At 42.4% G+C, this 72,089-nt stretch overlaps 2 protein-coding genes and 1 long non-coding RNA gene across 5 annotated transcripts in view; 2 read left to right on the forward strand and 1 right to left on the reverse strand.

The window, feature by feature from the left end:
• Nucleotides 1-2,125: 2,125 nt before the first annotated feature.
• On the reverse strand, nucleotides 2,126-21,697 carry elovl2 (ELOVL fatty acid elongase 2). 2 transcript variants are annotated; one of them, XM_055881720.1, is made up of 9 exons: nucleotides 20,509-21,695; nucleotides 19,790-19,852; nucleotides 12,196-12,259; nucleotides 11,074-11,261; nucleotides 6,859-6,936; nucleotides 5,538-5,709; nucleotides 4,207-4,331; nucleotides 3,852-3,986; nucleotides 2,126-3,634 (listed from the first exon to the last, which is right to left on the reverse strand). In XM_055881720.1, exons 4-9 carry the CDS (start codon nucleotides 11,233-11,235, stop codon nucleotides 3,536-3,538), a joined length of 771 nt encoding a protein of 256 aa, XP_055737695.1. In that variant the 5' UTR covers nucleotides 11,236-11,261; nucleotides 12,196-12,259; nucleotides 19,790-19,852; nucleotides 20,509-21,695; the 3' UTR covers nucleotides 2,126-3,535. The 2 variants fall into 2 exon arrangements, with proteins under 2 accessions (XP_055737695.1, XP_055737694.1); XM_055881719.1 differs by lacking the exon at nucleotides 19,790-19,852 and having other exon boundaries at nucleotides 20,509-21,697.
• Nucleotides 21,698-31,313: 9,616 nt separating this feature from the next.
• Nucleotides 31,314-37,205, forward strand: LOC129823045 (uncharacterized). The gene is made up of 4 exons (XR_008754559.1): nucleotides 31,314-32,488; nucleotides 35,400-35,493; nucleotides 35,672-35,800; nucleotides 36,216-37,205. It is a non-coding gene; the product is annotated as an uncharacterized LOC129823045 (long non-coding RNA).
• A 30,389-nt stretch (nucleotides 37,206-67,594) lies between these two features.
• LOC129823046 (guanine nucleotide-binding protein G(olf) subunit alpha-like) overlaps nucleotides 67,595-72,089 on the forward strand; it is a 79,538-nt gene continuing 75,043 nt past the window's right edge. Inside the window, exon 1 of one of the 2 annotated variants that reach the window (XM_055881721.1) lies at nucleotides 67,595-68,339. In XM_055881721.1, coding sequence (XP_055737696.1) covers nucleotides 67,910-68,339 — 430 coding nt within the window. In that variant the 5' untranslated portion in view covers nucleotides 67,595-67,909. The remainder of the gene's footprint in view (nucleotides 68,340-72,089) is intronic. The other variant, XM_055881722.1, reaches the window with a different exon arrangement.

Consider the following 72,089-nt stretch of genomic DNA (forward strand, 5'->3'; position numbering starts at 1 on the left):
TTGCCTCAACTTTGGAAGTATGCTTGGGGTCGTTGTCCATTTGGAAGACCCATAGAAAATGTGCGACCAAGCTTTAACTTCAGGACTGGTGTCTTGAGATGTTGCTTCAATATATCCACATAATTTCCCTCGCCCATAATGCCATCTATTTTGTGAAGTGCATCAGTCCCTCCTGCAGCAAAGCACCCCCACAACATTATGCTGCCACCCCGTGCTTCACGGTTGGGATGGTGTTCTTCGGCTTGCAAGCCTCACCCTTTTTCCTCCGAACATAACGATGGTCATTATGGCCAAACAGTTCTATTTTTGTTTCATCAGACCAGAGGACATTTCCCCAAAAAGTATGATCTTTGTCCCCATGTGCAGTTGCAAACCGTAGTCTGGCTTTTTTATGGCGGTTTTGGAGCAGTGGCTTCTTCCTTGCTGAGCGGCCTTTCAAGTTATGTCTATAGGATTCGTTTTACTGTGGATATAGATACTTTTGTACCTGTTTCCTCCAGCATCTTCACAAGGTCCTTTGCTGTTGTTCTGGGATTGATTTGCACTTTTCACACCAAAGTACGTTCATCTCTAGGAGACAGAACGAGTCTCCTTTCTGAGCGGTATGGCGGCTGCGTGGTCCCATGGTGTTTATACTTGCGTACTATTGTTTGTACAGATGAACATGGTACCTTTAGGTGTTTGGAAATTGCTCCAAAAAATGATGAACCAGACTTGTGGAGGTCTACAATTATTTTTCTGATGTCTTGGCTGATTTGTTTTGATTTTCCCATAATGTCAAGCAAAGAGCCACTGAGTTTGAAGGTAGGCCTTGAAATACATCCACAGGTACACCGCCAATTGACTCAAATTATGTTAATTAGCCTATCAGAAGCATCTAAAGCCATGACGTCATTTTCTGGAATTTTCCAAGCTGTTTAAAGGCACAGTACACTTAGTGTTTGTAAACTTCTGACCTACTGGAATTGTGATCCAGTGAATTACAAGTGAAATAATCTGTCTGTAAACAGTTGTTGGAAAAATGACTTGTGTCATGCACAAAGTACATGTCCGAACCAACTTGACAAAACTATAGTTTGTTAACAAGAAATTTGTGGAGTGGTTGAAAAATGAGTTTTAATGACTCCAACCTAAGTGTTTGTAAACTTCCGACTTCAACTGTACCTCTCTTTGTGATATTATACCTTGCCTCGCTAGCTTGCTATGAAATCAATCCTGTAACATCTGATTCTTAACATTGTTTTGGCAAAAACTCCTTTCATTTTTCTGGACTTTTGGCAGAGCGAGCGTCAGTCGGCGCAGTCGTTCTGTGACAGAAAGCAGCAGAGGTAAGTAAACACTGAGCAGCCAACTGGCCTGATCTAACCTCAATGGATAACGTACATGTCAGATCACATGTACTGTATGTAACAATGATTATAATAGCCATGTCTGATGTAAAGTCATGCTCTCCTTCTCCATATCTATCTCCTTCCAGGTTAGAGTCACTAGGAGAGCCCAGAGCGAGGGCGAAGAGCAGCACCTCACAGAGCGATCAGTTTGGAGGACCACCGGTACCCCTCTGACCCACACACTGTATTCGACATGGTAGGTCACTGTGGAATAAACTCAGTCCAGCCTGCCCTTGGATCTCGTTCCCGTCTTCTTTTTAAATGGAAAATTAGATGTTCTGTTGTATTAAGACCGAAATGGATCACCCACATTATCTTAATTTTGTGAGTCGGTTCGTGAAAGCGAGGGATTTGAAGATAAAGTTAAAACATAATATACACATCTGTAAATATATCCAGGGTGAAGAAGGGCATCCAGTGTTCCTGGTAGGGTTGTGGTGTGAACCATGGTCACAGAGAGTTACTGTGTTAGTGGGCTTCAGGGATGTACTTAGTCTCCCCCCGTACGAGCTACGGACCACACGGAACCAAGATCTGAGCCAGCAGCAACACTTCATGATCCACCTGATTTTTCCAACCGAGCGACGTCAGTGTAAATATGGCTGTTTGGATTTCTAGGTCTGGCAGTATGCAGGTAACAATATATGGGATTAAGTTGGAATAAAGGGATTTTTTTCCTTCACTTTTTTTATGTTAGGAGATTCTGGATGTGGCTTCATAACCAACCAATGAACTCATTTTAAAATATTTTTTATGTAACGACAACCACATCATAGGTAAGTCCAAAATAAAGTAAGTAAACTTTCTCTTTTAAGATTGCAATAAAGATTACTTATCCTCTCTTCCTCTCCACAGGAACCTCCAATGAGTTGGTGTCAAAGGAAAGAGAGGCCAAGACCCTCCACTTCCTGTTGAAACACTCACCACCACCACCACCTTGGACGCATAATGGATCATAGACCGTGATCACAGTTCTCCCACAAGCAATCTTGCTCATCTTTTTTTCTGGCATTGTTCAAAATACACACAATAATAGGTAATAGCTAACACATCTATAGCTAGTATCTAACACATCAATAGCTAATAGCTAACACATCCATAGCTAATAGCTAACACATCCATAGCTAATAGCTAACACATCCATAGCTAATAGCTAACACATCAATAGCTAATAGCTATCACATCCATAGTTAATAGCTAACACATCTATAGCTAGTATCTAACACATCAATAGCTAATAGCTAACACATCCATAGCTAATAGCTAACACATCAATAGCTAATAGCTATCACATCCATAGTTAATAGCTAACACATCAATAGTTAATAGCTAACACATGAATAGCTAAAAGATCATGGCTGATGAATTTCAGGGACATGGATCGTCACCATAGAGCAAGGCAGACCATGCTCGTTTATTTTTTTTAAGTACTTTTATTTTGTCTGTCTGATGATAGCCATTCAAAGATATTGATCAGTGGTTCCATTTCTCAGTGTATAAAGTCTACCAAAGTCGTCAGGAAAGCCTGTTCAATATTGCTTTTTCTAAAGACCCAGTCAAATGTTTACCAGCACATTTTGTACCCGTAAACGAAGACATTCAAATACATTGTGATACATCAGGTATAAGGATCTGCAGTGTTTCTAAGGCATCTTTAGTTTAACAATGATTTCAGTGAATGCTCTGGACTGATATTTTTGATGAGTACACACTGTACACATGGGCTATATTCAATAAAGCAATGTTTGGCTTTATAGCAAAGTAAATTATGTCAAAGTATTGTGGAAATTGCTGATTGTATTCAGGTTTTAACACTATGAGAATATAAACTATGAATTGCATAGGTTACTGCGTGGTAAGGAATGGATGGAGTTTTCACACTTGCATTTCAGCAATTGAAAGTGCAAAGGAAATGAGCGCATCATTCCTGTACGTATACTATGTTACACATATGTTGTCAAGCTCCAAGGAAACCAAATAAAGAATTTTATACAAAAATTAAGTACAAAGTATTCTATACAAAAACGCAACATGCATACTGAAACTTATCCCTGTTTTGGAGCATTTCAGCAGTAGTGTCACGACGTGTATAGATTCTGGTGGTTGTTGAAGTAGGTCGTTGTCTTGACAACCAGGTCCAAATACTACTTCCTCTTCTTGAAGCTGGTGCCATTGGTGGAGACAGAGTGGCCATTTGGGCGACTGGACTTGATGGATTCTTCTGGCCGTCTTTTTCTGTAGGTCTGGGATAAAATCAGTCAACTTCCGACCATTGAAAAACCAACATAAATATTCAGACATGCTTTTAAATGAATCCCTAACGTAACAAAGAACATTGTCGTATTTGTGGACTTTTACAATAATTTTAGAAAGACATTTTTTTTTTTACCGTGTCCTATTACACAAAGCACAGTTTTAATCCAGTGTTGATGGGAAGGTTACCCCAAGGCGCTACTGTACCTGGACGTAGAAGTTGACAAAAAGGATGACGAGGGTGGCCATGTAGGAGAACTGAAAGAGCAGGCATCCGACGGGGAAACCACAAGGGACGACGATCGCAGACAGGGTGTGTGTGATGGTCAGTATAAACTGGATCTGAGACAGAGGGAGAGCAAAAAGGGGGGAACCCCCCCCGTCAGGGGTCTTATAATTCCTCTCACATGAGTGGCTTTTATCTTCCCGTGTCTATTGTTAATGTAGGCCATTGCTCTTAGACTAGAAGAGTAGTTCCCTTCACTGTTCAAGTGAGATCATACAGGCTTGATTGAAAACGAGTGCTCGTTTCATGAAAGGAATTTGCAACCAGTGTACTCACCAACTGAGCCTGAGTCAGGTAACGCTTCCACCAGAGGTATTTCTGCATGGAGGGTATTGTAGACAGGCCATAGTAGGAGTACATACACACATGGATGAAACTGTTAAGAGTCGGCCCAAAGAAACCTTGAAAAAAAGATTTTGGAAAAATGTATTATTGATTGACATACTTGACAAACCTTTCACATTGAAATTCAGCAGTTTGGTCTGTCACTAAGGCAACACAACTACTGTGAGAAAAAGAATGAAACATATTTTGCAAATTGCTTGTAGCAGGGACATGTTAAAGTTGTTTGGGCTAGTTTTATTTGTATTTGTTTTATTACAGGACAGGGCATGCTCACTCTTGAGTTTGCTCTTGGTTTTGGGCTTCTTCCTGGTGTAGTGATATATGGCCTGCTGGGATGGGATGACACTGCTGCCGGCCTCATGAGGGGGAGGGCGGATCCCTTTATTTATTACATTTTTATTTCACCTTTATTTAACTAGGCAAGTCAGTTAAGATCAAATTCTTATTTAAAATGACGGCCTACCCTGGCCAAACCCTAACCCGGACGACGCTGGGCCAATTGTGCACTGCCTTATGAGACTCGCAATCACGGCCGGATGTGATACAGCCTGGAATCAAACCAGGGCCTGTAGTGACACCCCTAGCACTGAGATGCAGTGCCTCAGCCCTGCTTGAAGAACATTGGCATAATCAGCAAAATAACAACTACCCCCGTTGGGCTTCAACATTGAAGAATAGGTGTTAGAACGTTTCCACAGGAAGAACATCCACCTCAGCTCTCGTCTCAATCTGACCCTAACGTTAACCTATATCAAAGATGGTGGATAAATGAAAATTTCCCACTCAGCCCGTTTGCCATTGACATTTTTTTTCACAGGTGGCTTAAGCAGGTGGCTCTCCCATAGGCACCAATACATTAGCAGCTGGGTCTGGTCCATAGAGAATGATAGAGACCTCTAGTGGCTAAAAGGTCATATTAGCTGGAGTCCAACCGGGTCATAAGGAGGGATCAGCCAATCGTGAAGAAGAAAATGGACTCCTTTAAAATATAGGTAGCCTCAATGGCATTGCCCATACTGTCACATAAGCTATAATGGCACAGATACAAAGATGAGTCTTCTATATATCTCTATAGTCTGGTCTGCTTAGTTCATTGACTGTATATGAACCAGAAAAAAGGAGTGAGTGAGATGTCTCGCTTCCCTCTTTCGTCTCTGCCTATACCACGCCCAAAGCCCCCTACTGATTCGCTCTTACATCAATCGAGTCCCTTTGACGGATGCATTCTAACAGTGATGTAGGTGGAAGTGGGTGTGACCTACTCTGTCCACAGGGGATCCAGTTCAGAACACACCACCAGATGTTGAACATGGAGGCGTGGTGATAAACGTGCAGGAAGGTGATCTGGCTGTTCTTCTTCCGCAGCACAAAGAAGATGGTGTCCAGGAACTCAATCACCTTGGAGAAGTAGTACCACCACAGCACCTTGGCTACCTGGTGAGTGTATAGAAGAGCATGTAGGGGACTGTGCAGTAATATGGCCAGTACTGGATCAACTTCCCTTTCATGACTATGACCCTTCAGGAAAAAAACACCAAAAATGTGACCATGATGGAATTTCAATATTTTTGTGTGGCAGTGGATATTCATTATTATTCTTTAATTTACAGCTAATGTAACTGTAATGAAGTTATGTAATTCGTTGTAATTCATTTAATTGTAATACATTGTAATTAACTCTCTTTGTGTTTAATAAATTACACATTTGTATTCTTGCATATGTTGCTTTACGTTATCACATTCAGATATATATATTTTTCAAACTAGGGGGGGGGGGGGTGCAGAAGATGGGGGATGGGGGGATGCCATTCGTGGACACTAGCTGACAGAAATATATTATACAACCCATTCCCTTTGAAGTTGTAGGAGTTAACAGCATGTGATGGTACTCACAGATCTACCACTCTTTTCCCAGGGAAAGCTGGACCTCTAGCATATCCTCACACTCCGGATCCAGCCTGATCTCGCCAGCTTACATAAATCATTCTCCAGACGGAATAATGTAATCCGTGTATCCAAGATCAGGCTGGATGTCCGAGGCTACACAGCAAGGGCTTCAGCATATTTGACTTGAGTCCCGGAGAACTGATTTATACAAGCTCCATATACTGTATGTGCTGCCTTTGTATTTATTTAACCTTTATTTAACCTTTATTTAACTAGGCAAGTCAGTTAACGAGAGCCCCCAATATGAACAGACATAGCAATGATAGCATCTGTTGAGACACTTGATATTTGAGTGCAGGAGACATTGCACTTCTTAACTAGATGGTTGTAATGTTTTCTAATAAGTAGTAAGGGAACAACAGTCAACACGACATGACTCCTTTCTTCAAAATGTGAAGAGTAGGTTTGTGTTATTCATTAGATAGACTTCTGCATGTCTATGTCAGTGGTTTTCAGAGGCCAGTCGTGGAGTAGACAGCAGAGCCCAACACAAGTGTTACTGAGAGAGGAAGGATAGAGGGTGGGAAGGAGTCAGCACACACACACACACACACACACACACACACACACACACACACACACACACACACACACACACACACACACACACACACACACAGACACGGTGTTACTCACCCTGAGGTCCGCCTCCCCTGCCTCGTGGAGTCCCTGACACTGCAGACGGTAGCCTGCCGACAAGGTTGCCGAGACGAGCTGCAAACCAAAACGCCCCGGTCAACGTCACAGTATAACTCTCACCACCCCCCACCACACACACACACACACACACACACACACACACACACACACACACACACACACACACACACACACACACACACACACACACACACACACACACACACACACACACACACACACACACACACACACACACACACACACACACAGTCATGCACCATTTCCCTGTAACACACACACCCCACCCTGCTCCACACATATACCCCTCCCCACACACACACACATCTGTATCCCTGTCCTAACTGACTGAGCTGAGGCAGTAGCCCGACCCTGCTGTCAGTCTAACCCAGTGAGCAGTTGTAATGGTATTAGGCCACTCCTGTATAAACTTCCACAAAGAGGGATATATGACTGCTCTCCGCAACCTAACTGTGCTCAAGTGCTCTTCAAATAGATCTCACTGCTTGGAGGTCATTATTCTCCTACGACAGCATACTTCCTCCCTCTCTCCCTCTCTCTACGTTTTTGTGAATGTATGTAGTGTACAAGTGTAGGATTCACACATAGATCAAACTCTATTGAAAAACACTTTCAATGGAGATTCACAATTGAGCATACTTTTCAGTCTAGGACGAGGCTCCAGCTGTGAATCCATCCCTATATGTCTTCAGGCCAACTACACTTACATGTTAGTCATTTAGCAGACGCTGTTATTCAGAGTGACTTATAGGAGCCATTAGGGTTAAGTGCTTTGCTCAAGGGCACATAGACATTTTTATCACCTAGTCAGCCTAAGGGACATGAACCAGCGACTTTTTGGTAACTGGCCTAACACTCATAACTGCTAGACTACCTGCCAACTGATTGATAAACTGACTGTTTCATAGGGGTACAAGAGATCTGAGATAACTGAGGGTTATGGTCACTGAAACGTACAGAATATCCATTAAGTCAAATGAAAGGTGGTTCACAGTAACAGTTTAAGACGGAGGATATGTTATAAACACATAATGCAGTAGAGACTCCTCTTCAGTCCATCCATAGAAAGGATCCCGGGGCAAGGAACTTTTTATTTAACTAGTCAGTTAAGAACAAATTCTTCTTTACAATGACAGCCTACCCCGGGCCAAACCTGGACGACGCTGGGCCAATTGTGCGCCGCCTCAGTTGTGGGACTCAGTTGTGATACAGCCTGGAATCTAACCAGGTTCTGTAGTGACGCTTCTAGCACTGAGATGCAGTGTCTTAGACCTCAGTGCCACTTTCGAACTAACAACGCAACCTACAAACTACACCTCAAGCTGTATTTCACACATTGCCTATCATATAGACATTAGACATAGCTTACACTGTAGAGATCTTCATGATTCACATTTCTACTAATAATTATAACAGTATCATCTTTCTAGCTATGTAAATAGTCTAAATCTGTGTTGTGCGAGAGTGGTAGCCTGCCTAGAAGGGTTTCCAGTGAGAGCAATCTGTCTGTATGGTCCTTCACCCTCTCACCTAGCCTGGAATTAAAGCTGATCTGGCATCTGGACCACTGCACAACATGTCATATGAGTCAGCAGACGGGCCCATGCCCAGAGGTCACAGTGGGAGAAGGAGACAGAGAGAGGAGGAGAGGAGGAGAGGGAGACAGAGAGAGGAGGTGAGGATGAGAGGAGAGGAGGAGAGGGAAGAGAAATAGATAGGTATATGGAGAGAGGGAGACAGAGAGAGAGAGGGAGAGACAGAAGTAAGAGGGAGAGACAGAGGCGAGAGAGAGACAGAGGCGAGAGAGAGAGAGGGAGATGGAGAGAGAGGGAGACGGAGAGAAAGAGGGAGGGAGACGGAGAGAGAGGGAGATGGAGACAGAGAGACAGAGCGAGAGACGGAGAGAGGGAGACAGAGTGACAGAGACGGAGAGAGGGAGACAGAGAGAGGGAGACAGAGAGACAGAGACGGAGAGAGAGAGACAGAGAGAGGGAGACAGAGAGACAGAGAGAGAGACGGAGAGAGGGAGACAGAGACGGAGAGAGGGAGACAGAGAGACAGAGCGAGAGACAGGGAGAGGGCGACAGAGAGACAGAGACAGAGACGGAGAGAGGGAGACAGAGCGACAGAGCGAGAGACGGGGAGAGGGCGACAGAGAGACAGAGCGCGAGACAGAGCGAGAGACGGAGAGAGGGCGACAGAGAGACAGAGCGAGAGACGGAGAGAGGGAGACAGAGAGGGAGACAGAGAGACGGGGAGAGGACGACAGAGAGACAGAGAAAGGGATACAGAGAGACAGAGAAAGGGATACGGAGAGACAGAGAAAGGAATACAGAGAGACAGAGAAAGGGATACAGAGAGACAGAGAAAGGGATACAGAGTGACAGAGAAAGGGATACGGAGTGACAGAGAAAGGGATACGGAGTGACAGAGAAAGAGAGACAGAGAAAGGGATACAGAGAGACAGAAAAAGGGATACAGAGACAGAGAAAGGGATACGGAGTGACAGAGAAAGAGATACGGAGTGACAGAGAGAGGGATACGGAGAGACAGAGAAGGAGAGACAGAGAAAGGGATACAGAGAGACAGAGAAAGGGATACAGAGACAGAGAAAGGGATATGGAGAGACAGAGAAAGGGATACAGAGAAAGGGATACGGAGAGACAGAGAAAGGGATACAGAGAGACAGAGAAAGGGATAAAGAGAAAGGGATACGGAGAGACAGAGAAAGGGATACGGAGAGACAGAGAAAGGGATACAGAGAGACAGAGAAAGGGATACAGAGAGACAGAGAAAGGGATACAGAGTGACAGAGAAAGGGATACAGAGTGACAGAGAAAGGGATACAGAGAGACAGAGAAAGGGATACAGAGAGACAGAGAAAGGGATACGGAGTGACAGAGAAAGGGATACAGAGAGACAGAGAAAGGGATACGGAGAGACAGAGAAAGGGATACAGAGAGACAGAGAAAGGGATACGGAGTGACAGAGAAAGGGATACGGAGAGACAGAGAAAGGGATACAGAGAGACAGAGAAAGGGATACGGAGTGACAGAGAAAGGGATACGGAGTGACAGAGAAAGGGATACAGAGAGACAGAGAAAGGGATACGGAGTGACAGAGAAAGGGATACGGAGTGACAGAGAAAGAGAGACAGAGAGACGGAGAAAGAGATGGGGGGTGAGACGGAGAGAGTTGAAGTTGGTTGGGAGAATGCCAAGAGTGTGCAAAGCTGTCATCAAGGCTTTGAAGAATCTTAAATATAAAATATATTTTGATTTAACACTTTTGGTTACTAAGTGATTTCATGTGTGTTATTTCATCGTTTTGATGTGTCCACTAGTATTGTACAATGTAGAAAATAGTCCAAATAAAGAAAAACCATTGAATGAGTAGATGTGTCCAAACTTTTGACTGGTACTGCATATATATATATATATAGTTGAAGTCAGAAGTTTACATACACTTAGGTTGGAGTCATTAAAACTCATTTTTCAACCACTCCACAAATTTCTTGATAACAAACTATAGTTTTGGCAAGTCAGTTAGGACATCTACTTTGTGCATGACACAAGCAATTTTTCCAACAATTGTTTACAGACAGATTATTTACCTTATAATTCACTGGATCACAATTCCAGTGGGTCAGAAGTTTACATACACTAAGTTGACTGTGCCTTTAAACAGCTTGGAAAATTCCAGAAAATTATGTCATGGCTTTAGAAGCTTCTGAGAGGCTAATTGACATAATTTGACTCAATTGGAGGTGGACCGGTGGATGTATTTCAAGGCCTACCTTCAAACTTTGCTTGACGTTATTGGAAAAGCAAAAGAAGCCAAGTCCTCAGAAAAAAAATTGTGGACCTCCACAAGTCTGGTTCATCATTGGGAGCAATTTCCAAACACCTGAATGTACCATGTTCATCTGTACAAACAATAGTACGCAAGTAGAAACACCATGGGACTACGCAGCTGTCATACCGCTCAGGAAGGAGGCAAGTTCTGTCTCCTAGAGATGAATGTACATTGGTGCGAAAAATGCAAATCAATCCCAGAACAACAGCAAAGGACTTTGTGAAGATGCTGGAGGAAACAGGTACAAAATTATCTATATCCACAGTAAAACGAGTCATCTCTCTAACCTCTGAGGTTTGTCTTAGAACAACTTACCTCAACCAGCATGTACAGGGAGAGCATGGTCACAGAGAAGTTGTACACTTGTAAGACACCCTTGAGTGAGTATGCTGGCCTGTTCCTCATGTATTTTGATCCCAGGTATACTGTGAGGAGGTAAAGGATGGTGAGGGAGAGGGTGGGGAGATATGAGTCCATCAGGAGCCATCCTCGTACCCTGGAGTCTAAGAGGAGGGGGGAGAACATAGTGAACAATCAGTGCTGGGATCATCATGCCATTCCATTATTCAAGCCATGACTGTTCAACCTGTCATAGGCAATAAGATCTAACATTGCACTCTGTTTGCACTGATATGAAAAATATATAGTATGTTGTTCATGATTTTCATACGATTACAAATCCTTGTCGTAGCCTATATGGTTTATGTACTAAATACAAATCACATTGTATTCGTCATGTCCATAGTTCACAGCAGGTATAAAGGGTGCAGTGAAATGCTTACTTGCAATCTCTCTCAACAGTGTAGTACAATATCAATAATCAATAACATCAATAATCAATAATATCAATCATCAGTGATACCAAAAGATAACTATGATAACTGTTGACTAATTATAATGGAGTAGAAGGCTATGACAGTGCTTGACAGGAAGGAATCCTAACGTTTATTTGCAAAAATTCCATTTAAAGTAATTCCCTAAGACATTCCTATCACTCCCTCAAGGCAACAATTCTATCTTAACTTCCCTTGGACCAGGTATGTGTGTATAGGTATTCACATAGTAGGCTTATATAAAAAAATGTTTACTCCATAACTGGCTATTTACTACTCTATTACAGAGTTATTACATAGGTTATTACACCTGAATAACACAGGTATAAGCTTAAGTATTGTAAAATGTGTTGAAAGTTAATTAACAAGGGGACATGGCAAAGCTGTGTGAATTTGTAGTATTCAGATGGGTTAATCTGATTACACACACCGACGTGTACCTAGACCGCTACTCTCCTGCGTGAGGTGAGCTTTGAAGGACTCTGTAATGTCAGTCACACATCAGCTGATGCTACTCTGTAGTCTGAGCAGACATATTTGTAGTTTTGACAACGACATTTGTAGTTTTAACAACCATTGCGGTCTTCAATTGGAAAATACATACCTCTGTCTTCAAACAGGAAGTAAAAAAGCGCGTTTAACCGCTCGTCCAAACTTTCTAAATGGTCCTGAAAGTTAAAAAAAGAAGAGAAGTCACTTGCAATAAATGTGTCTGTGTGTCACCGTATGTCCATTTGTATGGCATTTATCAAAATAATGTACATCACATTATAGAGCCCATTCATCACATTATAGAGCCCATTCATCACATTATAGAGCCCATTTATCACATTATAAAGCTCATTTATCACATTATAGAGCCCATTTAACAAAATAATGTACATCACATTATAGAGCCCATTAATCACATTATAGAGCCCATTTATCACATTATAGAGCCCATTCATCACATTATAGAGCCCATTTATCACATTATAAAGCTCATTTATCACATTATAGAGCCCATTTAACAAAATAATGTACATCACATTATAGAGCCCATTAATCACATTATAGAGCCCATTTATCACATTATAGAGCTAATTTATCACATCATAGAGCCCATTTATCACATTATAGAGCCCATTTATCACCTTACAGAGCCCATTAATCACATTATAGAGCCCATGTATCACATTATAGAGCCCATTTAACAAAATAATGTACATCACATTTTTTTGCCCATGTATCACATTATAGTGCCCATTAATCACAATATAGAGCCCATTAATCACATTATAGTGCCCATTAATCACACTATAGAGCTCATTAATCACATTATAGAGCCCATTTAACAAAATAATGTACATCACATTTTTTTGCCCATGTATCACATTATAGAGCCATTAATCACATTATAGAGCCCATTTATCACATTATAGAGCCCATTTAACACATTATAGAGCCACTTTTCATGTAAACAGTTGGATTTTAGATGCAATTATGCAGTGAATTACAAATAAAACAAGGTCCTCAAATGCATCGAACAACATCCCAAAAGTGGTCTATATCAGATTCAATGAGGACTCCTGTTCTTCAAGCTTCTTCAGGTTTTAGAAAAGCACTTAATAAATCCTATCTAGTATTAAGCAATTGGCAAAATTAGGGTGGCAGGTAGCCTAGCGGTTAAGCGTGTTAAGAGCATGGACCCGTAACCAAAAGGTCACTGGTTTGAATCCCAGAGCAGACTAAGTGGGGTAATAATCTGTCGATGTGTTCTTGAGCAAGGCACTTAACCCTAATTGCTCCTGTAAGTCACTCTGGATAATAGTGTCTGCTAAATGTAAAATTGACTATTTCTTATAAACATTATTGTCTCTGGCAAAATGCCTTTGCTGCAGCCTATGGTAAGCAAGGTGTTGGAAGTTGTAGAGGCTTATGTTCATAATGTATATGTTGGTCAGCCAACACAATATTTGTCGAGTCACAGTAACCTGTATCCTATACATAATGTCAGGGAGTGGTGCGTTGCTCTTTGCTCCCTATCTCTATCTCTATCTCTGTATTTCTCTTTCTCTCTGTCTCTCTATCTCTCTCTTTCTCTCGTTCTCTCTCTCTCTCGTTCTCTCTCTCTCACTGGGACACTGGAGAAAAGGTCACTAGGGGAAATGCCTCTCCTCTATTTGTCCCCCATTTCCAAGAGCTATACTGTTTATTGATCCAGGCCACCGCGGTCTGCAGTAACAAATGTCGGAAGGGCGACCTGGGGGGAACAAGCGGTAGGGGCCATATTGACATTTCAGTCTACCTCCACCTTCTTTAGGAGATGGGCCGACACAGACCAAAGCTGATACGCTATGGGGTGTTGGGTTTCTGACGCAGAGGAGACAAACACAATTTGTGACCTGTCCTCAGCTCTTTGGTGCCACCATATTGGCATCTCCTGTCCTGTACATGTCCAGGGGCGTTTAGTGTCCCTTATCTCATTAAACTGAGCTGAGAGTTAAAACTATCCCGTAGGTCTATAGGCCAACAGATAGACATACAGGACTGGCTACTTAGTTAGAGAGCCAGCAATGACAGCCAGAGCACATGCAAATCATGGAAATATTGTTTTTAGTTACTATGGATAACCATCTTTCATATTGTTGGTAAGCTATATTACAGTTCCGCAAGCACTTTTGAGCATTATGGGAAAAAAAACAAATCTGTTTTATTCAAATACAGATGTAGGATTTTAATTTGATCACCCTGTCGCGGGAAATGTCAAACTTGTAGTGTTTGACGTTTAAAAATGCTTCTGAAGTTTATAATTTGCTCTTTGAAAAAACAGACTTGATTTGCCCTAATGAAAAATTTTCGTTAATTATAATCCACATAAAAATTCACATTTCCTGTTGCTGCAGGATTATTTTCCTGTTGTATCTAACTTGCCCAAATTAAGATCCTACATCTGTAATATATCAATGAGAAATGTAATCTCAGCACCCAGAACCAAATCAGCTGAGTAGTCTTGAAAGACTGTAAGAAAAGTAACTGTCATACATTTCGGTACCCATGCATGTTGTCCTATGTTGTCCTATGTTGTCCTATGTTGTCCTCAAAGAACTAGCTTGTTGTGTAGTAGGTGTAGTTATAAAACCTTGCTATCCTCTGTTGTTTTCCAATCATTTACTTCATCTTTCTATTACCTGGCTTAGCTTCAAGCAGATAATCAAAGTTATAACTACTAGCTTTTGGTTCAGATTGTCAGTATCCCTCCCTACACTAAGTACAGTATCCCTCCCTATACTAAGTACAGTATCCCTCCCTACACTAAGTACAGTGTCCCTCCCTATACTAAGTACAGTATCCCTCCCTTCACTAAGTACAGTGTCCCTCCCTATACTAAGTACAGTATCCCTCCCTATACTAAGTACAGTATCCCTCCCTATACTAAGTACAGTATCCCTCCCTATACTAAGTACAGTGTCCCTCCCTATACTAAGTACAGTATCCCTCCCTATACTAAGTACAGTATCCCTCCCTACACTAAGTACAGAATCCCTCCCTATACTAAGTACAGTGTCCCTCCCTATACTAAGTACAGTATCCCTCCCTATACTAAGTACAGTATCCCTCCCTACACTAAGTACAGAATCCCTCCCTATACTAAGTACAGTGTCCCTCCCTACACTAAGTACAGTGTCCCTCCCTTCACTAAGTACAGTATCCCTCCCTATACTAAGTACAGTATCCCTCCCTATACTAAGTACAGTATCCCTCCCTACACTAAGTACAGTATCCCTCCCTATACTAAGTACAGTATCCCTCCCTACACTAAGTACAGTATCCCTCCCTATACTAAGTACAGTATCCCTCCCTATACTAAGTACAGTATCCCTCCCTATACTAAGTACAGTATCCCTCCCTACACTAAGTACAGTATCCCTCCCTTCACTAAGTACAGTGTCCCTCCCTACACTAAGTAGTATCCCTCCATTCACTAAGTACAGTATCCCTCCCTACACTAAGTACAGTGTCCCTCCCTATACTAAGTACAGTATCCCTCCCTATACTAAGTACAGAATCCCTCCCTACACTAAGTACAGTATCCCTCCCTATACTAAGTACAGTGTCCCTCCCTATACTAAGTACAGTGTCCCTCCCTATACTAAGTACAGTGTCCCTCCCTATACTAAGTACAGTGTCCCTCCCTATACTAAGTACAGTGTCCCTCCCTACACTAAGTACAGTATCCCTCCCTTCACTAAGTAGTATCCCTCCCTTCACTAAGTACAGTATCCCTCCCTATACTAAGTACAGTATCCCTCCCTACACTAAGTACAGTATCCCTCCCTATACTAAGTACAGTGTCCCTCCCTATACTAAGTACAGTGTCCCTCCCTACACTAAGTACAGTGTCCCTCCCTATACTAAGTACAGTATCCCTCCCTACACTAAGTACAGTGTCCCTCCCTACACTAAGTACAGTGTCCCTCCCTATACTAAGTACAGTGTCCCTCCCTACACTAAGTACAGTGTCCCTCCCTATACTAAGTACAGTGTCCCTCCCTACACTAAGTACAGTGTCCCTCCCTATACTAAGTACAGTATCCCTCCCTACACTAAGTACAGTGTCCCTCCCTATACTAAGTACAGTGTCCCTCCCTACACTAAGTACAGTGTCCCTCCCTATACTAAGTACAGTGTCCCTCCCTACACTAAGTACAGTGTCCCTCCCTATACTAAGTACAGTGTCCCTCCCTACACTAAGTACAGTGTCCCTCCCTACACTAAGTACAGAATCCCTCCCTATACTAAGTACAGTATCCCTCCCTACACTAAGTACAGTATCCCTCCCTACACTAAGTACAGTATCCCTCCCTACACTAAGTACAGTATCCCTCCCTACACTAAGTACAGTATCCCTCCCTACACTAAGTACAGTGTCCCTCCCTACACTAAGTACAGTATCCCTCCCTACACTAAGTACAGTATCCCTCCCTACACTAAGTACAGTGTCCCTCACTTCACTAAGTACAGTATCCCTCCCTATACTAAGTACAGTGTCCCTCACTTCACTAAGTACAGTATCCCTCCCTACACTAAGTACAGTATCCCTCCCTATACTAAGTACAGTATCCCTCCCTACACTAAGTACAGTATCCCTCCCTATACTAAGTACAGTATCCCTCCCTACACTAAGTACAGTATCCCTCCCTATACTAAGTACAGTATCCCTCCCTACACTAAGTACAGTATCCCTCCCTATACTAAGTACAGTATCCCTCCCTACACTAAGTACAGTATCCCTCCCTATACTAAGTACAGTGTCCCTCCCTACACTAAGTACAGTATCCCTCCCTACACTAAGTACAGTATCCCTCCCTATACTAAGTACAGTATCCCTCCCTACACTAAGTACAGTATCCCTCCCTATACTAAGTACAGTGTCCCTCCCTACACTAAGTACAGTATCCCTCCCTACACTAAGTACAGTATCCCTCCCTATACTAAGTACAGTATCCCTCCCTACACTAAGTACAGTATCCCTCCCTATACTAAGTACAGTATCCCTCCCTACACTAAGTACAGTATCCCTCCCTATACTAAGTACAGTATCCCTCCCTATACTAAGTACAGTGTCCCTCACTTCACTAAGTACAGTATCCCTCCCTACACTAAGTACAGTATCCCTCCCTATACTAAGTACAGAATCCCTCCCTACACTAAGTACAGTGTCCCTCCCTTCACTAAGTACAGTGTCCCTCCCTTCACTAAGTACAGTGTCCCTCCCTACACTAAGTAGTATCCCTCCATTCACTAAGTACAGTATCCCTCCCTACACTAAGTACAGTGTCCCTCCCTATACTAAGTACAGTATCCCTCCCTATACTAAGTACAGTATCCCTCCCTATACTAAGTACAGTATCCCTCCCTATACTAAGTACAGTGTCCCTCACTTCACTAAGTACAGTATCCCTCCCTATACTAAGTACAGTATCCCTCCCTATACTAAGTACAGTATCCCTCCCTATACTAAGTACAGTGTCCCTCACTTCACTAAGTACAGTATCCCTCCCTATACTAAGTACAGTATCCCTCCCTATACTAAGTACAGTATCCCTCCCTATACTAAGTACAGTGTCCCTCCCTATACTAAGTACAGTATCCCTCCCTATACTAAGTACAGTGTCCCTCCCTTCACTAAGTACAGTGTCCCTCCCTACACTAAGTAGTATCCCTCCATTCACTAAGTACAGTGTCCCTCCCTACACTAAGTACAGTGTCCCTCCCTTCACTAAGTACAGTGTCCCTCCCTACACTAAGTACAGTATCCCTCCCTATACTAAGTACAGTATCCCTCCCTATACTAAGTACAGTATCCCTCCCTATACTAAGTACAGTATCCCTCCCTATACTAAGTACAGTATCCCTCCCTACACTAAGTACAGTATCCCTCCCTATACTAAGTACAGTATCCCTCCCTATACTAAGTACAGTATCCCTCCCTATACTAAGTACAGTATCCCTCCCTATACTAAGTACAGTATCCCTCCCTATACTAAGTACAGTATCCCTCCCTACACTAAGTACAGTATCCCTCCCTATACTAAGTACAGTATCCCTCACTTCACTAAGTACAGTATCCCTCCCTACACTAAGTACAGTATCCCTCCCTATACTAAGTACAGTATCCCTCCCTATACTAAGTACAGTATCCCTCCCTACACTAAGTACAGTATCCCTCCCTATACTAAGTACAGAATCCCTCCCTTCACTAAGTACAGTATCCCTCCCTACACTAAGTACAGTGTCCCTCCCTACACTAAGTACAGTGTCCCTCCCTACACTAAGTACAGTGTCCCTCCCTACACTAAGTACAGTGTCCCTCCCTACACTAAGTACAGTATCCCTCCCTACACTAAGTACAGTGTCCCTCCCTACACTAAGTACAGTGTCCCTCACTTCACTAAGTACAGTATCCCTCCCTATACTAAGTACAGTGTCCCTCACTTCACTAAGTACAGTATCCCTCCCTATACTAAGTACAGTATCCCTCCCTATACTAAGTACAGTGTCCCTCCCTACACTAAGTACAGTATCCCTCCCTATACTAAGTACAGTATCCCTCCCTATACTAAGTACAGTATCCCTCCCTACACTAAGTACAGTATCCCTCCATTCACTAAGAAAAGTGTTCCTCTAAGATTTTCCCTATGGTCATTGACAAGGTTATCGTTAGCCCCATTTGTTAGTTCATATTTACGATCAAGGAATGAAATGGGGAAGGGTATTGGTAAAAACCTGGACTGGTGGTCGAGCCAGAAGGGCCAGAGTTGAGGATTAGCTGGGATTGAAGGAAAAGGAAGCATTTTTGTGTGGGGTTTATGTGCATCTTAATAGCCCAGAGCAGATTTGTAATTTCTGATTTCCCAGCTCCTGGCTGACAGCATCTTTGAAGCAACTCTGACTCTTGTTAACGATCAAAGTTCATTAAATCATTCAGATGGTTTTGGAAGTATTGTTGTGTTTGAACAGGGTTTGTTAACAGGTTACATTTCTCCAGCCCCATCCCTCAGCTTTTTACTGAAACAGTAGCGGGGAGCTTGTTTTGTTATTGTTTCAACTGCAGATTTCCTCTTTAAAGAACAGAATTGGTTCTTGCTGACACAAGCACTCTACTAAAAGGGACCGACAAGCAAGACATTGCAAGGTATTGACGAAGTTAAAAAAAAACAACGTCTCTATAGACGTTGAAGAAAATAAAGGGTTGAATACTGTAGGTATTAAATGGTGCTGAGCGATTAGTGCTGTTTGAGGTCGGTTCGGTTTCAGGTCAATTATTTAAAAAATAATGACAGTTTCGATTTCGGTTTCGATTATACATTTTTTAAATAAATGCACTATGCATTATGTGGGTTGAGTGCTTTAACAACATAGAATAAAACTATGAATAAAAGTCCCATGGTAGTGACTGCCCATTACTGCTCATCCCCTATCAACCATCATTTATTACTTTACTTTAATCAAATATTTCAGTTGTTGTGTATAATACATTTGTTTTATTTTATTACTTAATTCCAAGTCATCATCTCATCTCTATAGAGCTGCTGCCTATGCTATCTGACAACATCACTATTTTAGTAGTTCTTCAAAGTAAATAAGGCATCGTTTTATGACTACTGAATACCAACTATCAGTCACTTAGATCATGTATTTTCAGGTAGAGATACCTTGCGATGCAACTGCTCTCTATCCCTCTTGATGGCTCATTCTTGTTTCTTTTATGTAGCAGGCTAAAAGAAACACAGACCGGATAAGTAGGCACACAATGGATTATGATCATTGTAGTTAATTAACACGTTTTCTGCAATAAACTAAGTAGAATATTAGCCTGTTAGAAACTACAACTCCCTACAACATCGCAAAGTTCTTGCTTGATCTAGAGAAACTGTGCAATGAGTGCACAGAAAAAATAGAAAGAAATGAGATTCAAATAATTTAACCTACATTGGTCAATTAGATGTTTAAAAACGAAAAATAACCGACATTCGGGTTAATAGCGCAGCACTAGGTTTTATCATAGTGTGCACACTGCACATAGTAATACATATATTATTAAAATACATATGATCTATGCACCATGCAATAACATGCTACAATATAGGATAATATTAGCCTTCTGCAGTGAACAAAATCAATTCCGACATAATAAATATGTAGCTAACTATTGAGTGTTCAATTTGCACTTTCCCATCGCCTGACCATCATCATCAGTTGCACATTCCTTGCTGTTACTTAACTTTCCCAAGTATAAAAACAATCACACGAATCAGAGTTATTTCCCCAAGAGGTAGTCTATCTCCCTTCGAAGTGGTGTCACCTGTGTCAAACATCAGTTGACGCCCATACAAAATGCCGACAATATAGCCTATATGTGTAGTGTGCTTACCATCTCCTTTTGCTGGATGTAAAAAGCCCTGTAATTTGTACCGCGGAGGTCAAATAGCGTTGAGATTGTGAGGCACGTTACCCTGGAGAGAGAGAGGTGGGCTAGAGGAGACAGAACGTGCGCTGTCCAGGGTATCTCAGGCTCTGCTTTTAGCTCGCTCTGCCATTCATCCACAAACCCCACGAATTATGGTATGTCATATATGCCGGTCTGTGCTCTGTGATGCCACCACAGACGTGCAGGGCGGAGGGGCGGTAGGGGGATGCTAAAATGACCGACAGGGACTGCGGCCAATCATGGCGCACGCTAGCGCCGGCGCGCTTCTAGCAGCGGTGGTGAGGCAATCGAACCATACCATGGACGTTGCCGGGGTTGAACATGACTGGATGGATGGATGGGATGGGTGGGCCGGCATTGTCTGTTTAGATGATGATGCTACTAAATCGGGTAATCACGCGTGAGACTGAGAGAACTACTGGATGACACATGAACACAGGCTACGGTATGGGAAAAAGGCAACATTATTGACCCGACCAAGGCAGGACGCTTTACAGGGTAAACCTACAACGCGCATTATCTGCAATGGGATATGGCTTAAACGGATGTATCTCCCTTCTAACGCAACTATTGCATTCAAACGGTCTTGTCTACCAATTATCTAGAATAGGCCAATAGGTTTTTCAGTTTATTCAGGCAGTTTAGCTGTCATACCTCCAAATGCATTTAAGACTGTCTTTGTTCAAATCAAATCAAACTTTATTTGTCACATGCGCCGAATAAAGTGTAGACTTTACCGTGAAATGCTTACTTACAAGCCCTTAACCAACAGTACAGTTCAAGAAGAAGAAGATATTTACCAAGTAGACTAAAATAAAAAGTAATAACAAAAAGATAACAATAACAATAACGAGGCTATGAACAGGGGGCACCGGTACGGAGTCAGTGTGCGGGGATACCGGCTAGTTGAGGTCATCTGTACTTATTGGTGGGGGCGAAGTGACTATGCATAAGTAGCAAACAAACAGCGAGTAGCAGCAATGTACAAAATGGACTGGGGTCAATGTAAATTGTCCGGTGGCGATTTTATGAATTGTTCAGCAGTCTTATGGCTTGGGGGTAGAAGCTGTTGAGGAGCTTTTTGGTCCTAGACTTGGCACTTTGTTATATTTACAGTTGGGATATTTTTTCTGAAAAATTTCACACACACATACACACACGCACACACGCACACACACACACACACACACACACACACACACACACACACACACACACACACACACACACACACACACACACACACACACACACACACACACACACACACACACACACACACACACAAATGAACTGAAACAGGCCTCTAAAGACCTAGGCTATATGCAAACCCTTTGCCTTCTCTTTTTGTTTAAACCAGCAATTTCCTATGTGAACATTACAACACCTTGCACTCTTCAAGGGAACACCTGCCAACTTGCTCTAGGTCAACACCATTACATAGTTAAATGACTTCATATGGGCTTCATTTGAATAGGCAAACTTCCACCTGTCACATACAAAATGTCCATTAACCAATGCATCCAACTTCAAGCTGTGGTTGTTTATTTGACAACACTTTGCATAGTGCCAAGTGTTACCATAAACACATTCTCAATGGTGTCAGTCAGTACAGTTCCAGCTCCACAAGTCAATTACAATGCTGTATAATATATTAGCCTAATATGATTGCTATTATTATATCATGTTAATAGTTTATGATTTATTTATCAAAAAAAATATTTAACATGATGGAAAGTGTGTGAGAAAACATTTACTATATTATTAGTTGTATTTTTTATTCATAAAGTATGTGTAGGCCTTCCACTAGGTAGACGTAAATGCTTCAGTGCATGCTGGGCTGAATTGTGTGTGAGCTGATGATAATGCTCGGAGGTAATCTACACTGAGTGTACAAAACATTCTCTTTTCATGACATAGACTGACCAGGTGAATCCAGGTGAATGCTTTGATCCTTTATTGATGTCACTTGTTAAATCCACTTCAATCAGTGTAGATGAAGGGGAGGAGAAACGTTAAATAAGGAGTTTTAAGCCTTGAGACAAGTGAGACATGGATTGTGTATGTGTGTCATTCAGAGGGTGACTGGGCAAGAAAACATATTTAAGTCGCTTTGAACGGGGTATGGTATCAGGTGCCAGGCGCACCGGTTTGAGTGTGTCAAGAAATGCAGGGCTGCTGAGTTTTTCACGCTCAACAGTTTCCCGTGTGTATCAAGAATGGTCCACCACCCAAAGGACATCCAGCCAACTTGACACAAAGCATTGGAGTCAACATGGGCCACCATCCCTGTGGAACGCTTTCCACACCTTGTAGAGTTTATGCCCTGACGAATTGAGGTTGTACTGAGGGCAAACGGGGGTGCAACTGGAGATTAGGAAGGTGTTCCTAATGTTTTGTCCACTCAGTGTATGATCTGTAGCTATGGTGGTGCTGCCGCCATGTGGATATGTAGCTGAAGGTATTGTGGTGGTTACCAGTTGACACATGCGTTGGAAGTGAGGCTAAATTAACTGTTTGGAATTAAACTTAGCCTTGTCCCAGATCTCTCTGTAGCCTGGTCCCAGATATGTCTGTAGCCTGGTCCCAGATCTGTCAGTAACCTGGTCCCAGATCTGTCAGTAGCCTGGTACCAGATCTGTCTGTAGCCTGGTACCAGATCTGTCTGTAGCCTGGTCCCAGATCTGTCTGTAGCCTGGTCCCAGATCTGCCTGTAGCCTGGTACCAGATCTGCCTGTAGCCTGGTACCAGATCTACCTGTAGCCTGGTTCCAGATCTGTCTGTAGCCTGGTCCCAGATCTGTCAGTAACCTGGTCCCAGATCTGTCTGTAGCCTGGTACCAGATCTGTCTGTAGCCTGGTCCCAGATCTGTCTGTAGCCTGGTCCCAGATCTGTCTGTAGCCTGGTCCCAGATCTGCCTGTAGCCTGGTACCAGATCTGCCTGTAGCCTGGTCCCAGATCTGTCTGTAGCCTGGTCCCAGATCTGCCTGTAGCCTGGTACCAGATCTGCCTGTAGCCTGGTACCAGATCTGCCTGTAGCCTGGTACCAGATCTGTCTGTAGCCTGGTCCCAGATCTGTCAGTAGCCTGGTCCCAGATTTGTCTGTAGCCTGGTCCCAGATCTGTCTGTAGCCTGGTCCCAGATCTGTCTGTAGCCTGGTCCCAGATCTGTCTGTAGCCTGGTCCCAGATCTGCCTGTAGCCTGGTACCAGATCTGCCTGTAGCCTGGTACCAGATCTGTCTGTAGCCTGGTCCCAGATCAGTCAGTAGCCTGGTCCCAAATCTGTCTGTAGCCTGGTCCCAGATCTGTCTGTAGCCTGGTCCCAGATCTGTCAGTAGCCTGGTCCCAGATCTGTCTGTAGCCTGATCCCAGATCTGTCAGTAGCCTGGTCCAAGCTCTCTCTGTGCTTTTGACTACTCCACTGTCATCGTCAAGCCAAACATGTTTTGCATGACAATTCCATGAGTTGGCAAGAGAGCAGTAACAGACTGGCAACCAGGCTAGGGTAAACTCACCTAAATAATTATTCATATTTGTTCACATTAGTTTAGATTTATTTGTCCTCCATTACATTCAATTCAATGCTCACGCTTTGTTTTCATTTGAACAAAAATAAGTATGCCTTGACTTGCAGAACTCAGGCTTGCATTTACGAAATGTCTCCACAAGACATCGTTTAGATTAGAACATGCACCAGTGATGGCCTCACCACAGAATAGCCATTCCAGGGGAACTTTGTACTTTTGTGACACACCACGCTCTCTGCACTGGCCCATCCATAAAACAGTGTTCCTTTTCCAAGATATGATTCATGGTTACCAATCAACGGGACTCTATTATATATATTCATGATACTGTGTTGATAAGGAAGCTATGGCCCCATGGACTCTTTCTGAGAACTCAAGATATCCAAAGACAATATATCATGTCATACCATAATGTTCTGGTAAAACACCCCCAATAAATGTACGGTCTTATGCAGAGGCGTGCTTTGCCCCCTTAGATTTGTCCTGTAAAAAAAACGTGGGGAAAAATAAAATGACTCTGTAATGCTACTAGCCACTTAGCCATTTTATGAAGTTGGCTTTAGATAGGTTCCCAGGCTTTAGATAGGTTCCCAGGCTTTAGATAGGTTCCCAGTCTCCCAACCTCATAACTAGCTACCTAGAAGCCATTTCAGGCGATAAAGTTATAGTAGCTAGCTTGTCTAACTATCTTAGCATGCTAATAAGGTTGGTAGACTTTAAAAAACAAAGCAATAATTAAATACTGAAGAAGACTCACATTCCTTTCAATCTTTTACCCAGATTTTTGTGACGATGCAGAGAAGCACATTTAGTTTCATTAACAAAAGAACCACCAATCAGGAGGATATAGAGAGATCAAGAGATATGCTTAGATATGCAGAATTACACATACAGTATATCTATATTTTTTTACATAGAATAAAGCAGAATAATTATGGCTCTAGATTGCAGGACAAATCTGTTTCAGGTGTTTGAAAAAAGCTAAGTTCTCCAATTTATGGAGGGGAGGCATAGCCCCCCTGTGGACCACCCCCCAGCCATCCTCACGTACTTTGTTCCCCCTCAGATTTTGGGGTGCATAACATCCCTCGTCTTATGTGGAATATTCATTGGTGCCAACCACTGACTCATTTTGAGTGCTTAGAAATGTTATATCCAAAGACATCAATGATTAAGTCTTTATACCAAAACCTTTTTAGTTCACGTCATATTAAACTTCAATTTTCAGAATCTTTTGAACCTTCAGTTTGTTCTTCAATTCATACACCTTGGTTGAACTGTGAGGTAGAGGCAGTATACGTTCCCCATTTCTACACAGACAGGCTGAGTAGTACTTCATGTATTCTCAGAACTGTGGGTGTCACACCTCTTCCGGAAAAAGCCAATATTTGCGGGTTCAAGTTTCTGTACTTGTCAGACAATCTCCACCTGCACAAAGCCTGCCCTGCGTTACACAACCAGCCACGCTGCACACACTAAAAAGTCAAGGTAGTAGACTAGCCATAACGTTATCGATATCTCTTTTGAGTAAAGTTCATAGCCAAGTCATGCATTCAACACCTATCATTAGTTAGTTGCTGACACAATGTTGTTACCACTACAATGTACAGTCAGCCTACTTCAGCCCTGTGGTATCAAATTGGTTTTATTAATGGGTTGCCCAATAAACGTTTAGATCACCATTCAAGGCTGACAGCACATGCTGGGCTGGGGGTGAACATTAGGTCATTTGCTGCTGTAGGGTTATTGCAGGTCTACACAGGAATCTAGACTCTTATTTGTAGTGAGAAGTGCCATTTTACTTTTCTGGTAACATTTTACTGTATAATGCATTATGATGCTGTAATACAGTATCATTCAAAAGTTTGAACACACGTACTCATTCCAGGGTTTTTCTTTATTTTACTATTTTCTACATTGTAAAATAAAAGTGAAGACATCAACACTATGAAATAACACATATGGAATCATATAGTAACCAAAAGTGTTAAACTAATCAAAATATATTTTATATTTGAGATTCTTCAAAGTAGCCAACCTTTACCTTGATGACAGCTTCGCACACTCTTGGCATTCTCTCAACCAGCTTGATGAAGTAGTCACCTGGAATGCATTTCAATTAACAGATTTGTTGAAGGTTAATTTGTGGAATTTCTTTCCTTCTTAATGGCGTTGAGCCAATCAGCTGTGTTGTGACATGGTAGGGGTGGTACACAGAAGATATCCCTATTTGGTAAAATACCAAGTCCATATTATGGCAAGAACAGCTCAAATAAGCAAAGAGAAACGACAGTCCATGAAAGTCCGTCAATCCAGAAAATGTAAAGAAATCTGAAGGTTTCTTCAAGTGGTCGCAAAACCATCAAGCGCTATGTTGAAACTGGCTCTCATTAGGACCGCCACAGAAGTGGAAGACCCAGAGTTACCCCTGCTGCAGAGGATAAGTTCATTAGAGGTAACTGCACCTCAGAATCTGGAGCCCAAATAAATACTTGACTGAGTTCAAGTAACAGACATCAACATCAACTGTTCAGAGGAGACTGTGACTCAGGCCTTCATGGTTGAATTTCTGCAAGGAAACTACTACTAAATGACACCAATAATAAGAAGAGACTTGCTTGGGCCAAGAAACATGAGCAATGGACATTAGACCGGTGGAAATCGGTCCTTTGGTCTGGAGTCCAAATGTGAGATTTTTGGTTCCAACCGCCGTGTCTTTGTGAGACGCAGAGTAGGTGAACATATGATCTCCGCATGTGTGGTTCCCACCGTGAAGCATGGAGGAGGAAGTGTGATGGTGCTTTGCTGGTGACAATGTCAGTAATTTATTTAGAATTCAAGGCAAACTTAACCAGCATTCTGCAGCGATACGTCTTCTCATCTGGTTTGCGCTTAGTAGAACTATCATTTGTTTTTCAACAGGACAATGACCCAACACACCTCCATGCTGTGTAAGGGCTATTTGACCAAGAAGGAGAGTGATGGAGTGATGCATCAGATGACCTGGCTTCCACAATCACTCGACCCCAACTCAATTGAGATGGTTTGAGTGAAGGAGTGAAGGAAAAGCAGCCAAGTGAAAAGCAGCCAACAATTGCTCAGCATATGTGGGAACTCCTTCAAGACTATTGGAAAAGCATTCCAGGTAAAGTTGGTTGAGAGAATGCCAAGTGTGTGCAAAGCTGCCATCAAGGCTTTGAAGAATCTCAAATATAAAATATATTTTGATTTGTTTAACACTTTTTGGTTACTACGTGATTCCATATGTGTTATTTCATAGTTTTGATGTCTTTACTATTATTCTACAATGTAGAAAGTAATACAAAATAAAGAAAAACCCTTGAATTAGTAGATGTGTCCAAGCTTTTGGCTGGTACTGTATATATTGTTTGATTTGTCATAACCATGTTGTCAGGCCCTGACCTTAGTTATCTATGTTTTCTGTATTATTTTGGTCAGGTCAGGGTGTGACGAGGGTGGGTATGCATGTTTGTCTTGTCTAGGGTTTTTGTAGATCTAGGGGTTTTTGTAAGTCTAGGTAATTGTAGGTCTATGGTGGCCCGAATTGGTTCCCAATCAGAGGCAGCTGTTTATCGTTGTCTCTGATTGGGGATCCTATTTAGGTTGCCATTTTCCCATTTGGTTTTGTGGGTTCTTGTCTATGTGTAGTTGCATGTCAACACGCGTGTTATATAGCGTTTTGTTTCTTTGTTAGTTTGTTTAGTGTTTTTCCTTCATTAAAAGAAGAATGTATACTTATCACGCTGTGCCTTGGTCTCATCAATACGACGAACGTGACACATTTATGACAGCCATACTGTCTTTATATCATCTCATAACGTGTTAAACAACAGCTTTTTTCAGATTTTTACCTCTGGGCCAGGTACAAATGGAAACTTAACAGGCAACAGGAAAGCTGATGATCTCTCATCCAAGATAGCCCACCAATCACTGCCGTTGTGCCCTTAAACAAATTACCTAGGCCCTACAATTTCTACTGCCGTATTGCTGTGTGTGTGAGGTTGAGTATTGTGACAGCAAAATTATTAATTCCCATTGAAAAATGGGCAGTGAAGTATCTAGTCTGTTCTGTTATATGGGCCTATGACTAGGTTTAGAAAAAGATTATATGGGCTCATACAAATAACAAGTTATAAATAATTGTATTTTTGTATGGAGGTCAACTGAGGGAGTGTTAAATTTGGTTAACTTGATCGAATAGAAGTTTCGTAATGGTTAGGTTGTTACGCATGCACTGACATACATGGAAGCACGTGGCAACCCTGTTGTCATAGAGATAGATAGAGGACTCAGATATAACCCATTTTAGCATTGCTATTGAGGGCTTTAAACATTTTAAATTAGTGAACTGGGTGGGGATTCCTATGAGTTGGAAGCAATCAGTCAATGAAGAAGAACAGTTTTATTTACTGGATATTTTAGAAATGTACAACCCATATGCATTGACCTGATTAGGGCTTCCACCAATGGTGCTCAGAATGACAGAAATTACCTTTATTTTATGGTAATTCCTTTTAACAGAACATGCAAGTCGAGGATGCAACAACGAATTCCGATGCACACTTTGAAGATGCTAGAATAACTGTCCACATTTACTTTTCCTCAGCCAACAAGACGAGCAAAGAACAGCAAAATCACTAGCCTGTGTCAATCTACTATCCCCTATAGTAGACAAATGATCATATTCTATTGGTCAGCTTGTGGAGAAAGAAATAGCCTGTTCCTAACAGACTCTGGAACAGTTGTGGGATGATAGATCCCACATTCATACAACCAGTAGGACTAGGCTACACAACAAAAATAAGTTAAAAGCAATGAGTCTGATGCAACAGATCAGAATGTTTAGCCTAAAATAAACTATTATTACTTTACATTATAAACGTAGCAATGCACAGAAGCCAGTAGGCTACTCATGAATGTTCATTCCATTATGCAATTAGTGGGAAAACACCATTGTCAAAAGCGCACCATACATGCGAGCGGTTTCATGTGACAGAGATGAAAAAATTGAAAAAGGGGAGATTTAAAGATGCAACAACTAGCATGGGTTGCTAATATGACAAGGATTGTGCCTTTGGCTACTGGACAATGAATGAAAGAGGAGATTAATAGGCTACTGGTTTCAATGGCACATGGAAGTACAGTGGCTTGCGTAAGTATTCACCCCCGTTGGCATTTTCCCTATTTTGTTGCCTTACAACCTGGAATTAAAATATATTTTGGGGGGGGTTTGTATCATTTTATTTACACAACATGCCTACCACTTTGAAGATGCAAAATATTTTTTTTTGTGAAACAAACAAGAAATAAGACAAAAAAACTGAAAACTTGAGCGTGCATAACTATTCACCCCCCCAAAGTAAATACTTTGTAGAGCCATCTTTTGCAGCAATTACAGCTGCAAGTCTCTTGGGGTATGTCTCTATAAGCTTGGCACATCTAGCCACTGGGATTTTTGCCCATTCTTCATGGTAAAACTGCTCCATCTCCTTCAAGTTGGACGGGTTCCGCTGGTGTGTAGCAATCTTTAAGTCATACCACAGATTCTCAATTGGATTGAGGTCTGGGCTTTGACTTGACAATTCCAAGACATTTAAAGGTTTCCCCTTAAACCACTCGAGTGTTGCTTTAGCAGTATTCTTAGGTTCATTGTCCTGCTGGAAGGTGAACATCCGTCCCAGTCTCTAATCTCTGGAAGACTGAAACAGGTTTCCCTCAAGAATGTCCCTGTATTTAGCGCCATCCATCATTCCTTCAATTCTGACCAGTATCCCAGTCCCTGCCGATAAAAACATGGTGTTCTCTGGGTGATGAGAGGTGTTGGGTTGTGCCAGACTAAGTTTTCATTGATGGCCAAAAAGCTTAATTTTAGTCTCATCTGACCAGAGTACCTTCTTCCATATGTTTGGGGAGTCTCCCACATGCCTTTTTGGTGAACACCAAACGTGTTTGCAAATTTTTTTCTTTATGCAATGGATCTTTTCTGGTCACTTCCGTAAAGCCCAGCTCTGTGGAGTGTACGGCTTAAAGTGCCTCTCTGATTAATGCCCTCCTTGCCTGGTCTGTGAGTTTTGGTGGGCGGCCCTCTCCTGGCAGGTTTGTTGTGGTGCCATATTCTTTCAATTTTTAAATAATGGATTTAATATTGCTTCGTGGGATGTTCAAAGATTTGAATATTTTTTTATAACCCAACCCTGATCTGTACTTCTCCACAACTTTGTCCCTGACCTGTTTGGAGAGCTCCTTGGTCTTCATGGTGCCGCTTGCTTAGTGGTGTTGCAGACTCTGGGGCCTTTCAGAACAGGTGTATATATACTGAGATCATGTGACAGATCATTTGACACTTAGAGTGCACACAGGTGGACTTTATTTAACTAATTATGTGACTTCTGAAGGAAATTGGTTGCACCAGATCTTATTTAGGGGCTTCATAGCAAAGGGTGTGAATACATATGCACGCACCACTTAAAAAAAAATAAAAAAAATATTTTTTTGAAACAATTAATATTTTTTCATTTCACTTCACAAATTTGGACTATTTTGTGTATGTCCATTACATGAAATCCAAATAAAAATAAATTACAGGTTGTAATGCAACAAAATAGGAAAAACGGGGGGTTGAATGCTTTTTGCAAGGCACTGTACTTTCCAAAATAATTGCTTCTAAGAATATGGTTGGATTTTGCCTAGACTACTTTGAAGCAATGTAAAACATGCCTCAAAATATGTAGTAAAAAGTTAAGGTTTCAAACAATTAAGTATATGTTTTCCAAATGCATACTGCCTCCAGCTCATTGCAAAGTGGTGTGTGCTGATGAAGCATGCCTTCCGTTGCCTATGCTTTTGAAGCATGCTTCAATTACCAGTTGAGAAATAAAAATAGGAGCTCTTTTTATGGCCATCAAAACAAGCAATTACATTTATAATTGTTGCACAAAGATTGGGCTTATAAAATCACTTTTCCCTCCAGGTGCAAAGAAAGAGATGTAGCAGCAGCTGTCTGACAGATTTTCTCTCAACGGCTCTGTATATGTATGTTGTACGCGTGTGGTATATAAGATACATAACGAATATACACACCGCCAATTTCATTTCACAAAACGATGCATGACCGTTCAAATGTAGTTACATCGACTGGTATTTACATCAATGAATGGGCTAAAAAGCAATGGGATTTTTTCCTTTGCCCGGACAATTCTATTTTTTCGGCATTGCAATTTTGTTATTGGCCAGAAGCCGGCAATTACTGGCTAACGGAAACCATGGCACAGATACAAAGATGAGTCTTCTACCTAGCTCTATGGCCTGTTGTTGACACACATATCGGCCCTCTCGTTGGCTAGAATGGTCCCACCTGATATCGCCTCCTCCTGTCTGCCTTCCATCTTTGAGGACATGTATTTCCATGGTCACTTCACTATCTTGTCACTATAATAGACAATCTTTCTTTTAACACTGACGCCTCACACGTGAGGGGGACGCACACACACGCTGCGTTTGAGTGGTAAGGCTGAAGCAATCGACTGTAGACATAAACTGAGAAGTGAAGTCGGGGGAGGTGCATCTGCTACAGACGAAAGTGGGACACTGATGTGGTTTTCCAACGGTAAGGCTCAGTGCAACATGGCAGTGTTGCCATTGTTAATAAAAGTTATTTTTAATGTCAAAATAAACATGCCTTCAATCCCCATATCACACAAACTGTAAATATATCAGTTGGTGAGAGAGAGAGAGAGAGAGAGAGAGAGAGAGAGAGAGAGAGAGAGAGAGAGAGAGAGAAAGAGAAAGAGAAAGAGAGAGAGAGACTCAAATATCACATTCATTTGTACATATCCACTGTATACATATGAATCGCTGCAGAGAGGAAGAGGTGAAGCGAGAGGATTTTCTCCACCCATTATCTGTCCACGTGAGATAAGCTCTGTATGGTATGGAGGTCTATGAGAGAGTGTTGAATTAAGGGAGGCTTATTTGATCGAATAGAAGTTTCGTAATGTTTAGGCTGTCACACATGTACTGATATAACTGGATGCACGTGGCTTTCCGGCAACTTTGAGAAAAACATGTTAGCTGTGCTTGTTGTTCTCATGCTTATGTGCCCTCTCATTGGCTGGAGTGGTTCCTCCTGATCTCGCCTCCTCCCACCTGCCTTCAATCATTGATGACATGTATTTCCATTTTTAGAGCGGTCACTCGGTTATAATGTCAATATAATAGATCATCTTTGATCGCGGCAAAGTTGCTTCCTCTTTCATTCACGTCTTCTCGTTCGCGTGGGTCAAATAAACATTCAAATGATTAGCTAACAAATAGTGCCTCCCTCAATGCAGGCTATGGCTGCAAGTTGCAGCAGGTGAGGAGCAACTGCAGAAAATGTAAGTAAACTTCAGACAAAACTTCATGACCTTTGGTCACATGGTTGTTGTAAAGTGCATGCAGTCCACATCAGTGGAGGCTGCTGAGGGGAGAACGGCTCATAATAATGGCTGGAATGGAGTATAATGGACGGAATGGAATCAAGCCCATGAAAACAATGTTTTTGATTCTATTCCATTTACTCCTTCCCGGCCATTGTTATGAGCCATTCTCCCCTCAGTAGCTTCCACTGGTCCACATATAGGAGCAAGTCGGACAATCTTTATCCCCATAATGCAACACCCTTGGTCACCGACTTGACAAAGCCCACACTCTCCCTTGTGCATTCTTTGGGTTGGGCTATATATTTATTTACAGTGGCAACAACGTCAGCATCTACAATCAGGTGATCCAACCAAGTGGCCAAGATTCTGGTTAGGAAGCACACCATCCCATGTACCTAGAGGAGACTGACAGTACTGCACTTTAACGGAAGCTGAGCCCAGAAAGACAACTTCCATAGAGAAGTCTGAAAATCACCTTTGTGCCAAAAATATCATAGAATTTTTCCATTAATTGACTTCGAGGTCGATTTTCTTTCCAACGCTCACAGCCGAAGTTATTCACGTTTTATATTCATGCTGTTAAGTGGATGAGCTTGTGTCACATGCAATCACAGAAGGAAAAACTATAGAAATCACTCACACGCTCTCTTCTGGGACCTGCTCGTTCAAGGTGCTGGATTCCTTATACTTGAGTCTAACGACATATTTGCAGGTATTTCAGTAATGTTATCATAACATTGCTGAAATAAAATGTGTATTTTCTTTAGTGTATCTGTGTCTATTTATTCTTAATTGACTTGCCTAGTTAAATAAAAAACAAGTACAAATGTGTGGGTGGGTGAGTGCGTGCTTCCAGTGTAAATATGCTTCTAAACTAACTGTAAATATAAACATGTACAGATTTACCTTTTTCCATCCTTTACCGGTCTCAAAGCATTGGAAATGTTTACATACGAATTGGAGTAGAATGAGTATAATGCTTGTCAACCTCAATCTATGTTAAAGTCATCATCACCAATCAACTGCATTACAGTTAAAAACTCCTCATTACCACCATCGATTTGTTTTGTATACTAGCTTCTAAACCTGATTTCCAAGGATAATTTATAAATGTTATGCATTGAAAACAGCCAAATACAGTGGGGCAAAAAAGTATATAGTCAGCCACCAATTGTGCAAGTTCTCCCACTTAAAAAGATGAGAGAGGCCTATAATTTTTATCATAGGTACACTTCAGCTATGACAGACAAAATGAGAAGAAAAAAAATCCAGAAAATCACATTGTAGGATTTCTAATGAATTTATTTGCAAATTATGGTGGAAAATAAGTATCTGGTCACCTACAAACAAGCAAGATTTCTGGCTCTCACAGACCTGTAACTTCTTCTTTAAGAGGCTACTAATAACCCACTCTTAACTAACATTGTCTTTGTCTACTAGCAACACTCTTAACTAACATTGCGTTTACTAATAACCCACTCTTAACTAACATGATCTTTACTAATAACCCACTCTTAACTAACATTATCTTTACTAATAACCCACTCTTAACTAACATTATCTTTACTAATAACCCACTCTTAACTAACATTATCTTTACTAATAACCTACTCTTAACTAACATTGTCTTTACTAATAACCCACTCTTAACTAACATTATCTTTACTAATAACCCACTCTTAACTAACATTATCTTTACTAATAACCCACTCTTAACTAACATTGTCTTTACTAATAACCCACTCTTAACTAACATTGTCTTTACTAATAACCCACTCTTAACTAGCATTGTCTTTACTAATAACCCACTCTTAACTAACATTGTCTTTACTAATAACCTACTCTTAACTAACAGTGTCTTTATGTAACGGATGTGAAATGGCTAGCTAGTTAGCGGGTACGCGCTACTAGCGTTTCAATCAGTTACGTCACTTGCTCTGAAACCTACAAGTAGTGTTGCCCCTTGTTCTGCAAGAGCCGCGGCTTTTGTGGAGCGATGGGTAACGACGCTTCGTGGGTGTCAGTTGTTGATGTGTGCAGAGGGTCCCTGGTTCGCGCCCGTGTCGGGGCGAGGGGACGTACTAAAGTTATACTGTTACATTTACTAATAACCCACTCTTAACTAACATTGTCTTTACTAATAACCCACTCTTAACTAACATTATCTTTACTAATAACCCACTCTTAACTAACATTGTCTTTACTAATAACCCACTCTTAACTAACATTGTCTTTACTAATAACCCACTCTTAACTAACATTGTCTTTACTAATAACCCACTCTTAACTAACATTGTCTTTACTAATAACCCACTCTTAACTAACATTGTCTTTACTAATAACCCACTCTTAACTAACATTGTCTTTACTAATAACCCACTCTTAACTAACATTATCTTTACTAATAACACACTCTTAACTAACATTGTCTAATAACAACACACTCTTAAATAACATTATCTAATAATAACACACTCTTAACTAACATCGTCTAATAATAACACACTCATGGCCTATACCTTGACATGGTGAGTGGGCTTCAAACCAAGACAGGCCATTGATTTCAGCATTTCTTTAAAAGGCTCAGATAACCACCTGTGTGGACACCTGCAGGACTACTTTCTGTATGGATCCAGGTGTGAATGTCACAGCTGCAACATAACTTTTCAACATGACAGAGTGACTAGTCATTGGATATTGAGTGTGTCTGTCTGTCTGGCCATACTGTCTTTGAGTTGGCTTTAGTTCTGCATTGATTGAATATATATTTTATCATTGAATTTAGTTTTGCACTAAATACATAGAGTAAATGACATGTTCAGTGTTCTAGTGTCCCTGTCTTGTCTGTTCCTACTGTCACTATGAGGTTGCTGAGCCGCTGAGAAACGGGGCATCGGTCAACGTAACTATCTGATTTCACCTCTCTCTTTGAGGCTGCAACCAAGGGCAATTAGCTCAAGGTTAGTCTTCCCGCCTTTCATAAAGGCTCTTCAAAAATAATTGCATTTGATTAACTGATGGCTACTAGGATGTTTTTATAGTCAGTACCGTGCAGTATGTATATTGATAACTTTTTACTTCAAATGCTTCTCGAGCATTTTAATGACTCATCTGTCTGTATGTATCCTCACCAAGAAGAACTGCGCTGGTAACATGTCTCTGGGCATGGTGAAGGAGAGAGACAAGGGCATCCTGGAGCACTGGGATGACGACAACGCTCAGGTCAAGGGAGGACTCATCTTCCTGCACAACGCAGACTCATACGGGGTGAGTCCATACAAAGATTACATCAGGCCTTTGAAGACATTTTACATGCTGTACAGTTTGCCATAAGGTTTTTACATAGACATAGACAATGCATACAAAACACATATGCTGTGACATTGAGGCCCATGTAACAGCTTGGATGTCATCAGGCTTTAGAAGATATTGTGGCCTATGTAACAACTTGGATGTCATCATTCTTTAGAAGATATTGTATGAATTGTTTAGTTGACATAACCATACATCACATCAAATAACATCACCCTCACTGTGATGAAAGAGACCTAGTGGATGTTCTACAAATGTATTTGCGTGGATGTCAGTCTTTGGGCAAATCATGAGGATGTTAAATCATATCCTATGTCTCTCTCGCTCCTCTTCTTTCTGTCTCTGCTGTCCTCTCTTCTCTCCTCTGTAGCACATGCATATTGCGGTCCTCCTGATCAAGTTTCATGCAGTGGACCAGCACCAGTCAGTATGTAGCCTGACACCACTGGAGGTGAACTGATGGACAGTAGACCAGCACCAGTCAGCATGTAGCCTGACACCACTGGAGATTTTGATGAACAGTAGACCAGCACCAGTCAGTATGTAGCCTGACACCACTAGAGGTGAACTGATGGACAGTAGACCAGCACCAGTCAGTATGTAGCCTGACACCACTGGAGGTGAACTGATGGACAGTAGACCAGCACCAGTCAGCATGTAGCCTGACACCACTGGAGGTCTTGATGGTACAGTATTTGTGTAGAATAAGGGAAAAAAACAGTAGGTGACCAGTAAAATGCAGACAACTTTAGTGAACTATTTACACATAACATATACACAAGAATCCAGTATAAGTAGGAGCAGATCAGTCTATAGTTTACAGCAACCTGAGCGTGACCATATCCCTGTCCAACGGCAGTAGTTCAGACACCTCTATCCCAACGCCGATGGCCACGCACCCCAGGAATCCCTCATCCTCATACCCATCCTCTTCCTCCTGCATGTCCAGCTGAAGTTCCCTGATCTGACTCTTCTCCTCCTGTACTCTGGCCTCTAGGGACGCCAGCACCTTGTGGTAGAAGCTTGGGCTGTAGCGGGCTTGACAAGAAGCTCATACAGGGCCTGGGGACTCCTGCGGCTACCAGGGCTCCGATGTACCTGTCTAGAGGTGAGAGGTGCACCAACTTTTAAATGTAACAGGCACAAACTATTATGTAGGATCAACATCTCCAACAGATTCATTTACAGTTGTGTCATTTAGCAGAGGCTCTTATCCAATTCGCCTTGCTCAAGGGAACATCGACAGATTTTTCACCTAGTCGGCCCGGGGATTCAAACTAGCGACCTTTCGGTTAAGTTCAGATTGTATCAATAATAGCAATACATGGCATGCATCAAATAAAAATGTCTGTGAATTTCATGACGTAATGACATTATTTGGAACCATTCACTTCACAGTCAGTCTTCCAGTTCCATCTTCCAATCTCAGGAATCCTGCACCATGAAGGAGCAGGTCCCCGGACTAGAGCCAGTCAATGATTTCCTCAGTTTGTCCTTCTGTGATTGTATGTGACACAAGCTCATCCGTGTAACAGCATGAATATACAACATTAATAACTTTCGCTGTTATCAATGGAAAGAAGGTCAACCTCGAAGACACTTCATGGAAAAATTCAATGGTTATTTTTGGCACAAAGGCGATAACGAAAGTTTAAAAAAAATCTTTATAGACTTCTCTATTGGAATTGTCTTTCTGGGCTCAGCGTCCGTTAAAGTGCAGTACCGCCAATCTCCTCTGGGTACATGGGAGGGTATGCTTCCTGACCAGTACCCTGGCCCCTTGGATCCACGCAGGGGTATAGTGCTGCTGGAGTGTGGAGGGGCAGCACTCCCTCACTTTTTTTCGATTTGAGAATACAAGGAGCTGGTAAAACTATTTCAGGAAAATGTATTCTGATAAATTCAAAATAAATGATATTTAATTACCACTTAAATTCCATGAAGAACGGTAGAATGACAAACCAAATAAATTTGTATAGCAGTCTAGAGGTAAATGGTGGTTTCTTCCCTGTTTTCTTTCTGGTGGCGGTAAGACCTATGAAGAACTATATAGGCTACCTGTTATGAAGCACTATGTAGGCTACCTGTTATGAAGCACTATGTAGGCTACCTGTTATGAAGCACTATGTAGGCTACCTGTTATGAAGCACTATGTAGGCTACCTGTTATGAAGCTCTACGTAGGCTACCTGTTATGAAGCTCTACGTAGGCTACCTGTTATGAAGCTCTACGTAGGCTACCTGTTATGAAGCTCTACGTAGGCTACCTGTGTATACTGTAGAGGCCCATCAGAGGATTGACCACGTTGGCCAATCAGAACATTGAAAAAATATATCCTAATTCACCGTGTGTTGACCACGTCTTGAGTAGTGGAACCCAGAACCATGTGACCACTTGGTAATGACGACACGTTTCTGCCAAGGACACCCAAACCAGAGGGAGACTGAAACTCTCTGGAAGTTGCTGTAGCCCTGCTTGGGATACTTTGTCTACATTGGCTATTGGTTGCAATGCAGGGCCCGTTCTAGCTTGGCATGTCAGGGTGGGCAATTGGAAATGTGAATTGGGAGGTAATAATGCCTTTAGGTTCTTAGTTTATTGAGGTGAATGAATACACCACACCAAAAGGTTGATTTGACGGCTGTTTTAAAACAGATTTCCTACAATTCTACATAGTAATGATTTCTTTGTCAATTGATTTGATAGAATCTATTTGCATCGATTAAACATTCTATGAATTGATAGTTCACCTCTTTTATATTATCTTGTAATAGTGTAGTATTGTAACCATGTGTTCCAGCTAATCAAATCAAAGTTTATTTATGATACATTGTGTAAGCTACAGAATACAAAGACATATCGACTCGCAAATAAAGCTCTCGTAAACAGTGCAATGATATTAAGCTATATGTATTTACATTAGGCTGTAGTGTACAAATAGCTATACAATGTAGTCATAGACCTATTAGGCTTTACTGCAAATTATTGTTGTATGTTCCTGAACTGGTCGAATGTCATTCAGCACCACAAGTTGTGGTTCAACTTCTTTAATAACCTTTTATTGCAGTGGGCTAAATCAGGGTCACAAAGAGTGATTCTTGGTATTCTTAAGCAAATCTACTTACAAAAATAAGACACCTGTACCATGTCAGATATAGAGTTGAAATTGATCAAATGTTGAGTTTGCATCCCAATATTACACTTTATATACATCACAGAAAACTGAAATATAACAAAACTGTTTGACATAGAAACACCAGATTTGCATCAGTTAAATTTTTTATAATCATTATTAATGATGAAATTCTGAAAAATTTTAACATTCCACCCACGAGGCCAAAGAGGGCGCTTTTGGTCAATGACTGCAGGAAAGGGATCTATATTACGCAATCCTGACACTGTGCTTGGGTGCTCCAACTGTTTAAAATAACATTCATCAAGACCTGTTGCGCCTAACAGTCCTACTCATCACCTGTTATTATTATTACTACAAATAGAAGATTATCACTTCTCACAATGCTGCTCGTTTAGTAAAGTTAGATCAAAGATGAATCAATGTCTCAAGGTCACATAACGACAAATTAGTATTTTACATAACTAACTATAATAGCATAACTAGTAGGCTTATAACGTACCTCATTTCGAATGAGATTTTAGGATCTTTAGCGGGAGCTGAATAGTAGAAAAATAAAGAAAATGCGCCAAAACAGATTGTTGCCACTACGATGATGTCTGCTTTGATTTAAAACAAAAATACAAGAAAGGCTAAAAGTTTGTTAACATCATCTGCTCTAATTGACTCACGAAACAGTAATTCTAGAAGATGGAAATGCATAGGCTGTTCCCATGAAACTGATCGAGATCAATCAAATGATTGACATGCAAATGCAGTTTCACCGGTAAAACGATTTACAGTGGTTATGGTCCATTTTGAAATGAGGTACGTAATTAGGGGTTTGAGGGTATTAAAAATAAAACGTGCTTCTACACCTGCATTACTAGCTGTTTGGGGTTTTAGGCTAGGTTTCTGTACAGAACTTCGAGATATTAGCTGATGTACGAAGGGCTATATAAAATAAACTTGATTGATTGATTGACCATTTCTTGTTGAGACAATATGTGTGGGCACAGGCAGACGTTGCAATTGGAGGATGCATTTAACGCAAATTCTACAGCAGGGCTGTCCAACGCTGTTTCTGTAGAGCCCTTTACAGCAGCGGTATTCAACTCAAAGCCAATTTATGCTTGATCTGAAAATGTGGTCGAAGGCTTCATATGGAGGGTTTGACGCAATTTCGGAGCCTCTGGAGGCATGCAGAGGCCAAATCAAGCTCTGTACTGCAAGGCCGTGTGCCTCTCAAATGTTGTAACAATGTGGAGGGCTATATAAAAAACTTGATTTGACAACTTCCTTCACAACAGCTCTGCTCTGCTCCATGAAGCACAATAAATATGAATGCCTTGAGTTCTGCAGAGGCCAGGCTGGCTCATTACCTGTTCGTGTCCTCATTTTTGTCACAGGCTTAAGCCAATTAATTAAAAAGGTTCTTTATTCTAAACAAAACTATTAACTTTAAACAAAGAAAAAGGAATGAGGTGTGGAAGTATCATAATGTAAGGTGTATGTAAAGTGCATGGATGCGTGAATCTGTGTGTGTGTGAATATGACTGAGTGAAAACTATGCAAAACTACAAAGGAACAAACAAAACAGGATCATACCTGGAGGAGCAGAGAGAGAGAGAGAAGTAATTAGTGAAGCAGTTTTTTTTATACCCTGAGCCCAGGTGGCTCTAATCACTAACGACCCTCCTCTGTCTGCAATGCAGAGGAGCCGTGACGCCCCCCTCCTTAAAATGAGGGTCCCACCCTCAACCCAACTTCCTCCACCATATTCAAAACAATCCTCCCCCCCCCCCCCCCACAAAAAAAGGATACCAGTCCCGGCTCCTAGCAGTAGCCCCGTGTCCCCCATCTGACTGTCTCCCCTCAAACTCAGCAGCCCTGGTACCTGGGGGGCAATTTAAGAGGAAAAAGGCACAGGGGTCAGCAGAGAAAATATACAAACTAGGTTAAAAGAGCACGAGACAGAGCATCAGCAATGATATTATCCTTACCACTAATGTGTCTAATATCAAGGTTGAATGGTTGCAAGAACAAAGCCCAACGCATCAGGCGCTGGTTGGGATTTTGCAGGGACCTCAGAAAAACAAGTGGGTTGTGGTCAGTGAACACAGTTAAAGGGGTCAAACCAGAACCAACATAGACCTCGAAGTGCTTTAAAGCCCAAATGAGATGTCACGATCGTGTGGGGGATTGACGGACCAAAACGCAGCAGTTGGAAAATAAGCCATCTTCTTTTATTTTAAAAGATGACAAAAATAAACACGAAACACTTTAACAAAACGAACAAAACAACAAAACGACCGTGAAGCTACAAACGTTGTGCACATACATACAGGCTACAAACGTTCTACATAGACAATTACTCACACCCAATGAGAGCCTATGGCTACCCTAAATAAGGCTCCCAATCAGAGACAACCGAAATCAGCTGTCTCTAATTGGGAACTCATTCAGGTAACCATAGACTCTCCTAGATAACTAAACATATAGACAACGCTAGACATCTACACTCAACACAAACCCATATACTACACCCCATAACCCCTTTACCATATAAACACCCAAAACCAACAAAACATAAACATTCCCCATGTCACACCCTGACCTAACTAAAATAATAAAGAAAACAAAGAATACTAAGGCCAGGGCGTGACATAACCCCCCCCTTGAGGCGCGAACTCCGGGCGCACCATACACAGTCTAGGGGAGGGTCTGGGTGGGCTTCCCTCCACGGTGGCGGCTCCGGCTCTGGTCGTGGTCCCCACTTCACCACATTCCCTAACCACCTCCTTAGCTTCTTCAAAATGACCCCTCTCCACATTAATCCCATTGCATTAAGGGGGAGTTCCGGACTAAGGGACAGCTCCGGACTAAGGGCCAGTACCAGGGTCAGGGGCAGTACCAGGGTCAGGGGCAGTACCAGGGTAAGGGGCAGTACCAGGGTCAGGGGCAGTACCAGGGTAAGGGGCAGCACCAGGGTAAGGGGCAGCACCAGGGTAAGGGGCAGCTCCGGACTGAGGAATGGCAGCTCCGGACTGAGGAATGGCAGCTCCGGACTGAGGAATGGCAGCTCCGGACTGAGGAATGGCAGCTCCGGACTGAGGAATGGCAGCTCCGGACTGAGGGACTGCAGCTCCGGACTGAGGGACTGCAGCTCCGGACTGAGGTACTGCAGCTCCGGACTGAGGGACTGCAGCTCCGGACTGAGGGACGGCCCATGGCTGGCTGACAGATCTGGCTGCTCATGGCTGGCTAACTGATCTGGCTGCTCATGGCTGGCTGACGGATCTGGCTGCTCATGGCTGGCTGACGGATCTGGCTGCTCATGGCTGGCTGACTGATCTGGCTGCTCATGGCTGGCTGACGGATCTGGCTGCTCATGGCTGGCTGACGGATCTGGCTGCTCATGGCTAGCTGACGGATCTGGCTGCTCATGGCTAGCTGACGGATCTGGCTGCTCATGGCTAGCTGACGGATCTGGCTGCTCATGGCTAGCTGACGGATCTGGCTGCTCATGGCTAGCTGACGGATCTGGCTGCTCATGGCTAGCTGACGGATCTGGCTGCTCATGGCTAGCTGACGGATCTGGCTGCTCATGGCTAGCTGACGGATCTGGCTGCTCATGGCTGGCTGACGGATCTGGCTGCTCATGGCTGGCTGACGGATCTGGCTGCTCATGGCTGGCTGACGGATCTGGCTGCTCATGGCTGGCTGACGGATCTGGCTGCTCATGGCTGGCTGACGGATCTGGCTGCTCATGGCTGGCTGACTGATCTGGCTGCTCCTGTCTGGTTGGCGGCTCTGGCAGATCCTGTCTGGTTGGCGGCTCTGGCAGATCCTGTCTGGTTGGCGGCTCTGGCAGATCCTGTCTGGTTGGCGGCTCTAGCGGCTCCTGTCTGACGGACGGCTCTAGCGGCTCCTGTCTGGCTGGCGGCTCTAGCGGCTCCTGTCTGGCTGGCGGCTCTAGCGGCTCCTGTCTGGCAGACGGCTCAGTGGGCTCATGGCAGACGGGCGGCTTTGCAGGCTCATGGCAGACGGGCGGCTTTGCAGGCTCATTGCAGACGGATGGCTCAGATGGCGCTGGGGAGACGGATGGCTCAGATGGCGCTGGGGAGACGGATGGCTCAGATGGCGCTGGGGAGACGAGCAGTTCAGTCATCGCTGTGCAGACGGCAGACTCCTGCCGGCTGAGGCGCACTGTAGGCCTGGTGCGTGGTGCCGGGACTGGTGGCACCGGGCTGGGGACACGCATCTCAGGGCTAGTGCGGGGAGCAGCAACAGGACGCACAGGACTCTGGGGACACACAGGAGGCTTGGTGCGTGGTTTAGACACTGGTGGTAAAGGGCTGGAGACACGCACCATATAGCTAGTGCGTGGAGGAGGCACTGGTGGTACTGGATTGGGGCGGGGAGGTGGCGCCGGAAATACCGGACCGTGCAGGCGTACTGGCTCCCTTGAACGCCGAGCCTGCCCAACCTTACCTGGTTGTATGCTCCCCGTCGCCTGACCAGTGCGGGGAGGTGGAATGACCCGCACCGGCCTATGTAGGCGAACCGGGGACACCATGCGTAAGGCTGGTGCCATGTACGCCGGCCCGAGGAGACGCACTGGTGACCAGATGCGTTGGGCCGGCTTCATGACATACGGCTCAACGCTCAGTCTAGCCCGGCCGATACGTGGAGCTGAAATGTACCGAACCGGGCTATGCACGCGTACAGGAGACACCGTGCGCTCTACTGCGTAACACGGTGTCTGCCCGTACTCTCGCTCTCCACGGTAAGTACAAGGAGTAGGCGCAGGTTTCCTACCTGACTTCGCCACACTCCCTTTAAGGCCCCCCCCAAGAAATTTTTGGGTTGTACTCACGGGTTTCCAGCCTTGTCTCCGTGCTGCCTCCTCATATCGCCTCCTCTCGGCTTTCGCTGCCTCCAGCTCTTCACGAGGGAGGCGATATTCTCCAGGTTGATCCCAAGGTCCATTTCCTTCCAATTCGTCCTCCCAACTCCAGAAATCCTGTGTAGGTAGGTCCTGTTGCCGCCTTCCATGCCGCTTGGTCCTATGGTGAGTAATTCTGTCACGATCGTGTGGGGGATTGACGGACCAAAACGCAGCAGTTGGAAAATAAGCCATCTTCTTTTATTTTAAAAGATGACAAAAATAAACACGAAACACTTTAACAAAACGAACAAAACAACAAAACGACCGTGAAGCTACAAACGTTGTGCACATACATACAGGCTACAAACGTTCTACATAGACAATTACTCACACCCAATGAGAGCCTATGGCTACCCTAAATAAGGCTCCCAATCAGAGACAACCGAAATCAGCTGTCTCTAATTGGGAACTCATTCAGGTAACCATAGACTCTCCTAGATAACTAAACATACATAGACAACGCTAGACATCTACACTCAACACAAACCCATATACTACACCCCATAACCCCTTTACCATATAAACACCCAAAACCAACAAAACATAAACATTCCCCATGTCACACCCTGACCTAACTAAAATAATAAAGAAAACAAAGAATACTAAGGCCAGGGCGTGACATGAGACCTAAAGCCTCCTTTTCAATTACAGAATAGTTTTTCTGATACTTATTACATTTCCGGGAGAAGAAACTGACTGGACACTCAACATTGTCATCTAAACTCACACAGCTCAGCCTGTCCGTCATATTTCAGTTTCATTTTCCGTTGAGAACATTTTAGTTTTTCTTTTGCCAGTTCACCAGCCCTATACAACTTCAACCTAAAACCATTTACATAGTCAATAAGGTTCCGAGGTGGTTCCTCATGTCACGTTCCTGACCTGTTTTCTGTTGTTTTGTATGTGTTTAATTGGTCAGGGCGTGAGTTTGGGTGGGTAGTCTATGTTATGTGTTTTCTATGTTGGGTTAATGGTTTGCCTGGTATGGTTCTCAATTAGAGGCAGGTGTGTCGTTTCCTCTGATTGAGAGCCATATTAAGGTAGGTTGTTCTCACTGTTTGTTTGTGGGTGATTGTTCCTGTGTCTGTGTATACCACATGGGACTGTTTCGTTTGTTCGTTCATTTTAGGTAGTCTGTTCCTGTTTGTGCGTTCTTCGTCTATATGTAAGTTTGTTTGTTTCAGGCCTGTTGCCTTCGTTTATTGTTTTGTAGCTTGTTCTAGTGTTTTGTCAGTGTTTCGTCTGTTAAATAAATTCAGTATGTATTCATCACCCGCTGCGCCTTGGTCCGTTCAATCACCACAAGACGAACGTTACACCTCAGGCAAATAACCATCCTGCAACACTGCTAAAGGCCCACGCACCTTATGACCAAACACTAAGTCATTTGGCCTAAACCCTGTGCTTTCCTGCACTACTTCACGAGCAGCTAGTAACAGCCAAGGTAACCCCTCCTCCCAATCTGCAGACAGTTCTGTACAATATGCACGAAGCAAGGATTTTAAAGTTTGATGAAAACGTTCCAAAGCTCCCTGGCTCTGGGCATGGAACGCAGTAGACTTGTTGTGTTAAACTTTAAGCTGTTTGAGAACCTGAGCAAATAAATGGGAGGTAAAGTTAAACCCCTGATCTGACTGGATGATTTTTGGAATCCCAAATGTTGAAATAAAGCGTTAACTCAATTTAACTACTGATTTTGAAGTTATGGTACGCAAGGAAAAAGCTGCCGGATATCTAGTTGCTTGACACATAAGTTAATAAGTAGCTATGACCTGACTTGCACCTTGGTAATGGCCCAACACAATCGATAATAAGATGCTCAAAAGGTTGCCCTACGGCTGGTATTGGATACAAAGGTGCAGGCTTTACAACCTGATTTGGCTTGCTTGTGTGCTGACACGTATCACAAGTTTTAATAAACTGAGATACATCCCGCTTTAAACGGGGCCAGAAAAAATAACGAAGTATGCGATCATAAGTTTTACGAACACCCACATGACCTGCCACACACCATGTGAAGTTTGCAACACTTTATTTCGCAAAGTAGTAGGTACAACTATTTGAAAGACTGGTTCTCCTAGACCCTGATCATAGTGTGGAATCCAGTTCCTGACCAACAGCCCATCAAGAAGAAAATAACACTGAGCATTATTCCTCACCACTGAATCAGGAACAACTTTATCAAACAGATCAGCCAAAGTAGTATCGGCCTTTTTCTCAGCCATCAATGAATCTCTAGAACTAGTCAACTGTTCTGTCTGGAGTTTGACTGGCAACTCAAGACTTTCTGGCTTACTCTCAATCTCCTTACGAGAGGCTGCGTGGGTAACCGCACAAACTGGAAATACCTCAGGAGACAGTTCTGATCCAGAGATGCCCTTGCAAGGGACACTGAAGGTTGCTTCTTACAGATGTTTAGTTTGCCATCTGCCCACACCTTACTACCTGCCAAGTCATTCCCCAAAATCATGTGGACTCCCTCTACTGGCAACTGGGGTCTAACTCCAACATCTATATCACCCTCTACCAGACCAAATTTTAGGGTAACTTGAGTTTATTTTTTTATTTTATTTTTACAGGGACAGTGCACATTAATCAACGTTTCAGTAAAAGTGCCGGTTTTAGCCAGCCGGCTAATTTTCAACCTGCAGTCCCTGGGCAGGTTATTAAAAACAATTACAATATAGACAATAGCAACATAGAACAAGACATAGCATACAGACATAGCAACATAGGACAAGCAAGACATAGCATACAGGCAGAGCAACATAGAACAAAAAGCAGCAAGACAAAATTCATAAAAGCAACAAAGTGTTTCCACACCTCACAAGTTACAGACAACAGACATGGAAAGCGGCAACACACAGCTAGGGACCATGTTCACAAATCTGATTTTCCTTTAGCCATGTCTTCAAGCATTTTGTGAAAGTGTGATATGTGGTGCAGTTATGTGTGTCTGATGGCAGTGTATTCCAGACATGGGAAGCTCTCACAGAAAAAGCGGATTTACTAAAGGTGCTTTTCCTTAGGGGAACTACACAGTCACCTCTTATTTTATTTGATTTATTTTACCGTTATTTTACCAGGTAAGTTGACTGAGAACACGTTCTCATTTGCAGCAACGACCTGGGGAATAGTTACAGGGGAGAGGAGGGGGATGAATGAGCCAATTGTAAACTGGGGATTATTAGGTGACCGTGATGGTTTGAGGGCCAGATTGGGAATTTAGCCAGGACACTGGGGTTAACACCCCTACTCTTACAATAAGTGCCATGGGATCTTTAATGACCTCAGAGAGTCAGGACACCCGTTTAACGTCCCATCCGAAAGACGGCACCCTGCACACAGGGCAGTGTCCCCAATCACTGCCCTGGGGCATTGGGATATTTTATTAGACCAGAGGAAAGAGTGCCTCCTACTGGCCCTCCAATACCACTTCCAGCAGCATCTGGTCTCCCATCCAGGGACTGACCAGGACCAACCCTGCTTAGCTTCAGAAGCAAGCCAGCAGTGGTATGCAGGGTGGTATGCTGCTGGCTCTCATGGCAGACCTTGTGGATCTGCTGCCATATGTTTGGGTTTTCTGTTTAACAAAAATACTGAGTGGAGGGGGAGCCAAGCCATTTAGAATCTTGAATACAAGACATGCATCAGTGTATTGCACAAGATTTTCCCAACTCAGGAGCTCATGCTTTCTGAGGATGTGACAGTGATGATGGCTATTGGGCTTCCTATCAAGCACTTTGAGAGCCTGTTTGTAGACAAACTGAATAGGTCTTACTGTTGTACAGAAAGCTTGGGCCCAACTAGTCAAGCAGTATGTTAAGTGGGGGAGTATCATAGATTTGAAGTACAGTTTTGCTACCTCTGTAGTCAAACAATTACGTATAAATCGGAAATTAGCTAGGTTGAATTTGGTTATTTGAATTACCTTTTTCACATGCTTTTTAAAAGAGAGGTTGGAATCAAGTATTATGCCAAGGTACTTAAAATCAGATACCACCTGGAGCTTCTCCCCTGACACATAGACATCTGGCTCAGTAGCATCTGTTGCCCTCTTTGTGAAGAACATGCAAACAGTTTTTTTCACATTGAGATGCAAACACGAGTCACTGAGCCACTTTGTAACCTGGACCATTACAGTAGTGAGTTCTTGTGCAGCTTGTTGTTTGCTCTTTGCATGCACATATCACTGTATCATCTGCATACATTTGAACTTCAGACCCAGTACAGACAGAAGGCAGATCATTAATGTACAGGCTGAACAGGAGGGGCCCCAGTATTGACCCTTGGGGCACACCCACATCATAGCTAAGAGTGGGCGACAGCTCATTGCTCACTCTGACACACTGAGTTCTGCCTTCAAGGTATGATTTCATCCATCTCAAGGCATCGGGGGAAAAGTTGAACTTGGACAATTTTGTGATGAGAATCTCATGGTTAACAGTATCAAAAGCCTTCCTTAGGTCCAGAAACACAGCCCCAACAACGCCCCCTTTGTCCATCTTGGACTTCACATTTTCCAGAAGAAAGCAGTTGGCCGTTTCTGTGGAGTGTTTCGCTCTGAAGCCAAACAGCATGGAATGTAATGTGAAGGGGCTGTTGTTGAGGTGGGCAATCAGTTGTTCTGCTACACACTTTTCAACAACCTTTGACACCACAGGTAGTATACTTTATACTTCATGTAAAGGACAAGAGAATGGAACTAAACCCATACCACTACACAACTGCCAGTATCAGACTCTTTAGAGAACGGCAAAACAGATTCCAGAATAAAATAATCTAAAGCTCCAGTGTCTCTTAAAACCTGTCTGGCACCGGGATTCCGCTAGCGGAACTCCTCCCACATTCCACTGAAAAGGCAGAGCGCGAAATTCAAAAAATATTTTTTAGAAATATTTAACTTTCACACATTAACAAGTCCAATACAGCAAATGAAAGATACACATCTTGTGAATCCAGTCAACATGTCCGATTTTTTAAATGTTTTACAGCGAAAACACCACATATATTTATGTTAGCTCACCACCAAATACAAAAAAGGACAGACATTTTTCACAGCACAGGTAGCATGCACAAAGCCAACCTAACTGACCAAGAACCAACCAAACTAACCAAGAAACAACTTCATCAGATGACAGTCTTATAACATGTTATACAATAAATCTATGTTTTGTTCGAAAAATGTGCATATTTGAGGTATAAATCAGTTTTACATTGCAGCTACCATCACAGCTACCGTCAGAAATAGCACCGAAGCAGCCAGAGTAATTACAGACACCAACGTCAAATACCTAAATACTCATCATAAAACATTTCTGAAAAATCGATGGTGTACAGCAAATTAAGATCTTGATTGAAACATTTTGGTTGCCATCTACCAGGGACACTACACCATCTGAAATAAAGGCTGAAAAATCACAGTGGGAAGACTGAGAATCAAACTAGTGGCTGAAACCGCTCACCCTGGTGGACAGAGGCTGTAACAGGAGCTGCTATCACAGTAGGTTTAACTTGACCTGACTTTTTTGATTTAAGCAGAGGACAATCTTTCTTCCAATGTCCTTCAACTAAACAGTAGCGACAGGTATTAGCATTAACCTGTGCTTTAAGTCCTCCAGACCCAAACTTCTGCTGAGGCCTTTGGAAAGAAGCTCCAAAAAAAGGTGACCTACTATTCCTAGGTGTAAAGTAATTTTTATGGTACATGTCACTGACTCAAAATGGCTTTTATGTGTTAGCCTGTACTCATCTGCAAGGATTGCTGCATCACTTGGAGACTTAACTTTACGTTCATTCATGTATGTAGCAACCTGGTCAGACACCGAATTTTTGAACTGTTCTAACACAATCAAATTATACAGACCCTCAAAAGTACTAACTTCAGAAGCTGTACACCAACGATTAAATGCAGAAGTCAAATCACGAACAAACTCAGAATAGGTTTGTGAATCTAACTTTTTCCTGTAACGAAGACGTTGACGATATGCCTCTGGCACAAGCTCGTAGACCTTCAGAACTGCTGATTTAACTTTAGCAAAAACTTTACTGTCAGCTACACTCAGTGCTGTAAAAGCCTCACGTGCTTTACCTGTAAGTACACATTGCAACAACATAGTCATGTCCAAATCTGACCAAGCTTCCGCAATACGCTCAAATAAAGCGAAGTATGTGTCTGGATCTGACTCAAATTTAGGCAACAAACGAAGATTCTGTGAAACATCAAACTGTGGTAGTCCTTCTGGTCTATTAGCATTTCTCAATCACGCTCTCTCTAACTGCATTTGCAACAGCTCCCTCTGCTGCTCAAAAGTTAATGAAGGGCTAGACTGAAAACTTGCACCCTCACTACTAGCAGACTGACCGCCAAAAACACCCATTTTCCTAACACCCTGCTTTAATCTAGTTTTAACAGTCTCTTTAATTTTTTTATCAACAATCTCAATCTGATAATGTTCAGCAATTTCAATTAACTGCTCCTTAGTACACAACTCTAAGGCTACATCTGAAGGAGCTTGAAGAAAACTACTCAAAATGGAAGACATTTTCCTCAACCAATACAACTATTACAAATGCTCCAAAAACACACAACTCACCTGCTGTCAGTCTGGGTTCAAGGACAGGAGCTACACCCCACTATCCTCCAAAAACAACTAACTGGCCCTGGTCTTCGTGCAGTCACACGTGGTGGGGTTTTATTCACACAAAACCAGTGGAGTGGAAAAGACAACCAGAAACTGCCGGACCCCCCATAACCACGGAGGTGCTCCCAAGCCGATGTAGGGGAAAAGGGAAAGGGATGCTCTACCCACGTTCACTGCCACCTAAAACACCACAAGCCTCCTATTGACACTCGCTGATAAGCCTGAACAGGAGAGGACTCCCACCTGAACAAAACAGTGAATTGAGTGAATTGCTTAGCTACCAAGCTAACTGAACCAAAAGAACACATGGCTGTCAACGCTCTCTTCAACAAAATTGGCCCAACCAAAACATCCCCTCAAACAAAACATTGTCAATCTGAACTAAACTAACCCAAGTTAACTACTATCCCGGATAAGCCCCCACTTGTCGGCTCATAGCCTGTGACAAAAATGAGGGGAAACGAACAACAGGTATAGGCCAATTAAAAAGGTTCTTTATTCTAAACAAAACTATTAACTTTAAACAAAGAAAAAGGAATGAGGTGTGGAAGTATCATAATGTAAGGTGTATGTAAAGTGCATGGATGTGTGAATCTGTGTGTGTGTGAATATGACTGAGTGAAAACTATGCAAAACTACAAAGGAACAAACAAAACAGGATCATACCTGGAGGAGCAGAGAGAGAGAGAGAAGTAATTAGTGAAGCAGTTTTTTATACCCTGAGGCCAGGTGGCTCTAATCACTAACGACTCTCCTCTGCCTGCAGGAGGAACCGCCCCTGCAATGCAGAGGAGCCGTGACACACTGTAAATGCTGCACAGCCAATGCAGATGTCGGATTGACCATCCAGCACCTTTAAAAGGCTCTGCATGGTGAATCTGACGTTTGCAGTGGTGTTACGGAGCTCAATTTGGCCCTGCAATCGCGTCACACCATCCATAAGATGCCTCTGACCACATTTTCGGATCAAGCATAAATTGGCTTCAAAGCTACCATCCTGTAGGTTTTCATTCCAAGTCCAACCCTAATCTAGTGCAACTGATTATAATAATTAGCTGGTTTATTAGATGAATCAGGTTAGTTACAACTGGGGTTGGAGTGAAAACCTACAGGAGGTTCTCACCTAGCAAAATGTCATTAAAAAGATGTTGAAAAGATGACTATGCCCAACATCCTATCTACGTTTGATTTTGGTAGAAAGTCGAAATACATATTTTTACTGTAATTGAAACAGGTACATGTCATGTCCTTGAAAATACATGTTTTTTTTTTATGTTGTTGAAAAGACAACTATACAAAGATTTCCGTCTACGTTCGTAAAAAAAAAAAATCAGGTCGTTGTTTCAACAACTTGAAAACAACGTAATTTTAAGGAACTTCCATACACATGGACACAGTATAAAAAATATGGTATATGAACTACTTTATTAACAATCATACGTTTCAGTATTTACACACAGTATTTATTTACAACATACAAGTGCTAATTGTCTTTATGCAACTACTGAAGAAGCATGACTCAAATCACCTACTCATATTTCAAACAACCAGTGTGAAAAAATATACAAATGTATTATTCCATGCCTCACCATTAAGTGAATTATTGCTAATACATAGTAACAAAGGGGATTCCATTCGGTTTTGTATTTGATGTTGTACAGCCGTGGCCAAAAGTTTTGAGAATGACACAAATATACATTTTCACAAAGTCTGCTGCCGCGGTTGTATGATGGCAATTTGCATAAACTCCAGAATGTTATAAAGAGTGATCAGATGAATTGCAATTAATTGCAAAGTCCCTCTTTGACACATTGCAACATTTGCCTAGAACTAATGCTACAGATAGCAATACTGGGTGATTTGAAAAGCCATAGTCAATCAGTCAATAATATAATAATTATTTTAGCAAAAATGTTTATTTTTCATTTACAATCTGTAGAAGCTGTGACAATAGAAAGGTTAATTTATTTTGTGAAGCATCACAGCACAGTTGAAAAATATATGGCAAATAGAAATCCGAAATGGATGATGTTGAGAGATAGATGGGAGTGGTTGAATGGAGCTGAAGGGTGGGACTAATAACAAGATAAACAATGTAAAACATACGGGATCTGTAAAATGTATATAGGTTCGGAACTTTTGTGAAATTTTGATTTATTTATTTTATTTTTTATTTCACCTTTATTTAACCAGGTAGGCTAGTTGAGAACAAGTTCTCATTTACAACTGCGACCTGGCCAAGATAAAGCATAGCAGTGTGAACAGACAACAACACAGAGTTACACATGGAGTAAACAATAAACAAGTCAATAACACAGAAGGAAAAACCCCAAAATGAGTCGATATACATTGTGTGCAAAAGGCATGAGGTAGGCAATAAATAGGCCATAGGAGCCAATAATTACAATTTAGCAGATTAACACTGGAGTGATAAATGATCAGATGATCATGAGTAAGTAGAGATACTGGTGTGCAAAAGAGCAGAAAAGTAAATAAATAAAAACAGTAAGGGGATGAGGTAGGTAAATTGGGTGGGATGTTTACAGATGGACTATGTACAGTTGCAGCGATCGGTTAGCTGCTCAGATAGCAGATGTTTAAAGTTGGTGAGGGAAATAAAAGTCTCCAACTTCAGCGATTTTTGCAATTCGTTCCAGTCACAGGCAGCAGAGAACTGGAAGGACAGGCGGCCAACTGAGGTGTTGGCTTTTGGGATGATCAGTGAGATATATTGTAGATGACATCGCCGAAGTCGAGGATCGGTAGGATAGTCAGTTTTACTAGGGTGAGTTTGGCGGCGTGAGTGAAGGAGGCTTTGTTGCGAAATAGAAAGCCGATTCTTGATTTGATTTTGGATTGGAGATGTTTAATATGAGTCTGGAAGGAGAGTTTACAGTCTAGCCAGACACCTAGGTATTTATAGATGTCCACATATTCTAGGTCGGAACCGTCCAGGGTGGTGATGCTAGTCGGGCGGGCGGGCGCAGGCAGCGAACGGTTGAAAAGCATGCATTTGGTTTAACTAGCGTTTAAGAGCAGTTGGAGGCCACGGAAGGAGTGCTGTATGGCATTGAAGCTCGTTTGGAGGTTAGATAGCACAGTGTCCAAGGAAGGGCCAGAAGTATACAGAATGGTGTCGTCTGTGTAGAGGTGGATCAGGGAATCGCCCACAGCAAGAGCAACATCATTGATATATATACAGAGAAAAGAGTCGGCCCGAGAATTGAACCCTGTGGTACCCCCATAGAGACTGCCAGAGGACCGGACAACATGCCCTCCGATTTGACACACTGAACTCTGTCTGCAAAGTAGTTGGTGAACCAGGCAAGGCAGTCATCAGAAAAACCGAGGCTACTGAGTCTGCCGATAAGAATATGGTGATTGACAGAGTCGAAAGCCTTGGCCAGGTCGATGAAGACGGCTGCACAGTACTGTCTTTTATCAATGGCGGTTATGATATCGTTTAGTACCTTGAGCGTAGCACAGTTACAAATAGAAATCAAACTGGATGGACATCAGAAATAGAGGAAGGACTAAGAACAAACAAGAGAGAACTATTGTAAAGTAGACTGTGTCTGTAAAATGTGTATAAAATGTATAAATTGAAGGTAAAAGCCGAAGTGTTTATTAGTATACTCCAATTGGGGGATCGATGGTAGGGTTTGCGGGGAATAATAAAAAAGGTATATTCTTTAAAAAATTATGTATGTCTATATAGGTATGTGTATGTATATATGTGTATATGTATGCATGCGTGTATGGATATATATATTTACCCACAAAATATATGGGGGATTGGAAATGATGCAGACAATTACATTGATGGAAGCAACATTCTTTCCGCAATATTAAGGTGATCCACCCCTTAAAAAAATAAAATAAAAGTCCCTCTTTGCCATGCAAATGAACTGAATCCCAAAAAAACATTTCCACTGCATTGCCACAAAAGGACCAGCTGACATCATGTCAGTGATTCTTTCGTTAACACAGGTGTGAGTGTTGACGCGGACATGGCTGGAGATCACTCTGTCATGCTGATTGAGTTCGAATAACAGACTGGAAGCTTCAAAAGGAGGGTGGTGCTTGGAATCATTGTTCTTCCTCTGTCAACCATGTTTACCCTCAAGGAAACACGTGCCGTCATCATTGCTTTGCACAAAAAGGGCTTCACAGGCAAGGATATTGCTGCCAGTAAGATTGCACCTAAATCAACCATTTATCGGATCATCAAGAACTTCAAGGAGAGCGGTTCAATTGTTGTGAAGAAGGCTTCAGGGTGCCAAGAAAGTCCAGCAAGCGCCAGGACCGTCTCCTAAAGTTGATTCAGCTGTGGGACCGGGACACCACCAGTACAGAGCTTGTTCAGGAATGGCAGCAGGCAGGTGTGAGTGCATCTGCACGCACAGTGAGGTGAAGACATTTGGAGGATGGCCTGGTATCAAGAAGGGCAGCAAAGGAGCCACTTCTCTCCAGGAAAAACATCAGGGACAGACTGACATTCTGCAAAAGGTAAAGGGATTTGACTGCTGAAGACTGGGGTCAAGTCATTTTCTCTGATGAATCCCCCTTCCGATTGTTTGGGGCATCCGGGAAAAAAGCTTGTCCGGAGAAGACAAGGTGAGCACTACCATCAGTCCTGTGTCATGCCAAAAGTAAAGCATCCTGAGACCATTCATGTGTGGGGTTGCTTCTCAGCCAAGGGAGTGGGCTCACTCACAATTTTGCCTAAGAACACAGCCATGAATAAAGAATGGTACCAACACATCCTCCGAGAGCAACTTCTCCCAACCATCCAGGAACAGTTTGGTGATGAACAATGCCTTTCCAGCATGATGGAGCACCTTGCCATAAGGCAAAAGTGATAACTAAGTGGCTTGGGGAACAAAACATCGATATTTTGGGTCCATGGCCAGGAAACTCCCCAGAACTTAATCCCATTGAGAATTTATGGTCAATCCTCAAGAGGCGGGTGGACAAACAAAAACACACAAATTCTGACAAACTCCAAGCATTGATTATGCAAGAATGGGCTGCCATCAGTCAGGATGTGGCTCATAAGTTAATTGACAGCATGTCAGGGTGGATTGCAGAGGTCTTGAAAAAGAAGGGTCAACACTGCAAATATTGACTCTTTGCATCAACTTCATGTAATTGTCATTAAAATCTTTTGACACTTATGAAATGCTTGTAATTATTCTTCAGTATTCCATAGTGACATCTGACAAAAATATCTAAAGACACTGAAGCAGCAAACTTTGTGAAACTTAATATTTGTGTCATTCTCAAAACTTTTGGCCACGACTGTACACTCACATAGAACTGATGCTCCATACTACTTTGGCCCAGGCCTGGCACAGTGACTTCCGCACCTGGACACACACCCACGCACATTCACACACATAATCAACAACATTGTCATAAATACACATACATCATCACAAAACTGAAGACTTGCTTGTACACTCACCTGTATAAGTAGTCCTCTCCCTGTCCTGAGCCAGGTAACCCAGAAAAATCCTCACATGTATAAGTAGTGTCTTCTCCCTGTCCTGAGCCAGGTAACCCAGAAGAAGAATCCTCACCTGTATAAGTAGTGTCTTCTCCCTGTCCTCAGCCAGGTACTTCACTACATTCCTATAGAAAAGCATGTACTTTTTACGCCATACATTTTCCCTGACACCCAAAAGTATTTGTTACATTTCGACAGGAAAATTGCCAATTCACACTTATCAAGAGAACATCCCTGGTCATCCCTACTGCCTCTGATCTGGCAGACTCACTAATCACAAATGCTTAGTTTGTAAATGATGTGTTGGAGTGTACAGCTGGATATGCTTAATATCTGGTTTGCTTAATATAAGGAATTTTAAATGATTTATACTTCGAGTTTTACTTTTGATACATACAGTGCATTCGGAAAGTATTCAGACCCCATTACTTTTTGTACATTTTGTTACGTTAAAGCCTTATTCTAAAATTGATAAAAAATTATAATAATCATCAATCTACACACAATTCGCTCCAGTCTGAGGTCCGGAGTGCTCTGAAGCAGGTTTTCATCAAGAATCTCTCTGTACTTTGCTCTGTTAATCTTTCCCTCGATCCTGACTATTCTCCCAGTCCCTGCCACTGAAAAACATCCCCACAGCATGATGCTGCCACCACCACCATGCTTCACCTTAGGGATGGTGCCAGGTTTCCTCCAGACGTGATGCTTGGCATTCAGGAAAAATAGTTAAACCTTGGTTTCTTGTTTCTCATGGTGTGAAAGTCTTTAGGTGCATTTTGGCAAACTCCAAGTGGGCTGTCATGCCTTTTACTGAGGAGTGGCTTCCGTCTGGCCACTCTACCATAAAGGCCTGATTGGTGGAGTGCTGCAGAGATGGGAGAACCTTCCAGAAGTACAACCATCTCCACAGAGGAGCTCTGTCAGAGTGACCATCGGGTTCTTGGTCACCTCCCTGACGAAGGCCCTTCTCCCCCGATTGCTCAGTTTGGTCGGGCGGCCAGCTCTAGCAAGAGTTGGTGGTTCCAAACTTTTTCCATTTAAGAATGATGAAGGAGGCCACTGTGTTCTTGGGGACCTTCAATGCTGCAAAAAAATGTTGGTACCCTTCCCCAGATCTGTGCCTCGACACAATACTGTGTCATGACGTTGCCTGTTTTGGTACATAAAGCCCATCCCCCTCTCCCTGCCACTCCCTGCCTCCCCCTTTCCTCCTTCAACCCATGCTGTGGTCACAGAGAGACGTCATAAGTTCCTGAGAATCTCCTCATGGCCAAACAGTATTAGAGAGACAAAGGGTTTTCTTCCACCTCACAGAACTTGAGGTACGAACAGATTTCATGTTCCGGAAAAAGTATAAAAGAGCGGTGAAAATTCCAGCTATTAACATGTCCGTTTGTCACAACTGGGGAAACTCATGGGAGACTGTGTGGCTACATTACCATACCGCTGTTTATATAATAACCTCAGATATGAGGTTTACATCTAATTGTTGTATAAAATGTATGAGTGAGTATGATACTGTTTGTATAATTGTGTAATATAATTTTGGACTGTTTAATGAAGAAAAATACAAATCCCTTTTGATTTGAACTAAATCCGAGGACCTGCCCCTGAGCCCAGTTGGGTCAGACATCCTGGGACAGCCCCTTTCGGCAATTCCTAATAAAAACCCAATTTGAGAAAATATCACTAGACCATGTTTTTTCTCCATTGTGGAGAACGAAGGTTGAGTACCATTGCTGAATCTGTTAACCATACCACGTGGTTAAACTCTTAGACGAATAAGAACAAGTCTTTGATATTGACTACTAGTCTGCAGCTAGGAATTCGGTATCATTGAACGCGAAGAACGACAACCGCCGAAACATCCATTCTACACTGCTCAAAAAAATAAAGGGAACACTTAAACAACACAATGTAACTCCAAGTCAATCACACTTCTGTGAAATCAAACTGTCCACTTAGGAAGCAACACTGATTGACAATAAATTTCACATGCTGTTGTGCAAATGGAATAGACAAAAGGTGGAAATGATAGGCAATTAGCAAGACACCCCCCAAAACAGGAGTGATTCTGCAGGTGGTGACCACAGACCACTTCTCAGTTCCTATGCTTCCTGGCTGATGTTTTGGTCACTTTTGAATGCTGGCGGTGCTCTCACTCTAGTGGTAGCATGAGACGGAGTCTACAACCCACACAAGTGGCTCAGGTAGTGCAGTTCATCCAGGATGGCACATCAATGCGAACTGTGGCAAAAAGGTTTGCTGTGTCTGTCAGCGTAGTGTCCAGAGCATGCAGGCGCTACCAGGAGACAGGCCAGTACATCAGGAGACGTGGAGGAGGCCGTAGGAGGGCAACAACCCAGCAGCAGGACCGCTACCTCCGCCTTTGTGCAAGGAGGTGCACTGCCAGCGCCCTGCAAAATGACCTCCAGCAGGCCACAAATGTGCATGTGTCTGCTCAAACGGTCAGAAACAAACTCCATGAGGGTGGTATGAGGGCCCGACGTCCACAGGTGGGGGTTGTGCTTACAGCCCAACACCGTGCAGGACGTTTGGCATTTGCCAGAGAACACCAAGATTGGCAAATTCGCCACTGGCGCCCTGTGCTCTTCACAGATGAAAGCAGGTTCACACTGAGCACATGTGACAGACGTGACAGAGTCTGGAGACGCCGTGGAGAACGTTCTGCTGCCTGCAACATCCTCCAGCATAACCGGTTTGGCGATGGGTCAGTCATGGTGTGGGGTGGCATTTCTTTGTGGGGCCGCACAGCCCTCCATGTGCTCGCCAGAGGTAGCCTGACTGCCATTAGGTACCGAGATGAGATCCTCAGACCCCTTGTGAGACCATATGCTGACACATGCACATTTGTGGCCTGCTGGAGGTCATTTTGCAGGGCGCTGGCAGTGCACCTCCTTGCACAAAGGTGGAGGTAGCGGTCCTGCTGCTGGGTTGTTGCCCTCCTACGGCCTCCTCCACGTCTCCTGATGTACTGGCCTGTCTCCTGGTAGCGCCTGCATGCTCTGGACACTACGCTGACAGACACAGCAAACCTTTTTGCCACAGTTCGCATTGATGTGCCATCCTGGATGAACTGCACTACCTGAGCCACTTGTGTGGGTTGTAGACTCCGTCTCATGCTACCACTAGAGTGAGAGCACCGCCCGCATTCAAAAGTGACCAAAACATCAGCCAGGAAGCATAGGAACTGAGAAGTGGTCTGTGGTCACCATCTGCAGAATCACTCCTGTTTTGGGGGGTGTCTTGCTAATTGCCTTTAATTTCCACCTTTTGTCTATTCCATTTGCACAACAGCATGTGAAATTTATTGTCAATCAGTGTTGCTTCCTAAGTGGACAGTTTGATTTCACAGAAGTGTGATTGACTTGGAGTTACATTGTGTTGTTTAAGTGTTCCCTTTATTTTTTTGAGCAGTGTATAACGAATGTCACTCTGAACTATCCACAATAACCAAGACAGCGACGGACGAAACTCTCCAACAGAAACTAACTTTTCCCCAGCGATCAAGACGACACACTGAGCGTAAATATATATATATTGATTGCAATTGTTCCCCGAATGAGTGAGCGTTCATGTGTAAAGGATTAGCATGTCAATTGTTATAATTATGAACTCTGCAGTGACTTCTTGGTCGACCCCCCCATTTCCCCTTTGTCTAACAAGCCGCCATGCCGGTTCAGCCACTAAGGCATATTATCATTTCATGTAACCATTTTAAGTTTGTTTGTTTATGCATTTCTGTGAATTACTTAGTTAGTAATAAATAAATGATTTAAGACAATTGATGTATGGATGACTCATAGTGAAGACTGGTTTCGTGCAGATAACCAACAATTTACGACGTTTGGAATGAGACTAACGTGAGGTAAAATAAATAAATCAGTAATCAGAAGACTATTGATCAGATATGAAAATATCTGAAAGGTTATATTGGGAAATTTTAACTTTGTAATCTGAACACTTTCCCTGGTGCCCCAAAATTCCTAGTTAATTAGTTACGTTATTGTTTAGTTGATCGCGTAATAACTAATTACAGAAAATCTTTGATATAAATTTAAAGTCTTCAATTTAATGATAGCAAAGACACGACAACTGTGTCTGAGCTCTACGGACAATTCCTTCAACCTCATGGCTTAGTTTTTGCTCTGACATGTACTGTCAACTGTGGGACCTTATATAGACAGGTGTGTGCCTTTCCAAAACATGTCCAATCAATTGAATTTACCACAGGTGGACTCCAATCAAGTTGTAGAAACATCTCAAGGACAATCAATGGAAATGATGCACCAAAGCTTAATTTCGAGGCTCATAGCAAAAGGTCTGAATACATATGTAAATAAGGTATTTCTGTTTTTTATTTTTAATACATTTGCAAATATTGAATACATTTTAGAATAAGGCTGTAAAGTAAGAGACCGAGTCTGTGTCTCTCACATGGGTAGGCAGAACATTCCATAAAAATTGAGCTCTATAGGAGAAAGTCCTGCCTCCAACTGTAAGGTTAGAAATTCTAGGTACAGTAAGGAGGCCAGCGTCTTGTGACCGTAGTGTACGTGTAGGCATGTACGGCAGGACCAAATCGGAAAGATAGGTAGGAGCAAGCCCATGTAATGCTTTGTAGGTTAGCAGTAAAACCTTGAAATCAGCCCATGCCTTAACAGGAAGCAAGTGTAGGGAGGTTAGCACTGAATAATATGATCAATTTTTTAGGTTCTAGTCAGGATTCTAGCAGCCGTATTTAGCACTAACTGAAGTTTATTTGGTGCTTTATCCGGGGAGCCGGAAAGTAGAGCATTGCAGTAGTCTAACCTAGAAGTAACAAAAGCATGGATTAATTTTTCTGCATCATTGTTGGACAGAAAGTTTCAGATTTTTGCAATGCTACGTAGATGGAAAAAAGCTGTTCTTGAAACAGTCTTGATATGTTCGTCAAAAGAGAGATCAGGGTCTAGAGCAACGCCGAGGTCCTTCACAGTCTTATTTGAGACGACAGTACAACCATCAAGATTAATTGTCAGATTCAACAGAAGATCTCTTTGTTTCTTGGGACCTAGAACAAGCATCTCTGTTTTGTCCGAGTTTAAAAGTAGAATGTTTTCAGCCATCCACTTTCTTATGTCTGAAACACAGGCTTCTAGGGAGGGCAATTTTGGGGCTTCACCATGTTTCATTGAAATGTACAACTGTGTGTCATCCACATCGCAGTGAAAGTTAACATTATGTTTTCGAATGACATCCCCAAGAGGTAAAATATATAGTGAAAACAATAGTGGTCCTAAAACGGAACCTTGAGGAACACCGAAATTTACAGTTGATTTGTCAGAGGACAAACCATTCACAGAGACAAATTAATATCTTTCCGACAGATAAGATCTAAACCAGGCCAGAACTTGTCCGTGTAGACCAATTTGGGTTTCCAATCTCTCCACAAGAATGTGGTGATTGATGGTATCAAAAGCAGCACTAAGGTCTAGGAGCACGATGACAGATGCAGAGCCTCGGTCTGACGCCATTAAAAGGTAATTTACCACCTTCACAAGTGCAGTCTCAGAGCTATGATGGGGTCTAAAACCAGACTGAAGCATTTCAAATACATTGTTTGTCTTCAAGAAGGCAGTGAGTTGCTGCTCAACAGCTTTTTCAAAAATTTTTGAGAGGAATGGAAGATTGGATATAGGCTGATAGTTTTTTTTATATTTTCTGGGTCAAGGTTTGGCTTTTTCAAGAGAGGCTTTATTACTGCCACTTTTAGTGAGTTTGGTACACATCCGGTGGATAGAGAGCCATTTATTATGTTCAACATAGGAGAGCCAAGCACAGGAAGCAGCTCTTCAGTAGTTTAGTTGGAATAGGGTCCAGTATGCAGCTTGAATGTTTAGAGCCCATGATTATTTTCATCATTGTGTCAAGAGATATAGTACTAAAACACTTGAGTGTCTCCCTTGATCCTAGGTCCTGGCAGAGTTGTGCAGACTCAGGACAACTGAGCTTTGGAGGAATATGCAGATTTAAAGAGGAGTCCGTAATTTGCTTTCTAATGATCATGATCTTTTCCTCAAAGAAGTTCATGAATTTATTAGTGTTAAAGTGAAAGCCATCCTCTCTTGGGGAATGCTGCTTTTTACTTAGCTTTGCGACAGTATCAAAAGGAAATTTTGGATTGTTCTTATTTTCCTCAATTAAATTGGAAAAATAGGATGATCGATCAGCAGTGAGGGCTCTTCGATACTGCACGGTACTGTCTTTCCAAGCTAGTCGGAAGACTTCCAGTTTGGTATGGCGCGATTTCCGTTCCAATTTTCTGGAAGCTTGCTTCAGAGCTCGGGTATTTTCTGTATACCAGGGAGCTAGTTTCTTATGATAAATGTTTTTAGTTTTTAGGGGTGCAACTGCATCTAGGGTATTGTGCAAGGTTAAATTGAGTTCCTCAGTTAGGTGGTTAACTGATTTTTGTCCTCTGGCGTCCTTGGGTAGGCAGAGGGAGTCTAGAAGGGCATCAAGGAATCTTTGGGTTGTCTGAGAATTTATAGCACGACGCGACGATTTATAGCACGACGCGCTTTTGATGGTCCTTGGTTGGGGTCTGAGCAGATTATTTGTTGCGATTGCAAACGTAATCAAATGGTGGTCCGATAGTCCAGGGTTATGAGGAAAAACATTAAAATCCACAACATTTATTCCATGGGACAAAACTAGGTCCAGAGTATGACTGTGGCAGTGAGTAGGTCCAGAGTCGATGATGGCTCCGAAACCTTTTGGAGTGGGTCTGTGGACTTTTCCATGTGAATATTAAAGTCACCAAAATTTGAATATTATCTGCTATGACTACAAGGTCCGATAGGAATTCAGGGAACTCGGTGAGAAACGCTGTATATGGCTCAGGAGGCCTGTAAACAGTAGGTATAAAAAGTGATTGGGTAGGCTGCATAGATTTCATGACTAGAAGCTCAAAAGACAAAAACTTGTTTATTTTTGTAAATTGAAATGTGCTATCGTAAATGTTAGCAACACCTCCGCCTTTGCGGGATGCACGGGGGATATGGTCACTAGTGGAACCAGGAGGTGAGGCCTCATTTAACACAGTAAATTCATCAGGCTTAAGCCATGTTTCAGTCAGGCCAACCACATCAAAATTATGATCAGTGATTAGTTCATTGACTATAACTGCCTTTGAAGTGAGGGACCTAACATTAAGTAGCCCTATTTTGAGATGTGAGGTATCACAATCTCTTTCAATAATGGCAGGAATGGAGGAGGTCTTTATTCTAATGAGATTACTAAGGCGAACAACGCCATGTTAAGTTTTGCCCTACCTAGGTCAAGGCACAGACACGGTCTCAATGGGGATAGCTGAGCTGACTACACTGACTATGCTAGTGGCAGACTCCACTAAGCTGGCAGGCTGGCTAACAGCCTGCTGCCTGGCCTGCACCCTACACTGTGGAGCATTTATTTGGGCTGTAATTTCTGAGGCTGGTAACTCTAATGAATTTATCCTCTGCAGCAGAGGTAACTCTGGGTCTTCCATTCCTGTGGCGGTCCTCACGAGAGCCAGTTTCATCATAGCGCTTGATGGTTTTTGTGACCGCACTTGAAGAAACCTTCAAAGTTCTTGAAATGTTTCGTATTGACTGACCTTAATGCCTTAAAGTAATGATGGACTGTCGTTTATCTTTGCTTATTTGAGCTGTTCTTGCCATAATATGGACTTGATCTTTTACCAAATAGGGCTTTCTTCTGTATACCACACCTACCATGTCACAACAAAACTGATCGGCTCAAACGCATTAAGGAAAGAAATTCAACAAATTAACCTTTAAGAAGGCACACCGGTTTATTGAAATGCATTCCAGGTGACTACCTCATGAAGATACCCCAGGCCAAGAGTGTGCAAAGCTGTCATCAAGGCAAAGGGTGGATATTTGAAGAATCTCAAATAAATAATATATTTTGATTTGTTTAACACTTTTTTGGTTGCTACATGATTCCATATGGCTTATTTCATAGTGTTGATGTTTTCACTATTATTCTACAATGTAGAAAAAAGTAAAAATAAAGAAAAACCCTTGAATGGTTATGTGTTCTAAGACTTTTGACCGGTAGTGTATATTTAAAACCAAATACTTTTACTAAAGTAGTATTTTACTGGGTGACTTTCACTTTTCTGTCATTTTCTGTTCATGTATCTTTACTTTTACTCAAGTATGACAATTGAGTACTTTTCCCACCACTGAGTGTACTGACAGTGACTGTGATTATACAACGGGTGGGTCTAATCCTGAATAGTGATTGGTTAAAGTCGCATTCCAGCTGGTGTCTATTCCACAAGTTACCAACAGCTAATCTGTGACGTTAAAATGCCTATTTACTCTGTTCAATCTGACTGCGCAATCCACTGTATCATTAGCCCAGCCAGGCAATTTATAAACTTGATCTCCACTATAAAAAGCATAAAGACATTATCTCACATTTCTATGTTCGATGTATACAGATAAAGTCAAAACAGACATAAATATGCCCTTAAATCAGAATGTACTATTCTGCATAAAATAATGACTAAAATAATGTCTTATTATTTGCACGGACATACAAACCTGAGCCTGACAGGTTCTCTCCAGCGTACTCTAAGGATGAAGGATATATAACCAAATTGATTAGTTTCTTCCTCGTAAAAAACATGTATCATATCTAGATATGTATCTGATATACCTGAAAGAGAAAGTTACCCCCCCAGTGGGTACATAGTGTTTTGGAATGAAAATTGTTTACCTATTAGGTAACTCAGCATCTGACTGCAGTTAAGGTTACCCAGAGTAGCTAACGCTAACATTAGCTGCTAGAGAAAAAAGGTTTGCTAACGAAAGGTAGCAACATAACTAACGTTAGTTAGCTACACGTGCACACACCAATGATTAGCTAATCCCCAGCAGTAGCTACAGTTGAAGTCGTAATTTTAAATACACTTAGGTTGGAGTCATTAAAACTTGTTTTTCAACCACTCCACAAATTTCTGGTTTAACAAACTACAGTTTTGGCAAGTCGGTTAGGACATCTACTTTGTGCATGACACAAGTCATTTTACCAACAATTGTTTACAGACAGATTATTTCACTTAAAATTCACTGTATCACAAATCCAGTGGGTCAGAAATTTACATACACTAAATTGACTGTGCCTTTAAACAGCTTGAAAAATTCCAGAAAATTATGTCATGGCTTTAGAAACTTCTGATAGGCTAATTGACATAATTTGAGTCAATTGGAGGTGTCCCTGTGGATGTATTTCAAGGCCTACCTACAAACTCAGTGCCTCTTTGCTTGACATCATGGGAAAATTAAAAGAAATCAGCCAAGACCTCAGAAAAAAAATGGTAGACCTCCACAAGTCTGGTTCATCCTTGGGAGCAATTTCTAAATGCCTGAAGGTACCACGTTCATCTGTAGAAACAACAGTACGCAAGTATAAACACCATGGGACCACGCAGCCGTCATACCGCTCAGGAAGGAGACAAGTTCTGTCTCCTAGAGATGAACGCACTTTGGTGCGAAAAGTACTAATAAATCCCAGAACAACAGCAAAGGACCTTGTGAAGATACTGGAGGAAACAGGTACAAAAGTATCTATATCCACAATAAAACGAGTCCTATATCAACCTAACCTGAAAGGCCGCTCAGCAAGGAAGAAGCCACTGCTCCAAAACCTCCATAAAAAAAGCCAGACTACGGTTTGCAACTGTACATTGGGATAAAGATCGTACTTTTTGGAGAAATGTCCTCAGGTTTGATGAAACAAAAATAGAACTGTTACGCCATAATGACCATCGTTATGTTTGGAGGAAAAGGGGGGAGGCTTGCAAGCTGAAGAACACCATCCCAACCGTGAAGCACGGGGGTGGCAGCATCCCCCCCCCTTTTCCTCCAAACATAACGATGGTCATTATGGCGTAACATGCCTTGCTGCAGGAGGGACTGGTGCACTTCACAAAATAGATGGAATCATGAGGTAGGAAAATTCTGTGGATATATTGAAGCAACATCTCAAGACATCAGTCAGGAAGTTAAGGCTTGGTCGCAAATGGGTCTTCCAAATGGACAATGACCCCAAGCATACTTCCAAAGTTGTGGCAAAATGGCTTAAGGACAACAAAGTCAAAGTATTGGAGTGGCCATCAAAGCCCTGACCTCAACCCTATAGAAGATTTGTAGGCAGAACTGAAAAAGCGTGTAAAGGCAATGCTACCAAATACTAATTGAATGTATGTGAACTTCTGACCCACTGGGAATGTGATGAAAGAAATAAAAGCCTAAATAAATCACTCTACTATTATTCTGATATTTCACATTCTTAAAATAAAGTGGTGATCCTAACTGACCTAAAACAGGGAACTTTTACTAGGATTAAATGTCAGGAATTGTGAAAATCTGAGTTTTAATGTATTTGGCTAAAGTGTATGTAAACTTCCGATTTCAAATGTAGCTATCTAGGTAAATACATTTGGCCAACTCATTGTCCTCATCTCCCTTCTTAGTGGCTTATTAATGCGCCTCACAAACTATGATATCTAGCTATTTAGAAAGCTAGTTAACCCATAAAGCACGTTAGATAGCTAGCTGATTTGCTAACTATGTTTTCCCGCCTTGTATCTAGTCTAAATATTTAGCTATCCACTTCTGTCTGTATTGTAACGTTAGCTAGCTAGCATCTGCATTCTAGAGAGAAGTCTAGAGAAAATAATAGTTTGCGACCTGATCAGACTACAAAATGTTTAGAAAATTATTCTGACAAAAATGTGTATTTACAGTCCCCACACTCGCTTTTTATTTTATTTTAAAGTTGTCGCTGTGCTGTGCTGTGTGACAACTGTGTGGTCGTGAGAGGAGTAAACGGTGCAAATGGCTCACAATAGCGTGTCCCCCTAGCACTTGTGCAGTAACGTTGTCAAAGAAGAAATGGCGTTTAAAATATCCAATTCAAATTGTTATATATTCAGTTGTTAAATTGTGCGCTCATGAGATTACAGGCTGTTTTCAGTCATATTTTGCCTGTCAGAACATCTGACAATTTAACAAGATAAATATTATTTTACTGTGGATATTTCCATTAAGCCACCATAATCAATATAGGCAATGCAATAAATTATTATTTCGTGGATCTCGTGTTTTCAATGAGCACAGCAAGCTAGCGGATGAACTAAACATAGCCCAATTTGGGAAATAGCGACCACGACGGACGGATCCGATAACGCCCATAATTCTATGTCCCATGGACGTCACGTGCTGAGTCGGGTAGCTCTCCAGGAACAGGGTTGGAGAACCCTGTTCTATAACGACATGCTGTTCAATAGGCTACATCTGTCGGTACAAACTTTGATTGAGGAAATGATGGCATTACACCACTGGTTCCACTACCCCGCTCTAGCGCTGCTGTAGTGCAGGCCCTGCTCCTGCAGGCGTTGGGTTCTAGCTGGGCTTGGCTCCAGTGCGCATGTACTAATTGGCTCCTGAAACAGGAACTAGCAAGATGTCAGCCCCCACGAATGCGACCATGAGTAGAGTACTTGAAAACAATGGTCGGCCATCTTGGAGGCTGTCTCTAGTTCTTATTATAGCTCAGCGGATCCAATTACGGGCTGACTGTCATTAACAGACGGGACAAAATGCAAAATTGTCCAGAATCGTGATTAGATAACATCTCCAGTTGGAATTTCACACACATCCCAGGACAGGGGAAATACCGCAATGAGGACAGGTATCATCTCTTGAGGATTTTTAAAATTTTAATCTGAATTATTCGTTTCCATTTTTACTAAGGAACAAACACGACAATGGGACTGTGCTATAGCCTGCGTCCTAGTCTTGACGAACCCGGTGATACCGAGCAGCCGGCGGACACCTCTGTACCGTTACGCTCCAAGGACCTTGATCACGAGGATACAGAGGCATATAATGACATGTCACCGTGCCGTCGTTATTTGTGTCACCGCAGGGGCCCTGGCAAAGGCAAACCATTTGCGGGAGATGCCCGTCGATGGGACACCACTGACGGCGTGCCCATACATAATGGGGGCGGTGGGGGAGCAGACCGCAGCCAGCAACAGCAATTGCTGCAGAAAACGCTCGGCAAACAGAAAAACAAGGACAAAAAGTTATCGGAGGAGATCAAAAAACAGGCGAAGAAAGTCAGTAAACATATCGATCTAACTCTGAAGGAGCAACAACGGGAATACGAGCAGACTCATCGTCTGCTTTTACTTGGTAGGTGGGAGATGGTAAGGTTGTGGCCAATAAATTGACCAGCCAAGTGCTCTTGTGTATCACATTTCAGCCCTGAAATAACGTTTCCCGTATTTAATCTCGGATGTCCTGACTTAGGTCAGGTGCGAACGGGAGGCTGTAGGGTAGGCTTATGAGGTATGTTATCCTTCTGCAATCAACGTGCCACAAAGTCAAATCAATGAGATATATGATTTGGCTATATTAGCTCTATCAACTTGAACAGAGTAGACGTGTGAGTAGCTTCTGCATATCATATCCGCATATCCAGTTCGATAACCTCTCAACCCTGTGCACAATTCGCGCGCAATCAAGATATGGTAAACGTCTCGGGCAATTAATGCACGGCTACCTCTAACACGTGGTGTCTTGATGGTCACCAGGCTTATGGTCACTAGTTCTCCTCTAACAGTTAATGAGTCTGTTATATTCAAAATATGTAGGCTACCAGTGATGTACTTGGAGTTAAATGTAACAGGCCTACATAATGCAAAGGGGTCATCGTTATCAGTGCACCAATGCTGTACAAGAGGCAACAGAAAATAAAGAGACACTTCACCCAGCAACTTCAAATAATATTTTCAGTCACTAAAGCCCATAAAGATCATAATTATACCCTGAAGTTGTGGCAGAGCCTTATATTGACCATGTATATGGCTTAGCCTAGTGGTTAGAGCATTGGGCCAGTAACTGAAAAATTGCTGGATTGAATCCCCAAGCTGACAAGGTAAAAAATCTTCTCTTTAAAAAATATATGTATTTAACTAGGCAAGTCAGTTAAGAACAAATTCTTATTTACAATGACAGCCTAGGAACAGTGGGTTAACTGCCTTGTTCAGGGGCAGAATGACAGATTTTACCTGGTCAGCTCGGGGATTCAATCTAGCAACCTTTTGGTTACTGGCCCAACCACTAGGCTACCTGTTGCCCCTGAACAAGTTAACCCACTGTTCCCCGGTAGGCTCTTTGTAAATAAGAATTTGTTCTTAAATGACTTGCCTAGTAAAATAATAAAAATAACTTTTAAATATAAGGCTCAGTGTTTCCCCTATATTAATTTAGCAGCGACGGGCCGCCGCTGCTAAATCGTTGCCGACACTCCCAAAAATATGATAATTGTTTGTAGAATTGCAAAAATAACAACTTTGATTCTTGCGATACAGGCATTTGGAACATCGCTCTTAAACATACATTCAAATTAATTAAATATATCGCCCAGCCCTACATGACAACATGAGTGCCACTTTTAAAGTATTTCAAACTTAATTTAAAACCAAAGAAGAACACAAGACTACTGTAGTCTACCACATGCATCCACACAGATACTTTCATCCAGTCCCATGCATTCCAAATCAAGCATGGAATCAGTGCTTTCTAACAATGTCACAATGACAGCCCCTTGTGTTACCTAGCCAGGTCCCAGATCTGTTTTTGAAGTATTGCCTTAACATGACAATGATCATATAGGAGTTGGCAAGACTGCACTAACAGATCTGGGACCAGAATATGTGTAACCGTCACACTGGTCGTATCGCAGCATTCCAAAATCTAGTTTATCAAAGACCAAGAGGCACACATCAAATACTGCTTAACTAGCAGTGGTAGTAGGCCCAGTGAATGTGACCAGCAAGTGTCCTGGAACATCAGTCAGTCAGTTCCCCTTATAACCTCAGATGGAGTCTAGATTTCAAATGAGGGGTAGCAATCTGTATTTGCTGTTTTTGAGTCAAAAAGTAATTTGTTTCTCCAATGACAGAATTATCCTTTTATTGACAACGTGCAGTAAAAATAAGAAAATACTTGCTGACCATAACACTCACAACTATCACATGATAGTTCATGTTATTATACAGTGTAAGCTGTAGTAGTTTACTGCTGAAATGACAAGCACACTAGATTTGACACCATTCCTCTGCTTTTTATTTGGAAGGGAAGTCAAAGGAAGGTGAGAACTTCACTTGGGGTTATATGACTGGCGCCTAGCAACCGGAGGTATCAGGGTGTGTGTTAGTCTAAGGAATTTAACGTTTAGGTAGGTCGGAGGTGATCAGATCTAACAGTCAGGTAATGTTTTGACCGTGTCAGACTCAGAACAGCATCAGCACTGATTCTAATCAAGTGTGTGTGTATTATTCACAGTCACACTGAGGCATCCTATTTAGAATGTCAGTCAGTTTGCCATGGTAGTTTAGTTTTATTAAAAGGTAATCGAAGTTTTAGACCTACCAATGGCAATTTCTTTGAATGATTACATAAAAGACAATCAGCATCTTCTTGTGTAACCTTCAATCATCCTGAAGTATTTCAGCATTCTCGATGGAGGCTGATCATCATTGGGAGCACAGGCAGGCATCATATGCCCAACACTCATCTGCTACATAACTTTCCACACTACCAAGCTGAGCTGAGCCAAACCAAGCTGGACTGTGCAGGCCTGGTTATGTATTTGCCATAGTTGCTGGAACTGGACAATGTGAAAGGAAACATCACTGTATGGTTTGTGTCGGCATAAAAGTGTGAAAATGGTACGTGACCTGTTGGTAGTTTGCTGCTATCCAATCTCTGGGCTACCCTATGTGCATCTGGGCCTATTTTCAACCCCCACATGTACTTTCAGGTGGGGGACCAAGGCCTCCAAAGCAGCCTCTGGGAAAACAGACAGAATTTTGGACACACACACACACACACACACACACACACACACACACACACAGAGACACAGACACACAGACACAGACAGACAGACAGACAGACGTGTCCAGATTCTACTACACTGCTAGAACTCTATGATTGTTTATTTAGGTACTACCCTTCACAGTATACACTTGCCCTGGCAAGTAGTATCACAGTTCTACAAATATGAATACTATACTTTGCTACTGCTAGCGTACTTTACTGCTGGCATGTTGGTCTGTCTATAACCAAATAAGGGCTGAGATGATTAGGATTAGTTCTATTCTCTCCTTGACGAACAACTCCTAATTCTGCTACTGTATGCACGTCTCATCCCATCTTATGATATCCTGTTTATTGAGAGTGAGGTCCATCCTTGTGTCAAGTTGCCATATATAGAAGCAAGTGGGAATAGTCCAAAGTCTGTGCTATTTTTGCTGCCGGTCCGTCCCATAAACCCTTCACCATCTTGCTTTCTCTGTCTCGTGGCCTGATTATGGCAGCGACATTTTCAGATATTGGGATGTTTAATTTCTGGGATGGTCAATGATAAGAGATAGAGGGGAAGGCTTTACCTTATAGTACCATATGTTCATTGCTTATTCATACAGCACATATCCCTTAGTTATGAAGATGGGAGTTTGAGTTCAAGTGGTGTGTGTGTACATACATGTGTGTGTTTACCTGTGAGTGTGGTGGAGCAAGTTTGTGAGGCAGCAAATGGAATTGTGCACATGTGTACAGTGTTAGTTTGTTTGTGTGTTTTCTGCATGCTAAGTGGCAGGTTGGCTCTGTTATCATTCCATATCAGAGCAGCAGTGAGAGGCTCTGAGTGAGAGAGACACTCTCCAGGAGGCTATTTTTAGCCCATATTCAGATAGAATCTGGGTTACGGAATTTCAAAAAATGGAACAGAGATGCTCTCAAGCAGGTTCAGGTTCTATCCAAATATGCAAATGTTCTGAGGTCAGTGGGAAAATATCCTACGCCCTCAAGTAGCTATGATTCACCTGAATGGATATAGCGGCCATCTTTTGAAAATGTAACACTAAAGTCATA

This window comes from Salvelinus fontinalis, chromosome 25 (genome assembly GCF_029448725.1).
Source record: "Salvelinus fontinalis isolate EN_2023a chromosome 25, ASM2944872v1, whole genome shotgun sequence".
Taxonomy (NCBI): domain Eukaryota; kingdom Metazoa; phylum Chordata; class Actinopteri; order Salmoniformes; family Salmonidae; genus Salvelinus; species Salvelinus fontinalis.

Coding starts and splice junctions, on each gene's coding strand:
- elovl2 (XM_055881719.1), bottom strand. Junction 11,262..12,195: donor CTTCCTGTTTGAAGACAGAG/GTATGTATTTTC, acceptor CCCTCCTCTTAG/ACTCCAGGGTACGAGGATGG. Junction 4,332..5,537: donor CTGGATCCCCTGTGGACAGA/GTAGGTCACACC, acceptor CTTTTTTTCAAG/GTTTCTTTGGGCCGACTCTT.